The sequence below is a fragment of the Dendrobates tinctorius genome, unplaced genomic scaffold, assembly GCF_039654945.1.
Source record: "Dendrobates tinctorius isolate UK_male_01 unplaced genomic scaffold, ASM3965494v1 ptg000136l, whole genome shotgun sequence".
Lineage (NCBI taxonomy): Eukaryota > Metazoa > Chordata > Amphibia > Anura > Dendrobatidae > Dendrobates > Dendrobates tinctorius.
In genome coordinates this window covers 3,555,533-3,627,621 of record NW_027361804.1, presented here as the reverse complement: position 1 = coordinate 3,627,621, position 72,089 = coordinate 3,555,533, and the positions used below count along the sequence as shown (strand labels likewise).

The following is a 72,089-nucleotide window of genomic DNA, read 5'->3' as shown; positions in this document are numbered from 1 at the left end:
TGGCTGGAATTGAGGACTGGATATAAGGCTGCCGACGCCCTTCTTCCTGGCTGGTGATTCTGTTATGATGAGTCACCGAAGGAGGAAAAAACAAAATACAAGCTAAGTCCAGAAAAACCAGAGAGGTTGGCAGCTATCGGATTGCAGACCCCTGAACCTATCCACAACAACTAGCAGTAGCCGTGGGGGGTTCCTAAGGTGCCCTAGACCCCTCGATCACAGCCGGAGAACTATATAGCCTAAAGACAGAAAGGGGAAAAACTAAACTGCCCCAGAGCAGACCCCAAAGCAATAGGCAGCCCCCAACATATAATGACAGTGAAGCAAGATGAAAACACTAACACAGATAGAAAGATAGGTTGAGCAAATGATGGGGCCCAAGCTAACTACATAGGACAGGATAGGAAAGCTGCTGTCTGCCATCCGCAAAAACCCTATAAACATGAGCCAACCGACTGATAGGAAAAACAGGCCCTGAAGTCGCTAGGCTTCAAAAGACTATATCAGCACTCAGGTATGTTCTGAAGACAGAGCAAAATATCAACAGTTCAGAGACAAAAATGGAATTCAGCTCACCCCCGGCCGGGGATGGCAGAACTCCCAAAAAACAAGGCAAAACAAAAACAAAACTGAAGAGTACAAAGCAGAGCAGAAAAACTTAGCTTTGAGATGCAGGAATCAGACTGGTCTCCAAGAATCCAGCAGGAAAATCACCAGCCAGGAAGAAGGGCATCGGCAGCCTTATATCCAGTCCTCAATTCCAGCCACCCAGTCATCATCTAGCTGCCCGGGTGTCTGATAATCAGCCTCACTACCTTCCTTCACCAGAGGAGGGAGTTCATCAGACCTCAATAGTGAAGGGAAAAATGAACTCACAACAGTGGTGGCTCTGATCATACAGCTATGCAAGGATGAGGTGGTGGCACTGATCATACAGCTCTGCAGGGAGGAGGTGGCACTGATTATACAGCTCTGCAGGGAGGAGGTGGTGGCACTGATCATACAGCTCTGCAGGGAGGAGGTGATGGCAGTGATCATACAGCTCTAGAGGGATGAGGTGGTGGCACTGATCATACAGCTCTGCAGGGAGGAGGTGGTGGCACTGATCATACAGCTCTGCAGGGAGGCGGTGGCGCTGATCATACAGCTCTGCAGGGAGGAGGTGGTGGCGCTGATCATACAGCTCTGCAGGGAGGAGGTGGTGGCACTGATCATACAGCTCTGCAGGGAGGAGGTGGTGGCACTGATCATACAGCTCTGCAGGGAGGCGGTGGTGCTGATCATACAGCTCTGCAGGGAGGAGGTGGTGGCGCTGATCATACAGCTCTGCAGGGAGGAGGAGGTGGCACTGATCATACACCTCTGCAGGGAGGAAGTGGTGGCGCTGATCATACAGCTCTGCAGGGAGGAGGTGGTGGCACTGAACATACAGCTCTGCAGGGAGGCGGTGGCGCTGATCATACAGCTCTGCAGGGAGAAGGTGGTGGCACTGATCATACAGCTCTGCAGGAAGGCGGTGGCGCTGATCATACAGCTCTGCAGGGAGGAGTTGGTGGCACTGAGCATACAGCTCTGCAGGGAGGAGGTGGTGGCACTGATCATACAGCTCTGCAGGGAGAAGGTGGTGGCACTGATCATACAGCTCTGCAGGGAGGAGGTGGTGGCGCTGATCATACAGCTCTGCAGGGAGGAGGTGGTGGCACTGATCATACAGATCTGCAGGGAGGAGGCGGCACTGATCATACAGCTCTGCAGGGAGGAGGTGGTGGCGCTGATCACACAGCTCTGCAGGGAGGAGTTGGTGGTGCTGATCATACAGCTCTGCAGGGATGAGGTGATGGCGCTGATCATACAGCTCTGCAGGGAGGAGGTGGTGGCGCTGATCATACAGATCTGCAGGGAGGAGGTGATTGCACTGATCATATGGCTCTGCAGGGAGGAGGTGGTGGCACTGATCATACAGCTCTGCAGGGAGGAGGAGGTGGCTCTGATCATACAGCTCTGCAGGGAGGAGGTGATGGCGCTGATCATACAGCTCTGCAGGGAGGAGGTGGTGGCAGTGATCATACAGATCTGCAGGGAGGAGGTGATTGCACTGATCATATGGCTCTGCAGGGAGGAGGTGGTGGCACTGATCAAACATCTCTGCAGGGAGGAGGTGGTGGCACTGATCATACAGATCTGCAGTGAGGAGGTGATTGCACTGATCATAAGGCTCTGCAGGGAGGAGGTGGTGGCACTGATCATACAGCTCTGCAGGGAGGAGGAGATGGCACTGATCATATAGCTCTGTAGTGAGGAGGTGTTTGCACTGATCATAAGGCTCTGCAGGGAGGAGTGTTATGAATGAGTCACCGTAGGAGGCAAAAGCAGAAATACAAGCTAAGTCCAGAAAACCAGAGAAGTTGGCAACTATCAGATTGCAGACCTCTGAACCTATCAACTCAACTAGCAGTAGCCGTGGGGGGTTCCTACGAAGCCCTAGACCCCTCGATCACAGCCGGAGAATTACATAGGCCTAAAGAAAGAAAGGGGAAATCTAAACTGCCCCAGAGCAGACCCCAAAGCAATAGACAGCCCCCAACATATAATGACGGTGAAGCAAGATGAAAATACTAACACAGACAGAAAGATAGACTGAGCAAAGACGGGGCCCAAAACTACCTAGATAGGAAAGGACAGGAAGGCTGCTGTCTGCAATCTGCCAAAACCCTATCAAAGACATAAGCCAACAAGCTGATATGAAAAAGGCCCTGAAGCAGCTAGGCTTCAAAAACTAAATCAGCACTCAGGTATTTTCAGAAGACAGAGCTAAATGAATTCAGCACACCCCAGCAGGGAATGGCAGAAATCCAGAAAAACAAAGCAAAACAAAGTCAAAGCACAAAAGCAAAAGGCCGAGCAGCAAACTTAGCTTTAGAGGAGCAGGAATTCAGACTGGTCTCCAAGGATCCCACAGAGAAATCACCCGCAGGGCAGAAGGGCGTCGGCAGCCTTATATCCAGTCCGTAACTCCACTCAGCCAGTCATCATCATCAGCCTCAGGTGTTTGATAATCAGGCTCACTACCTTTCTTTACCAGAAGAGGGAGTTCCTCGGACCTCAGTAATGAAGGGGAAAATGAACTCACAACAGAGGAGGTGGTGGCACTGATCATACAGCTCTGCAGGGAGGAGGAGGTGGCTCTGATCATACAGCTCTGCAGAGAGGAGGTGATGGCGCTGATCATACAGCTCTGCAGGGAGGAGGTGGTGGCACTGATCATACAGCTCTGCAGTGAGGAGGTGATTGCACTGATCATAAGGCTCTGCAGGGAGGAGGTGGTGGCAAAGATCATACAGCTCTGCAGGGAGGAGGTGGCGGCACTGATCATACAGCTCTGCAGGGAGGAGGTGGAGGCGCTGATCATACAGCTCTGCAGGGAGGAGGAGGTGGCACTGATCATACAGCTCTGCAGGGAGGAGGAGGTGGCACTGATCATACAGCTCTGCAGGGAGGAGGTGGTGGCACTGATCATACAGCTCTGCAGGGAGGAGGTGATGGCGCTGATCATACAGTTCTGCAGGGAGGAGATGATGGCGCTGATCATACAGCTCTGCAGGGAGGAGGTGGTGGCACTGATCATACAGCTCTGCAGGGAGGAGGTGGTGGCACTGATCATACACCTCTGCAGTGAGGAGGTGATTGCACTGATCATAAGGCTCTGCAGGGAGGAGGTGGTGGCACTGATCATACAGCTCTGCAGGGAGGAGGAGGTGGCGCTCATCATACAGATCTGCAGGGAGGAGGTGGTGACACTGATCATACAGCTCTGCAGGGAGGAGGAGGTGGCACTGATCATACAGCTCTGCAGGGAGGAGGAGGTGGCTCTGATCATACAGCTCTGCAGGGAGGAGGTGATGGCGCTGATCATACAGTTCTGCTGGGAGGTGATGGTGCTGATCATACAGTTCTGCAGGGAGGAGGTGGTGGCACTGATCATACAGCTCTGCAGGGAGGAGGTGGTGACACTGATCATACAGTTCTGCTGGGAGGTGGTGGCGCTGATCATACAGCTCTGCAGGGAGGAGGTGGCACTGATCATACAGCTCTGGAGGGATGAGGTGGTGGCACTGATTATAGAGCTCTGCAGGGAGGAGGTGGTGGCACTGATCATACAGCTCTGCAGGGAGGAGGTGGCGGCACTGATCATACAGCTCTGCAGGGATGAGGTGGTGGCACTGATCATACAGCTCTGTAGGGAGGAGGAGGTGGCACTGATCATACAGTTCTGCAGGGATAAGGTGATGGCAGTGATCATACAGCTCTGCAGGGAGGAGGTGGTGGCACTGAGCATACAGCTCTGCAGGGAGGAGGAGGTGGCACTGATCATACAGCTCTGCAGGGCGGAGGTGGCGGCACTGATCATACAGCACTGCAGGGAGTAGGTGCGGCACTGATCATACAGCTCTGCAGGGAGGAGGTGGCGCCACTGATCATACAGCTCTGCAGGGAGGAGGAGGTGGCACTGAGAATACAGCTCTGCAGGGAGGAGGAGGTGGCACTGAGCATACAGCTCTGCAGGGAGGAGGTGGTGGCACTGAGCATACAGCTCTGCAGGGAGGAGGTGGTGGCACTGATCATACAGCTCTGCAGGGAATAGCAGGTGGCACTGATCATACAGCTCTGCAGGGAGGAGGTGGTGACACTGACCATATAGCTCTGCAGGGAGGAGGTGGTGGCACTGACCATACAGCTCTGCAGGGAGGAGGTGGTGGCACTGATCATACAGCTCTGCAGGGAGGAGGTGGCGGCACTGATCATACAGCTCTGCAGGGAGGAGGTGGTGGCACTGATCATACAGCTCTGTAGGGAGGAGGAGGTGGCACTGATCATACACCTCTGCAGGGAGGAGGTGGCACTGATCATACAGTTCTGCAGGGATGAGGTGATGGCAGTGATCATACAGCTCTGCAGGGAGGAGGTGGTGGCACTAAGCATACAGCTCTGCAGGGAGGAGGATGTGGCACTGATCATACAGCTCTGCAGGGAGGAGGTGGCAGCGGCACTGATCATACAGCTCTGCAGGGAGGAGGTGGTGGCACTAAGCATACAGCTCTGCAGGGAGGAGGATGTGGCACTGATCATACAGCTCTGCAGGGAGGAGGTGGCGGCACTGAGCATACAGCTCTGCAGGGAGGAGGAGGTGGCACTGAGAATACAGCTCTGCAGGGAGGAGGAGGTGGCACTGATCATACAGCTCTGGAGGAAGGAGGTGGTGGCGCTGATCATACAGCTCTGCAGGGAGGAGGTGGTGGCACTGATCATACAGATCTGCAGGGAGGAGGTGGTGACACTGATCATACAGCTCTGCAAGGAGGAGGTGGTGGCGCTGATCATACAGCTCTGCAGGGAGGAGGAGGTGGCACTGATCATACAGCTCTGCAGGGAGGAGGTGGTGATTCTGATCATACAGCTCTGCAGGGAGGAGGAGGCACTGATCATATAGCTCTGCAGGGAGGAGGTGGCACTGATCATACAGCTCTGCAGGGAGGAGGTGGCACTGATCATACAGCTCTGCAGGGAGGAGGTGGTGACACTGATCATACAGCTCTGCAAGGAGGAGGTAGTGGTGCTGATCATACAGCTCTGCAAGGAGGAGGTAGTGGTGCTGATCATACAGCTCTGTAGGGAGGAGGAGGTGGCACTGATCATACACCTCTGCAGGGAGGAGGTGGCACTGATCATACAGTTCTGCAGGGATGAGGTGATGGCAGTGATCATACAGCTCTGCAGGGAGGAGGTGGTGGCACTAAGCATACAGCTCTGCAGGGAGGAGGATGTGGCACTGATCATACAGCTCTGCAGGGAGGAGGTGGCGGCGGCACTGATCATACAGCTCTGCAGGGAGGAGGTGGCGGCACTGAGCATACAGCTCTGCAGGGAGGAGGAGGTGGCACTGAGAATACAGCTCTGCAGGGAGGAGGAGGTGGCACTGATCATACAGCTCTGGAGGAAGGAGGTGGTGGCGCTGATCATACAGCTCTGCAGGGAGGAGGTGGTGGCACTGATCATACAGATCTGCAGGGAGGAGGTGGTGACACTGATCATACAGCTCTGCAAGGAGGAGGTGGTGGCGCTGATCATACAGCTCTGCAGGGAGGAGGAGGTGGCACTGATCATACAGCTCTGCAGGGAGGAGGTGGTGATTCTGATCATACAGCTCTGCAGGGAGGAGGAGGCACTGATCATATAGCTCTGCAGGGAGGAGGTGGCACTGATCATACAGCTCTGCAGGGAGGAGGTGGCACTGATCATACAGCTCTGCAGGGAGGAGGTGGTGACACTGATCATACAGCTCTGCAGGGAGGAGGTGGTGGCACTGATCATACAGCTCTGCAGGGAGGAGGTGTTGGCGCTGATCATACAGCTCTGCAGGGAGGAGGTGGTGGCACTGATCATATAGCTCTGCAGGGAGGAGGTGGTGGCACTGATCATACAGCTCTGCAGGGAGGAGGTGGTGGCACTGATCATACAGCTCTGCAGGGAGGAGGAGGTGGCTCTGGTCATACAGCTCTGCAGGGAGGAGGTGATGGCGCTGATCATACAGCTCTGCAGGGAGGAGGTGGTGGCGCTGATCATACAGCTCTGCAGGGAGGAGGAGGTGGCTTTGATCATACAGCTGTGCAGGGAGGAGGTGATGCTGATCATACAGCTCTGCAGGGAGGAGGTGGTGGCACTGGTCATACAGATCTGCAGGGAGGAGGTGATTGCACTGATCATATGGCTCTGCAGGGAGCAGGTGGTGGCACTGATCATACAGCTCTGCAGGGAGGAGGTGGTGGCACTGATCATACAGCTCTGCAGGGAGGAGGAGGTGGCACTGATCATACAGCTCTGCAGGGAGGAGGTGGTGGCGCTGATCATACAGATCTGCAGGGAGGAGGAGGTGGCACTGAGCATACAGCTCTGCAGGGAGGAGGTGGTGGCACTGAGCATACAGCTCTGCAGGGAGGAGGTGGTGGCACTGAGCATACAGCTCTGCAGGGAGGAGGAGGTGGCACTGATCATACAGCACTGCAGGGAGTAGGAGGTGGCACTGAGAATACAGCTCTGCAGGGAGGAGGAGGTGGCACTGAGCATACAGCTCTGCAGGGAGGAGGTGGTGGCACTGAGCATACAGCTCTGCAGGGAGGAGGAGGTGGCACTGATCATACAGCACTGCAGGGAGGAGGAGGTGGCACTGAGAATACAGCTCTGCAGGGAGGAGGAGGTGGCACTGAGCATACAGCTCTGCAGGGAGGAGGTGGTGGCACTGAGCATACAGCTCTGCAGGGAGGAGGTGGTGGCACTGATCATACAGCTCTGCAGGGAATAGCAGGTGGCACTGATCATACAGCTCTGCAGGGAGGAGGTGGTGACACTGACCATATAGCTCTGCAGGGAGGAGGTGGTGGCACTGACCATACAGCTCTGCAGGGAGGAGGTGGTGGCACTGATCATACAGCTCTGCAGGGAGGAGGTGGCGGCACTGATCATACAGCTCTGCAGGGAGGAGGTGGTGGCACTGATCATACAGCTCTGTAGGGAGGAGGAGGTGGCACTGATCATACACCTCTGCAGGGAGGAGGTGGCACTGATCATACAGTTCTGCAGGGATGAGGTGATGGCAGTGATCATACAGCTCTGCAGGGAGGAGGTGGTGGCACTAAGCATACAGCTCTGCAGGGAGGAGGATGTGGCACTGATCATACAGCTCTGCAGGGAGGAGGTGGCGGCGGCACTGATCATACAGCTCTGCAGGGAGGCGGTGCTGCACTGATCATACAGCTCTGCAGGGAGGAGGTGGCGGCACTGAGCATACAGCTCTGCAGGGAGGAGGAGGTGGCACTGAGAATACAGCTCTGCAGGGAGGAGGAGGTGGCACTGATCATACAGCTCTGGAGGAAGGAGGTGGTGGCGCTGATCATACAGCTCTGCAGGGAGGAGGTGGTGGCACTGATCATACAGATCTGCAGGGAGGAGGTGGTGACACTGATCATACAGCTCTGCAAGGAGGAGGTGGTGGCGCTGATCATACAGCTCTGCAGGGAGGAGGAGGTGGCACTGATCATACAGCTCTGCAGGGAGGAGGTGGTGATTCTGATCATACAGCTCTGCAGGGAGGAGGAGGCACTGATCATATAGCTCTGCAGGGAGGAGGTGGCACTGATCATACAGCTCTGCAGGGAGGAGGTGGCACTGATCATACAGCTCTGCAGGGAGGAGGTGGTGACACTGATCATACAGCTCTGCAAGGAGGAGGTAGTGGTGCTGATCATACAGCTCTGCAGGGAGGAGGTGGTGGCACTGATCATACAGCTCTGCAGGGAGGAGGTGTTGGCGCTGATCATACAGCTCTGCAGGGAGGAGGTGGTGGCACTGATCATATAGCTCTGCAGGGAGGAGGTGGTGGCACTGATCATACAGCTCTGCAGGGAGGAGGTGGTGGCACTGATCATACAGCTCTGCAGGGAGGAGGAGGTGGCTCTGGTCATACAGCTCTGCAGGGAGGAGGTGATGGCGCTGATCATACAGCTCTGCAGGGAGGAGGTGGTGGCGCTGATCATACAGCTCTGCAGGGAGGAGGAGGTGGCTTTGATCATACAGCTGTGCAGGGAGGAGGTGATGCTGATCATACAGCTCTGCAGGGAGGAGGTGGTGGCACTGGTCATACAGATCTGCAGGGAGGAGGTGATTGCACTGATCATATGGCTCTGCAGGGAGCAGGTGGTGGCACTGATCATACAGCTCTGCAGTGAGGAGGTGATTGCACTGATCATAAGGCTCTGCAGGGAGGAGGTGGTGGCACTGATCATACAGCTCTGCAGGGAGGAGGAGGTGGCACTGATCATACAGCTCTGCAGGGAGGAGGTGGTGGCGCTGATCATACAGATCTGCAGGGAGGAGTGTTGTGAGTTCATTTTCCCCTTCATTACTGAGGCCCGAGGAACTCCCTCTTCTGGTAAAGAAAGGTAGTGAGCCTGATTGTCAAACACCTGAGGCTGATGATTGTGACTGGCTGAGTGGAGTTACGGACTGGATATAATGCTGCCGACGCCCTTCTGCCCTGCGGGTGATTTCTCTGTGGGATCCTTGGAGACCAGTCTGAATTCCTGCTCCTCCAAAGCTAAGTTTGCTGCTCGGCCTTTTGCTTTTGCGCTTTGTCTTTACTTTGTTTTTCTGGATTTTTGCCATTCCCTGCTGGGGTGTGCTGAATTCATTTAGCTCTGTCTTCTGAAAATACCTGAGTGCTGATTCAGTTTTTGAAGCCTAGCTGCTTCAGGGCCTTTTTCATATCAGCTTGTTGGCTTATGTCTTTGATAGGGTTTTGGCAGATTGCAGACAGCAGCCTTCCTGTCCGTTCCTATCTAGGTAGTTTTGGGCCCCGTCTTTGCTCAGTCTATCTTTCTGTCTGTGTTTTGTTCTTTCTTCTTGCTTCACCGTCATTATATGTTGGGGGCTGCCTATTGCTTTGGGGTCTGCTCTGGGGCAGTTTAGATTTCCCCTTTCTGTCTTTAGGCTATGTAGTCCTCCGGCTGTGATCGAGGGGTCTAGGGCATCGTAGGAACCCCCCACGGCTACTGCTAGTTGTGTTGATAGGTTCAGGGGTCTGCAATCTGATAGTTGCCAACTTCTCTGGTTTTCTGGACTTAGCTAGCATTTCTATTTTTGCCTCCTACGGTGACTCAATCATAATAGAATCACCCGCCTTACCGCAGATTCTAGGGTACTCAATAGCAGGAAAGAATTGTAAAAAAAAAAGTGTATATTTTTTCCTCTATATCTCTGAGGTCGTAGGGGGAATTTTTTTTTCTCTCAATGGAGATAAAGCAATTGTCTGATCGTGTGGAGCAGCTCGCTGCGGAAGTGCGGGGAATTTCCGCCTACCTTGCTCATTCACATGCTGCTGAACCAAAGATTCCTACACCTGATGTATTTTTTGGGGATCGGTCTAAATTTTTGAATTTCAAAAATAATTGTAAATTATTTTTTGCCTTGTAGCCTAACTGGTCAGGGAGCTCCGCGCAGCAGGTTAAAATTGTCATCTCTTTGCTGCGCGGCGATCCCCAGGATAGGGCGTTTTCTTTGAAACCAGATGATCCTATTCTGACTAATGTGAACGCATTCTTTCAAGCTTTGGGGTTGTTGTATGACGAACCTAATGCTATTGATCAGGCTGAAAAGACCCTGTTGGCATTGAACCAGGGTCGAGATTCTGCAGAATTGTACTGTCAAAAATTCCGAAAGTGGGCGGTCCTTACTACCTGGAATGATAATGCCCTGGTTGCTCTCTTTCGGAAGGGTTTGTCAGAAGCCGTAAAAGATACTATGGTGGGATTTCCTGTTCCCTCTGGTCTTGACGATTCTATGTCATTAGCCATTCAGGTTGATCGGCGTTTGCGCGAACGCAAAGCTGCACGAGAGGTGTTGCCACCTGTTGAACAAATGTCTGAACCTATGCAATGTGATAGAGTTTTTTCCAGAGAGCAGCGTCAGGAGTTCAGAAGGCGTAATAAGTTGTGTTTTTTCTGTGGAGATACCTCGCATATTATTTCTGTCTGTCCCAAACGAGAGAAACGCTTTGCACACACGTTTTCTGTTGGTGGGGTTCAACCTAAGTTTCTTCTGGCTATTACTCTGATCTGCTCCCTGTCCACATTTTCCGCCAAGGCGTTTGTGGATTCGGGAGCAGCCATAAACCTAATGAATTTGGATTTTGCTAAACGTTGTGGATTTCCGATGACACCTCTGCGGACGCCTATCCCTTTGAGGGGAATTGATGCTACTCCTTTGGCTAAAAATAAACCCCAGTTTTGGACCCAGGTGGTAATGCGGGTCCACCCCAGACCATCAAGAAAATTGCAGATTTCTGGTGTTGCATAATCTGCATGATACTATTGTTCTGGGGTTTCCCTGGTTACAGATTCATAATCCAGTTTTGGATTGGAAATCTGTGTCTGTGGTGAGTTGGGGTTGTCGGTGTGCCCTTAGTGAGGCTCCGGTGTTTTCCACCTCTCCTCAGTCGCATGATGTTCCTGACTATTTGGCTGACTTTTATGATGTATTTAGTGCGAATGAGTCTGCGTCTCTGCCTCCTCATAGGAGTTATGACTGTGCAATTGAACTGAGCCCGGGGTGTAAATTTCCCAAGGGTCGGCTCTTCAATTTATCTGTACCCGAGCACGAGGCTATTCGGTCCTATATTAAGGAGGCGTTGGAGAAGGGTCATATTAGACCATCCTCGTCACCCTTAGGTGCCGGTTTTTTTTTTTGTAGCCAAAAAGGATGGATCATTAAGACCTTGTATTGATTATCGTGCCCTCAACAAAATTACTGTTAAATATCAGTATCCGTTACCCCTGATTTCTGATCTATTCTCTAAAGTTAGAGGTGCTTGCTGGTTTACCAAGCTTGACCTCAGGGGGGCGTATAATCTTATTCGCATTAAGCATGGGGATGAATGGAAGACAGCGTTTAATACTCCGGAGGGACATTTTGAGTACCAGGTGATGCCGTTTGGGCTCACTAATGCCCCTTCTGTCTTCCAGTGCTTCATGAATGATATTTTCCGAGATTTTGTCGATAAATTTTTGATTATCTATCTGGATGATATTTTGATCTTCTCCAAGGATTGGGATTCTCATGTGGAACATATTCGGACTGTGTTCCGGATCTTGAGGGAGAATTCCCTGTATGTCAAGGGATCTAAATGCCTTTTTGGAGTACAGAGGATTTCTTTTTTGGGATTTATTTTGTTCCCGTCAACTATTGAAATGGACCCGGCCAAGGTACAGGCCATTTATGATTGGGTTCAGCCCACTTCTTTGAAGGCCCTCCAGAAGTTTTTGGGTTTTGCTAATTTTTATCGGAAATTTATAGCAAAATTTTCTAGTATTGCCAAGCCATTGACTGATTTGACTAAAAAGGGTGCTGATGTGTTAAATTGGTCTCCGGAGGCTGTTTCTTCCTTTCAGGAGTTGAAGCGAAGATTCACCTCCGCCCCGGTTTTGCGGCAACCTGATGTCTTACTTCCATTCCAGGTAGAGGTGGACGCTTCTGAGATTGGTGCAGGAGCTGTTTTGTCCCAAAAGGATCCTGTAACATCTAAAATGAATCCCTGTGCTTTCTTTTCCCGAAAGTTCTCTCCATCTGAACGTAACTATGATGTGGGGAGTCGGGAACTGTTGGCCATGAAATGGGCATTTGAGGAGTGGAGACATTGGTTGGAGGGAGCTAAACATCAAGTCGTGGTCCTCACTGACCACAAGAATTTGATTTACCTAGAGTCGGCTAAGCGCTTGAACCCTAGACAGGCTAGGTGGGCCTTGTTTTTTACACGTTTTGATTTTGTGGTTTCTTTTCTTCCTGGAACAAAGAATGTCAAGGCAGACGCCCTCTCTAGGAGCTTCTTTGCTGATTCTCCTGTGGTGACCAAGCCTGCTACCATCTTAGGCGAAGGGGTAGTTCTTTCTGCCATCTCGCCCGATTTGAGACGTGCTCTGGAAGAGTTCCAGGAGGACAAACATGAGCGTTGTCCCAGTGGAAAGTTGTATGTTCCTGACCAGTGGAAGAAGAGAGTGATGTCTGAAGTTCATTGCTCTGCTTTGGCTGGTCATCCAGGTATTTTTGGTACTAGAGATCTGGTGAGTCGGTTTTTTTGGTGGCCCGCCTTGTCTCCTGATGTCAGGAATTTTGTGCAGTCCTGTGGGACGTGCTCCCGGTCTAAATCGTGTTCTCGCTCTAGTGGGTTGTTGATGCCTTTACCTGTCCCCAAGAGGCCATGGACCCATATTTCAATGGATTTCATCTCTGATATGCCTGTCTCTCAAAGGATGACTGTTATTTGGGTGATTTGTGATAGGTTCTCTGAGATGGTTCATCTTGTACCACTCCCTAAGTTGCCGTCTTCCTCTGAGTTGGTGCCCCTGTTTTTACAACAGGTTGTTCGTTTGCACGGGATTCCTGAGAACATTGTATCTGACAGAGGAGTGCAGTTTGTGTCTAGATTTTGGAGAACTCTCTGTTCCAGGCTGGGAATTCAGTTGTCCTTCTCCTCTGCTTTTCACCCTCAGACCAATGGGCAGACGGAGAGAACAAACCAGACCTTAGAGTCATATTTGAGATGTTTTATTTCTGCTGATCAGGATGATTGGGTTTCATTTTTGCCCTTGGCCGAATTTGCTTTAAATAACAGAGCTAGTTCTGCCACTTTGATGTCACCTTTTTTTTGTAACTTTGGGTTTCATCCTCGATTTTCTTCAGGGCAGGTGGAGCCCTCTGCCTGCCCAGGTGTTGACACTGTGGTGGAGAGAATGCACCAGATCTGGGACCAAGTGGTGATAAGTTATCTCTCTCCCAGGAAAAGGCCCAGCGGTTTTCCAACCGACATAGGACTATTGGTCCCCAGTTTAAGGTTGGTGATATGGTTTGGTTATCATCAAAAAATATTGCTATGAAGGTGGCTTCTCCTAAGTTTAAACCTAGATTTATTGGACCTTACAAGATTTTGGAGATTATTAATCCGGTCTCTTTTCGTTTGGCTCTTCCTGTCACATTTAAAATCCATAATGTGTTCCATAAATCTTTGTTGAAGAGGTTTGTTGAGCCTGTTGTTCCGGGGGTGGCACCTCCAGACCCTGTATTGGTTGAAGGTAACATGGAATATGAGGTAGAGAAGATACTGGATTCCCGTCTGGCTAGACGGAGACTCCAGTATTTGGTTAAGTGGAAGGGTTATGGTCAGGAGGATAATTCCTGGGTCTCCGCCTCTGATATTCATGCCAAACGATGGGTGCGTGCCTTTCATCGGGCTCACCCTGATCGCCCTGGTGGCGTGGATGAGGGTTCGGTGACCCCTCCTCAAGGGGGAGGTACTGTTGTGAGTTCATTTTCCCCTTCACTACTGAGGCCCGAGGAACTCCCTCTTCTGGTAAAGAAAGGTAGTGAGCCTAATAAATTGCTCAGTAGCACAGATGAACCATCAGAGCACGCTAGGGTTGTAAATCCAAAAGTTAGGAAAGAAAAATTAAAAGAGGTAGGAAGTAACCGACTTTAACGACCTTCTGACAAAAGATGAAGAACAAAAGCAATATGTCCTGCAAGTTGTAAGCAAATGCCGAGCATTATATTCTGACGTTTCAAAAACTACTTTAACAAAAGCTCTAGAATAGATTAGATAACTATGTAAAATTATCAACTCATGTAGGTTAGCGTGCTCTGATGGTTCATCTGTGCTACTGAGCAATTTATTAGTCATTAACAACTTTTCATTGTCTGTAATGGTGGGATCAAAAAACGATAATCCCACCAACTCTGCATTCAAATACCACAAATGGTTCGAAAATTTGGTCAGGGCTATTTCTGCAATGTTGTTGTCACATTCTTTATAGTCTAACAGACTATGCAAAATACCTAAATCTTAAAAAACCTCAATTTGGATTTTTTCAAACTTTGAGCGACGAGCCGCACGGGTTAACGTCGTTTGATCGAGCTCAAATTTTGGCTCTCTCAATATCTGGAAAGGGGAATCGTTTTGTGGGGTCCAGACGGACAAAATTCCGACATTTTCCCCCCCATATGAGATCTGGTCACCCTACTGATCATACAGCTCTGCAGGGATGAGGTGGTGGCACTGATCATACAGCTCTGCAGGGAGGAGGTGGCGGCACTGATCATACAGTTCTGCAGGGAGGAGGTGGCGGCACTGATCATACAGCTCTGCAGGGAGGAGGAGGTGGCACTGAGAATACAGCTCTGCAGGGAGGAGGTGGCGGCACTGATCATACAGCTCTGCAGGGAGGAGGTGGCGGCACTGATCATACAGCTCTGCAGGGAGGAGGTGGCGGCACTGATCATACAGCTCTGCAGGGAGGAGGTGGTGGCACTGATCATACAGCTCTGCAGGGAGGTGGTGGCACTGATCATACAGCTCTGCAGGGAGGAGGTGGTGGCACTGATCATACAGCTCTGCAGGGAGGTGGTGGCACTGATCATACAGCTCTGCTGGGAGGAGGTGGTGGCGCTGATCATACAGCTCTGCTGGGAGGAGGTGGTGGCGCTGATCATACAGCTCTGCAGGGAGGAGGAGGTGGCACTGATCATACAGCTCTGCAGGGAGGTGGTGGCACTGATCATACAGCTCTGCTGGGAGGAGGTGGTGGCGCTGATCATACAGCTCTGCTGGGAGGAGGTGGTGGCACTGATCATACAGCTCTGCTGGGAGGAGGTAGCACTGATCATACAGCTCTGCAGGGAGGAGGAGGTGGCACTGATCATACAGCTCTGCAGGGAGGAGGTGGGTGGCTCTTATAGTGAGGGGGTGTGCAGCTCTTATAGTGGGGGGGGGCGGCTCTTATAGTGAGAGGGCGGGCGGCTCTTAAAGTGAGGGGGCGGCTCTTATAGTGGGGGGCGGCTCTTATAGTGAGGGGGGCGGCTCTTATAGTGAGGGGGCGGCTCTTATAGTGGAGGGGACGGCTCTTATCGTGAGGGGGGCGGCTCTTATAGTGAGAGGGTGGGCGGCTCTTATAGTGGGGGGACGGCTCTTATAGTGAGGGGGCGGCTCTTATAGTGAGGGGAGACGGATGTTATAGTGAGGGGGGCGGCTCTTATAGTGAGGGGGTGGGCGGCTCTTATAGTGAGGGGGGTGGCTCTTATAGTGAGGGGGTGGGCGGCTCTTATAGTGAGGGGGCGGCTCTTATAGTGGGGGGGGTGGGCGGCTCTTATAGTGATGGGGCGGGCGGCTCTTATAGTGAGGGGGGTGGGTTGCTCTTATAGTGAGGGGGGTGGCTCTTATAGTGAGGGGGCAGGCGGCTCTTATAGTGAGGGGGCGGCTCTTATAGTGAGGGGGGTGGCTCTTATAGTGAGGGGGTGGGCGGCTCTTATAGTGAGGGGGGCGTCTCTTATAGTGAGGGGAGACGGATGTTATAGTGAGGGGGGGCGGCTCTTATAGTGAGGGGGGTGGCTCTTATAGTGAGGGGGGGCGGCTCTTATAGTGAGGGGGCGGCTCTTATAGTGAGGGGGGTGGCTCTTATAGTGGTGGGGACGGCTCTTATAGTGAGGGGGGCGGCTCTTATAGTGAGGGGGCGTCTCTTATAGTGAGGGGGCGGCTCTTATAGTGAGGGGGGGCTCTTATAGTGAGGGGGTGGGCGGCTCTTATAGTGAGGGGGCGGGCGGCTCTTATAGTGAGGGGGGTGGCTCTTATAGTGGTGGGGACGGCTCTTATAGTGAGGGGGGCGGCTCTTATAGTGAGGGGGCGTCTCTTATAGTGAGGGGGCGGCTCTTATAGTGAGGGGGGGCTCTTATAGTGAGGGGGTGGGCGGCTCTTATAGTGAGGGGGCGGGCGGCTCTTATAGTGAGGGGGCGGCTCTTATAGTGGGGGGGTGGGCGGCTCTTATAGTGATGGGGCGGGCGGCTCTTATAGTGGGGGGCGGCTCTTTTAGTGAGGGGGCGGGCGGCTCTTATAGTGGGGGCGGCTCTTATAGTGAGGGGGGGCGGCTCTTATAGTGAGGGGGGGCGGCTCTTATAGTGATGGGGTGGGCGGCTCTTATAGTGGGGGGGACGGCTCTTATAGTGAGGGGGGCGGCTCTTATAGTGAGGGGGGGTGGCTCTTATAGTGATGGGGCGGGCGGCTCTTATAGTGAGGGGGGGTGGCTCTTATAGTGATGGGGTGGGCGGCTCTTATAGTGGGGGGGACGGCTCTTATAGTGAGGGGGTGGGCGGCTCTTATAGTGATGGGGCGGGCGGCTCTTATAGTGAGGGGGTGGGCGGCTCTTATAGTGATGGGGCGGGCGGCTGTTATAGTGGGGGGGACGGCTCTTATAGTGAGGGGGCGGGCGGCTCTTATAGTGATGGGGCGGGCGGCTCTTATAGTGAGGGGGCGGGCGGCTCTTATAGTGAGGGGGCGGGCGGCTCTTATAGTGAGGGGGGTGGGCGGCTCTTATAGTGAGGGGGGTGGCTCTTATAGTGAGGGGGTGGGCGGCTCTTATAGTGAGGGGGCGGCTCTTATAGTGGGGGGGTGGGCGGCTCTTATAGTGATGGGGCGGGCGGCTCTTATAGTGAGGGGGGTGGCTCTTATAGTGAGGAGGTGGGCGGCTCTTATAGTGAGGGGGTGGGCGGCTCTTATAGTGAGGGGGCGGCTCTTATAGTGGGGGGGTGGGCGGCTCTTATAGTGATGGGGCGGGCGGCTCTTATAGTGAGGGGGGTGGGCGGCTCTTATAGTGAGGGGGGTGGCTCTTATAGTGAGGGGGCGGGCGGCTCTTATAGTGAGGGGGCGGCTCTTATAGTGGGGGGGCGGGCGGCTCTTATAGTGAGGGGGGTGGCTCTTATAGTGAGGGGGCGGGCGGCTCTTATAGTGAGGGGGCGGGCGGCTCTTATAGTGAGGGGGCGGGCGGCTCTTATAGTGAGGGGGCGGGCGGCTCTTATAGTGGGGGGGTGGGCGGCTCTTATAGTGAGGGGGCCGCTCTAAGGCTGTGTGCACACGCTGCGGATTTTGCTGCGGTGTACAGTACCATTATTCCCTATGGGAATCAAAAACCGCAGTGCAGACGGTGCGGAATTTTCCGGGCGGATTATCTGCGGTTTTCAATCCGCAGAAAGAATTGACATGTCAATTCTTTCTGCGGATTCTCCTGCGGTTTGCCATCTCCTCCATTGAGGAGATGAAACACCGCAGGGCAAAACCGCAGAGCAATCCGCAGGTAAAACCGCAGGTATTTTGACCTGTGGTTTCACCTGCGGATTTTACAAAATCCGCGCGGATGAATCCGCACCTAATCCGCAGCGTGTGCACACAGCCTTATAGTGAGGGGGGCGGCTCTTATAGTGAGGGGGGCGGCTCTTATAGTGGGGGGGACGGCTCTTATAGTGGGGGGCGGCTCTTATAGTGGGGAGGACGGCTCTTACAGTGAGGGGGGGCGGCTCTTATAGTGAGGAGGGGCGGCTCTTATAGTGAGGGGGGGTGGCTCTTATAGTGAGGGGGTGGGCGGCTCTTATAGTGAGGAGGGGCGGCTCTTATAGTGAGGAGGGGCGGCTCTTATAGTGAGGGGGGCGGCTCTTATAGTGAGGGGGACGGCTCTTACAGTGAGGGGGGCTGGCTCTTATAGTGGGGGGGCGGCTCTTATAGTGAGGGGGGCGGCTCTTATAGTGAGGGGGGCGGCTCTTATAGTGAGGGGGGCGGCTCTTACAGTGAGGGGGGCTGGCTCTTATAGTGGGGGGCGGCTCTTATAGTGAGGGGGGGCGGCTCTTATAGTGAGGGGGGCGGCTCTTATAGTGAGGGGGTGGCTCTTATAGTGAGGGGGGGTGGCTCTTATAGTGAGGGGGGCGGCTCTTATAGTGAGGGGGGGTGGCTCTTATAGTGAGGGGGGGTGGCTCTTATAGTGAGGGGGGGCGGCTCTTATAGTGAGGAGGGGCGGCTCTTATAGTGAGGGGGGCGGCTCTTATAGTGAGGGGGGTGGCTCTTATAGTGAGGGGGCGGGCGGCTCTTATAGTGAGGGGGCGGGCGGCTCTTATAGTGAGGGGGCGGGCGGCTCTTATAGTGAGGGGGCGGGCGGCTCTTATAGTGGGGGGGTGGGCGGCTCTTATAGTGATGGGGTGGGCAGCTCTTATAGTGAGGGGGCCGCTCTAAGGCTGTGTGCACACGCTGCGGATTTTGCTGCGGTGTACAGTACCATTATTCCCTATGGGAATCAAAAACCGCAGTGCAGACGGTGCGGAATTTTCCGGGCGGATTATCTGCGGTTTTCAATCCGCAGAAAGAATTGACATGTCAATTCTTTCTGCGGATTCTCCTGCAGTTTGCCATCTCCTCCATTGAGGAGATGAAAAACCGCAGAGCAATCCGCAGGTAAAACCGCAGGTATTTTGACCTGCGGTTTCACCTGCGGATTTTACAAAATCCGCGCGGATGAATCCGCACCTAATCCGCAGCGTGTGCACACAGCCTTATAGTGAGGGGGGCGGCTCTTATAGTGAGGGGGGCGGCTCTTATAGTGGGGGGGACGGCTCTTATAGTGGGGGGCGGCTCTTATAGTGGGGAGGACGGCTCTTACAGTGAGGGGGGGGCGGCTCTTATAGTGAGGAGGGGCGGCTCTTATAGTGAGGGGGTGGGCGGCTCTTATAGTGAGGAGGGGCGGCTCTTATAGTGAGGAGGGGCGGCTCTTATAGTGAGGGGGGGCGGCTCTTATAGTGAGGAGGGGCGGCTCTTATAGTGAGGGGGGCGGCTCTTATAGTGAGGGGGGGCGGCTCTTATAGTGAGGGGGGCGGCTCTTATAGTGAGGGGGGGCAGCTCTTATAGTGAGGGGGGCGGCTCTTACAGTGAGGGGGGCTGGCTCTTATAGTGGGGGGGCGGCTCTTATAGTGAGGGGGGCGGCTCTTATAGTGAGGGGGGGCGGCTCTTATAGTGAGGGGGGCGGCTCTTACAGTGAGGGGGGCTGGCTCTTATAGTGGGGGGCGGCTCTTATAGTGAGGAGGGGCGGCTCTTATAGTGAGGGGGGGCAGCTCTTATAGTGAGGGGGGCGGCTCTTACAGTGAGGGGGGCTGGCTCTTATAGTGGGGGGGCGGCTCTTATAGTGAGGGGGGCGGCTCTTATAGTGAGGGGGGGCGGCTCTTATAGTGAGGGGGGCGGCTCTTACAGTGAGGGGGGCGGCTCTTATAGTGGGGGGAGGCTCTTATAGTGAGGGGGGGCGGCTCTTATAGTGAGGGGGGCAGCTCTTATAGTGAGGGGGGCGGCTCTTATAGTGAGGGGGCGGCTCTTATAGTGAGGGGGGCGGCTCTTACAGTGAGGGGGGCGGCTCTTATAGTGGGGGGAGGCTCTTATAGTGAGGGGGGGCGGCTCTTATAGTGAGGGGGGGCAGCTCTTATAGTGAGGGGGTGGCTCTTATAGTGAGGGGGGGTGGCTCTTATAGTGAGGGGGGTGGCTCTTATAGTGAGGGGGTGGGTGGCTCTTATAGTGAGGGGGGGCGGCTCTTATAGTGAGGGGGGGTGGCTCTTATAGTGGGGGGCGGCTCTTATAGTGAGGGGGGTGGCTCTTATAGTGAGGAGGGGCGGCTCTTATAGTGAGGGGGGCGGCTCTTATAGTGAGGGGGGTGGCTCTTATAGTGAGGGGGTGGGTGGCTCTTATAGTGAGGGGGGGCGGCTCTTATAGTGAGGGGGGGTGGCTCTTATAGTGGGGGGCGGCTCTTATAGTGAGGGGGGCGGCTCTTATAGTGAGGAGGGGCGGCTCTTATAGTGAGGGGGGCGGCTCTTATAGTGAGGGGGGGCGGCTCTTACAGTGAGGGGGGCTGGCTCTTATAGTGGGGGGGCGGCTCTTATAGTGAGGGGGGGCGGCTCTTATAGTGAGGGGGTGGCTCTTATAGTGAGGGGGGGTGGCTCGTATAGTGAGGGGGGCGGCTCTTATAGTGGGGGGCGGCTCTTATAGTGAGGGGGGCGGCTCTTATAGTGAGGGGGGGTGGCTCTTATAGTGAGGGGGTGTGGCTCTTATAGTGAGGGGGTGGGTGGCTCTTATAGTGAGGGGGCGGCTCTTATAGTGAGGGGGGGCGGCTCTTATAGTGAGGGGGTGGCTCTTATAGTGAGGGGGGGTGGCTCTTATAGTGAGGGGGCGGCTCTTATAGTGGGGGGCGGCTCTTATAGTGAGGGGGGGTGGCTCTTATAGTGAGGGGGTGGGTGGCTCTTATAGTGAGGGGGGAGGCTCTTATAGTGAGGGGGGCGGCTCTTATAGTGAGGGGGGGTGGCTCTTATAGTGGGGGGGCGGCTCTTATAGTGAGGGGGTGGCTCTTATAGTGAGGGGGGCGGCTCTTATAGTGAGGGGGCGGCTCTTATAGTGAGGGGGGCGGCTCTTATAGTGAGGGGGGCGGCTCTTATCGTGAGGGGGGTGGCTCTTATAGTGGGGGGGTGGCTCTTATAGTGAGGGGGGTGGCTCTTATAGTGAGGGGGGGCGGCTCTTATAGTGAGGGGGGGTGGCTCTTATAGTGAGGGGGGCGGCTCTTATAGTGAGGGGGGTGGCTCTTATAGTGAGGGGGGTGGCTCTTATAGTGGGTGGGCGGCTCTTATAGTGAGGGGGTGGCTCTTATAGTGAGGGGGGGCGGCTCTTATAGTGAGGGGGCGGCTCTTATAGTGAGGGGGGCGGCTCTTATAGTGAGGGGGGGCGGCTCTTATAGTGAGGGGGGCGGCTCTTATAGTGGGGGGGTGGCTCTTATAGTGAGGGGGGGCGGCTCTTATAGTGGGGGGGTGGCTCTTATAGTGAGGGGGGGCGGCTCTTATAGTGAGGGGGGGCGGCTCTTATAGTGGGGGGGTGGCTCTTATAGTGAGGGGGGGTGGCTCTTATAGTGAGGGGGGGCGGCTCTTATAGTGAGGGGGGCGGCTCTTATAGTGAGGGGGTGGCTCTTATAGTGAGGGGCGGCTCTTATAGTGAGGGGGGCGGCTCTTATAGTGAGGGGCGGCTCTTATAGTGGGGGGCGGCTCTTATAGTGAGGGGGTGGGTGGCTCTTATAGTGAGGGGGGGCGGCTCTTATAGTGAGGGGGGGTGGCTCTTACAGTGAGGGGGCGGCTCTTATAGTGAGGGGGGCAGCTCTTATAGTGGGGGGCGGCTCTTATAGTGAGGGGGGTGGCTCTTATAGTGAGGGGGTCGGCTCTTATAGTGAGGGGGGCGGCTCTTATAGTGGGGGGCGGCTCTTATAGTGAGGGGGGCGGCTCTTATAGTGGGGGGCGGCTCTTATAGTGAGGGGGGGTGGCTCTTATAGTGAGGGGGGGCGGCTTTTATAGTGAGGGGGGCGGCTCTTATAGTGAGGGGGGCGGCTCTTATAGTGAGGGGGGCGGCTCTTATAGTGAGGGGGGGCGGCTCTTATAGTGAGGGGGTGGCTCTTATAGTAAGGGGGGCGGCTCTTATAGTGAGGGGGGCGGCTCTTATAGTGGGGGGCAGCTCTTATAGTGAGGTGGCGGCTCTTATAGTGGGGGGCGGCTCTTATAGTGAGGGGGGTGGCTCTTATAGTGAGGGGGGGCGGCTCTTATAGTGAGGGGGGCGGCTCTTATAGTGAGGGGGCGGCTCTTATAGTGAGGGGGTGGCTCTTATAGTGAGGGGGGGTGGCTCTTATAGTGAGGGGGGGTGGCTCTTATAGTGAGGGGGGGTGGCTCTTATAGTGGGGGGGTGGCTCTTATAGTGAGGGGGCGGCTCTTATAGTGAGGGGGGGTGGCTCTTATAGTGGGGGGCGGCTCTTATAGTGAGGGGGGGCGGCTCTTATAGTCTTATAGCTCTTATGTCAATTGTTTCTGTGGATTCCGCTGCGGTTTCACACCTTTATCATAGTAGAGGTGTGAAACCGCAGGAAACTCGCAGGTGAATCTGCAGCGTGTGCACATAGCCTTATAGTGAGGGGGGACAGAGCGTCCTGGAGGAGGATAGAGGGGTCAGGAGAAAAAAAGGGAACAGAGGGGTCTGGAGGATAGAGGCAGGCCCGGATCGGTAATATACCCAACCGGGCATTTTCCCGCTGGCCGCTGTCACTGGCACTCCATTCTCGTCCTAGCATGAGACCCGCAGCCACTCACAGCGTCGCTTGCCTGCTCTCTTCTCTGTACACAGGACCTTTGATGAGGTCACAGGAGGGGAGGAGTCAGGGGTCACATGATCAGGAGCCTTTCTCCAGACCCCTGATCATGTGGCCCCTGACTCCGCCCCTCCTGTGACCTCATCACAGGTCCTGTGCGCTCAGCCCTGCCTCTTGTTGTCTGCAGGACTGTGCTGGTTGTCATGGTGCTGGATGAGGGAAGTATGTGTGGGGTCAGGAGGGGTTTACAGGGTTGATGCAGCAGAGCCGTGTGTGTACGAGGTGTACGGAGCGGAGCCGTGTGTGTACGAGGTGTACGGAGCGGAGCCGTGTGTGTACGAGGTGTACGGAGCGGAGCCGTGTGTGTACGAGGTGTACGGAGCGGAGCCGCGTGTGTACGAGGTGTCCGGTTGGAGCCAAGTGTGTACGAGGTGTACGGAGAGGAGCCGTGTGTGTACGGAGCGGAGCCGCGTGTGTACGAGGTGTACGGAGCGGAGCCAAGTGTGTACGAGGTGTACGGAGAGGAGCCGTGTGTGTACGAGGTGTGTGGAGCGGAGCCGTGTGTGTACGAGGTGTGTGGAGCGGAGCCAAGTGTGTACGAGGTGTACGGAGAGGAGCCGTGTGTGTACGAGGTGTACGGAGCGGAGCCGCGTGTGTACGAGGTGTACGGAGCGGAGCCAAGTGTGTACGAGGTGCCGCGTGTGTACGAGGTGTACGGAGCGGAGCCGCGTGTGTACGAGGTGTACGGAGCGGAGCCAAGTGTGTACGAGGTGTGTGGAGCGGAGCCAAGTGTGTTCGAGGTGTGTGGAGCGGAGCCGTGTGTGTACGAGGTGTACGGAGAGGAGCCGCGTGTGTACGAGGTGTACGGAGCGGAGCCAAGTGTGTACGAGGTGTACGGAGCGGAGCCGCGTGTGTACGAGGTGTACGGAGTGGAGCCGCGTGTGTACGACGTGTACGGAGTGGAGCCGTGTGTGTGCGCGAGGTGTACGGAGAGGAGCCGCGTGTGTGCGAGGTGTACGGAGAGGAGCCGCGTGTGTACGAGGTGTACGGAGCGGAGCCGTGTGTGTGCGAGGTGTACGGAGAGGAGCCGTGTGTGTGCGCGAGGTGTACGGAGAGGAGCCGCGTGTGTGCGAGGTGTACGGAGAGGAGCCGCGTGTGTACGAGGTGTATGGCGCGGAGCCGTGTGTGTACGGGGTGTACGGAGCGGAGCCGTGTGTGTACGAGGTGTACGGAGAGGAGCCGCGCGTGTGCGAGGTGTACGGAGCGGAGCCGCGCGTGTGCGAGGTGTACCGAGCGGAGCCGCGTGTGTGCGAGGTGTACGGAGTGGAGCAGTGTGTGTACGAGGTGTACGGAGCGGAGCCGTTTGTGTACGAGGTGTACGGAGCGGAGCCGTGTGTGTACGAGGTGTACGGAGCGGAGCCGTGTGTGCTCGAGGTGTACGGAGAGGAGCCGTGTGTGTACGAGGTGTACGGAGAGGAGCCGTGTGTGTACGAGATGTACGGAGCGGAGCCGCGTGTGTAAGAGGTGTACGGAGCGGAGCCGTGTGTGTACGAGGTGTACGGAGCCGTGTGTGTACGAGGTGTACGGAGAGGAGCCGTGTGTGTACGAGGTGTACGGAGTGGAGCCGTGTGTGTACGAGGTGTACGGAGTGGAGCCGTGTGTGTACGAGGTGTACGGAGCGGAGCCGTGTGTGCTCGAGGTGTACGGAGAGGAGCCGTGTGTGTACGAGGTGTACGGAGAGGAGCCGTGTGTGTACGAGATGTACGGAGCGGAGCCGCGTGTGCTCGAGGTGTACGGAGAGGAGCCGTGTGTGTACGAGGTGTACGGAGCCGTGTGTGTACGAGGTGTACGGAGAGGAGCCGTGTGTGTGCGAGGTGTACGGAGCGGAGCCGTGTGTGCTCGAGGTGTACGGAGAGGAGCCGTGTGTGTACGAGGTGTACGGAGCCGTGTGTGTATGAGGTGTACGGAGCGGAGCCGTGTGTGTGCGAGGTGTACGGAGAGGAGCCGCGTGTGTACGAGGTGTACGGAGCGGAGCCGTGTGTGTACGAGGTGTACGGAGGGGAGCCGTGTGTGTACGAGGTGTACGGAGCGGAGCCCTGTGTGTACGAGGTGTACGGAGCGGAGCCGTTTGTGTACGAGTTGTACGGAGCTGAGCCGCGTGTGTACGGGATGTACGGAGCGGTGCCGTGTGTGTACGAGGTGTACGGAGCGGAGCCGTTTGTGTACGGGATGTACGGAGCGGTGCCGTGTGTGTACGAGGTGTACGGAGCGGTGCCGTGTGTGTACGAGGTGTACGGAGCTGAGCCGCGTGTGTACGGGATGTACGGAGCGGTGCCGTGTGTGTACGAGGTGTACGGAGCGGTGCCGTGTGTGTACGAGGTGAGCGGAGCCGTGTGTGTACGAGGTGTACGGAGCGGAGCCCTGTGTGTACGAGGTGTACGGAGCGGAGCCGTTTGTGTACGAGGTGTACGGAGCGGAGCCGCGTGTGTACGGGATGTACGGAGCGGAGCCGTGTGTGTACGATGCATACAAAGCGGGCTTTTCCCACGGACACAGGAGTACACGGCGGAGCCCCGAGGAGCATTTTAAAACACACACATGACGTTCCACCTGAAGTGATGTGCTGGAAGGTGACCGGAAATGAGATAATTTCTTGAGGAGATTGTGACGGAACCAGGAATGCTTCAGATCCATCACCGTGTCCTCCTCTGACAGCGCAGACAGCAGGATCGCCTTGGAATCAGGGATGCCGGCCATGTGAGCGGATCATGATATGTCCTGCACCGGGAGGCTCAGGTGGGCGCTACAATGGGAGCCGGGCTGCTATAGTATCTTTATAGAATCTTTCTTTATTTCTTCCTCAGTACCAGTCACTGTGATCAGCAGTGCTAAATGGGTGTGACTAGTTGTGAAATGGGTGTGGTTGGGGCGTGGCCAAAAAATTGCAGAGGGGTCTTGAGGAAGGTACAAAGTGGTCCTGGAGGAGGGAACAGTGGGGTCTGGGGAGAGATTTAGTGAATAAATATACAGTAAATATGTTAGATGCATTCGAATAATTCCACTCCATAGAAGCAGAGCAGACGCTTTATGAAGGCCGGAAGTGGCAGCTTGCCTGGAGATGAGCTGTTGTCTGCAGCAACCAATCACAGCACAGGTTTCATATTTTATTAGCTCTTTGGAAAATGAAAGCTACTGTGTGACTGGTTGCTCTGGTCATGTCTTAAAAGGAAAAGTTTCCTCTAGCAACCAATCACAGAGCAGCTTTCATTTCTCGAAGAGCTGATATATCAAAGCTACTCTGATTGCTGGGGAAGCGTTCTTTTACATGATCATAATAACCAATCACAGCGCAACTTTCATATTTGTGGTCTAGGAGAAATAAAAGCTGCTCTTTGATTGGCAGCTATGTGTAACCTGTGTTTAGCCTGTTCGGCCTCGCTGTGATCGTCCGCCGCTAGGTGGCAGCACTCCTCTATCAATAACCTCCATAGATCGGTGCTGGGCGGTGATGACGCGGGGTGGGCGTGTCTATGGAAGCCGCTCGTTGCTGATGTGGGCGGGGCCCGCGTTGCGGCGGATCCGGGCGATGGGAGCGTCTCAGTGACCGGCGGAGTCTGCGGAAGGACGGACGCTCAGCGGGAGGCAGGCGGGGTATGTATCCGACCCTGTGAGGTCTCCCTGTGCCTTATATTGGGGGGTTGCCATGGATTCGGGTTTGGGGTCTTCCAGGTTAGGAAGATTGAGACATCAGATTATTAACGTATGTGGCCGCCACGTAATATAGGGCGACCCCAACCCCGCACCCCACCGTGCACCCCGTCCACCCGTCCCCTGCACCCCTCCGACCTCACACCCCCCTCTGTGTCCCCCGCGCGCCCCCCCCCTCTGTGTCCCCTGCGCGCGCCCCCCTCTGTGTCCCCCCGCGCGCCCCCCACTGTGTCCCCCCGCGCGCTCCCCCCTCTGTGTCCCCCGCGCGCTCCCCCCACTGTGTCCCCCGCGCGCTCCCCCCACTGTGTCCCCCCGCGCGCTCCCCCCTCTGTGTCCCCCGCGCGCTCCCCCCTCTGTGTCCCCCCGCGCGCCCCCCACTGTGTCCCCCGCGCGCTCCCCCCCACTGTGTCCCCCGCGCGCTCCCCCCCTCTGTGTCCCCCGCGCGCTCCCCCCTGTGTCCGCCGCGCGCTCCCCCCTGTGTCCCCCGCGCGCTCCCCCCCTCTGTGTCCCCCGCGCGCCCCCCCCTCTGTGTCCCCCGCGCGCGCCCCCCCCTCTGTGTCCCCCGCGCGCTCCCCCCCCTCTGTGTCCCCCGCGCGCTCCCCCCCCCTCTGTGTCCCCCGCGCGCTCCCCCCCCCTCTGTGTCCCCCGCAGCGCGCCCCCCCCCCTCTGTCCCCCGCGCGCGCCCCCCCCTCTGTGTCCCCCGCGCGCGCCCCCCCCTCTGTGTCCCCCGCGCGCGCCCCCCCTCTGTGTCCCCCGCGCGCGCCCCCCCCCTCTGTGTCCCCCGCGCGCGCGCGCCCCCCCCTCTGTGTCCCCGCGCGCGCCCCCCCCCTCTGTGTCCCCCGCGCGCGCGCCCCCCCCCTCTGTGTCCCCCGCGCGCGCCCCCCCCTCTGTGTCCCCCGCGCGCGCCCCCCCCTCTGTGTCCCCCCGCGCGCGCCCCCCCCCTCTGTGTCCCCCGCTGCCCGCGCGCCCCCCCCCCTCTGTGTCCCCCGCGCGCGAGCCCCCCCCTCTGTGTCCCCCGCGCGCGCCCCCCCCCCTCTGTGTCCCCCGCGCGCGCCCCCCCCCCTCTGTGTCCCCCCGCGCGCGCCCCCCCCCCTCTGTGTCCCCCCGCGCGCGCCCCCCCCCCTCTGTGTCCCCCGCCGCGCGCACCCCCCCCCTCTGTGTCCCCCCCGCGCGCGCCCCCCCCCTCTGTGTCCCCCGCGCGCGCCCCCCCCCCTCTGTGTCCCCCGCGCGCGCCCCCCCCTCTGTGTCCCCCGCGCGCGCCCCCCCCTCTGTGTCCCCCCGCGCGCGGCCCCCCCCCTCTGTGTCCCCCGCGCGCGCCCCCCCCCTCTGTGTCCCCCGCGCGCGCCCCCCCCCTCTGTGTCCCCCCGCGCGCGCCCCCCCCCGCCCCCCCCCCCTCTGTGTCCCCCGCGCGCGCCCCCCCCCTCTGTGTCCCCCGCGCGCGCCCCCCCCTCTGTGTCCCCCGCGCGCGCCCCCCCCCTCTGTGTCCCCCCGCTGCGCAGCCCCCCCTCTGTGTCCCCCGCGCGCGCCCCCCCCTCTGTGTCCCCCCGCCCTGCGCGCCCCCCCCCTCTGTGTCCCCCGCGCGCCACGCGCGCCCCACCCCTCTGTGTCCCCCCGCGCGCGCCCCCCCCCTCTGTGTCCCCCGCGCGCGCCCCCCCCTCTGTGTCCCCCGCAGGCGCGCCCCCCCCTGTGTCCCCCGCGCGCGCCCCCCTCACAAGATCTTGGGTCACACGACCTGGTGTCACACATCTGAGTCTGGAGACTTCTCGTCTTCTGCCAGCCGCAAATATTGACTCTCTGGTTTTATTTTCTGAGGTTGGCGGAACTGTGCGATGTAAAGGGCGAAGTGACCCAGGGCTGACGCCATCCCCAGAGTCGGGCAGGGCCGCCGTCCCCAGACGCATGCAGAGCCCTGGCAGAATGGAGGCGCTTCATGGGCTCAGCATGACGCCTCCCGCTGCTTTATCAAGGAAAAAAAATAGCGCAACAATGTTACATCGTGCCCAGGACACAACACGGGGCCTGCGCCGTCCTAGGACTGGGATTTTAGCGTCTCTTTTGGTGTTGATGCAGGTTGAAACCACTGTATCAAAACCTCAGCTGTGAGAAGTTTGGGGTCTGCGCAGGAATCCCGGGGTTGTGAAAAATGTTTCAATTCTGAGATTTTAATAATGTCAGAATCCTCCTCCCCTGAAGAGAAACATGGTCGCCTTCCTGCCTCGTGTCTCACGTCCTCGCACCTTCGTTCGCCTTCCTCGCACCTTCGTTCGCCTTCCTCGCACCTTCGTTCGCCTTCCTCGCACCGTCGTTCGCCTTCCTCGCACCGTCGTTCGCCTTCCTCGCACCGTCGTTCGCCTTCCTCGCACCGTCGTTCGCCTTCCTCGCACCGTCGTTCGCCTTCCTCGCACCGTCGTTCGCCTTCCTCGCACCGTCGTTCGCCTTCCTCGCACCGTCGTTCGCCTTCCTCGCACCGTCGTTCGCCTTCCTCGCACCGTCGTTCGCCTTCCTCGCACCGTCGTTCGCCTTCCTCGCACCGTCGTTCGCCTTCCTCGCACCGTCGTTCGCCTTCCTCGCACCGTCGTTCGCCTTCCTCGCACCGTCGTTCGCCTTCCTCGCACCGTCGTTCGCCTTCCTCGCACCGTCGTTCGCCTTCCTCGCACCGTCGTTCGCCTTCCTCGCACCGTCGTTCGCCTTCCTCGCACCGTCGTTCGCCTTCCTCGCACCGTCGTTCGCCTTCCTCGCACCGTCGTTCGCCTTCCTCGCACCGTCGTTCGCCTTCCTCGCACCGTCGTTCGCCTTCCTCGCACCGTCGTTCGCCTTCCTCGCACCGTCGTTCGCCTTCCTCGCACCGTCGTTCGCCTTCCTCGCACCGTCGTTCGCCTTCCTCGCACCGTCGTTCGCCTTCCTCGCACCGTCGTTCGCCTTCCTCGCACCGTCGTTCGCCTTCCTCGCACCGTCGTTCGCCTTCCTCGCACCGTCGTTCGCCTTCCTCGCACCGTCGTTCGCCTTCCTCGCACCGTCGTTCGCCTTCCTCGCACCGTCGTTCGCCTTCCTCGCACCGTCGTTCGCCTTCCTCGCACCGTCGTTCGCCTTCCTCGCACCGTCGTTCGCCTTCCTCGCACCGTCGTTCGCCTTCCTCGCACCGTCGTTCGCCTTCCTCGCACCGTCGTTCGCCTTCCTCGCACCGTCGTTCGCCTTCCTCGCACCGTCGTTCGCCTTCCTCGCACCGTCGTTCGCCTTCCTCGCACCGTCGTTCGCCTTCCTCGCACCGTCGTTCGCCTTCCTCGCACCGTCGTTCGCCTTCCTCGCACCGTCGTTCGCCTTCCTCGCACCGTCGTTCGCCTTCCTCGCACCGTCGTTCGCCTTCCTCGCACCGTCGTTCGCCTTCCTCGCACCGTCGTTCGCCTTCCTCGCACCGTCGTTCGCCTTCCTCGCACCGTCGTTCGCCTTCCTCGCACCGTCGTTCGCCTTCCTCGCACCGTCGTTCGCCTTCCTCGCACCGTCGTTCGCCTTCCTCGCACCGTCGTTCGCCTTCCTCGCACCGTCGTTCGCCTTCCTCGCACCGTCGTTCGCCTTCCTCGCACCGTCGTTCGCCTTCCTCGCACCGTCGTTCGCCTTCCTCGCACCGTCGTTCGCCTTCCTCGCACCGTCGTTCGCCTTCCTCGCACCGTCGTTCGCCTTCCTCGCACCGTCGTTCGCCTTCCTCGCACCGTCGTTCGCCTTCCTCGCACCGTCGTTCGCCTTCCTCGCACCGTCGTTCGCCTTCCTCGCACCGTCGTTCGCCTTCCTCGCACCGTCGTTCGCCTTCCTCGCACCGTCGTTCGCCTTCCTCGCACCGTCGTTCGCCTTCCTCGCACCGTCGTTCGCCTTCCTCGCACCGTCGTTCGCCTTCCTCGCACCGTCGTTCGCCTTCCTCGCACCGTCGTTCGCCTTCCTCGCACCGTCGTTCGCCTTCCTCGCACCGTCGTTCGCCTTCCTCGCACCGTCGTTCGCCTTCCTCGCACCGTCGTTCGCCTTCCTCGCACCGTCGTTCGCCTTCCTCGCACCGTCGTTCGCCTTCCTCGCACCGTCGTTCGCCTTCCTCGCACCGTCGTTCGCCTTCCTCGCACCGTCGTTCGCCTTCCTCGCACCGTCGTTCGCCTTCCTCGCACCGTCGTTCGCCTTCCTCGCACCGTCGTTCGCCTTCCTCGCACCGTCGTTCGCCTTCCTCGCACCGTCGTTCGCCTTCCTCGCACCGTCGTTCGCCTTCCTCGCACCGTCGTTCGCCTTCCTCGCACCGTCGTTCGCCTTCCTCGCACCGTCGTTCGCCTTCCTCGCACCGTCGTTCGCCTTCCTCGCACCGTCGTTCGCCTTCCTCGCACCGTCGTTCGCCTTCCTCGCACCGTCGTTCGCCTTCCTCGCACCGTCGTTCGCCTTCCTCGCACCGTCGTTCGCCTTCCTCGCACCGTCGTTCGCCTTCCTCGCACCGTCGTTCGCCTTCCTCGCACCGTCGTTCGCCTTCCTCGCACCGTCGTTCGCCTTCCTCGCACCGTCGTTCGCCTTCCTCGCACCGTCGTTCGCCTTCCTCGCACCGTCGTTCGCCTTCCTCGCACCGTCGTTCGCCTTCCTCGCACCGTCGTTCGCCTTCCTCGCACCGTCGTTCGCCTTCCTCGCACCGTCGTTCGCCTTCCTCGCACCGTCGTTCGCCTTCCTCGCACCGTCGTTCGCCTTCCTCGCACCGTCGTTCGCCTTCCTCGCACCGTCGTTCGCCTTCCTCGCACCGTCGTTCGCCTTCCTCGCACCGTCGTTCGCCTTCCTCGCACCGTCGTTCGCCTTCCTCGCACCGTCGTTCGCCTTCCTCGCACCGTCGTTCGCCTTCCTCGCACCGTCGTTCGCCTTCCTCGCACCGTCGTTCGCCTTCCTCGCACCGTCGTTCGCCTTCCTCGCACCGTCGTTCGCCTTCCTCGCACCGTCGTTCGCCTTCCTCGCACCGTCGTTCGCCTTCTTGCCTCATGTCCGTAGCCGTCCTTGCATCTTCAGTCGCCTTGCTGCCTCGTGTTCCGCACCTTCAGTCGCCTTCTTGCCTCATGTCCGTCGCCTTCCTCGCACCTTCGGTCGCCTTCCTCGCACCTTCGGTCGCCTTCCTCGCACCTTCGGTCGCCTTCCTCGCACTTGCGGTCGCCTTGCTGCCTCGTGTGCCACACCTTCAGTCGCCTTCTTGCCTCATGTCCGTCGCCTTCCTCGCACCTTCGGTCGCCTTCCTCGCACCTTCGGTCGCCTTCCTCGCACCTTCGGTCGCCTTGCTGCCTCGTGTGCCACACCTTCAGTCGCCTTCTTGCCTCATGTCCGTCGCCTTCCTCGCACCTTCGGTCGCCTTCCTCGCACCTTCGGTCGCCTTCCTGCCTCGTGTTCCGCACCTTCGGTCGCCGTCCTCGCATCTTCGGTCGCCATCCTCGCATCTTCGGTCGCCTTCCTGCCTTCCTGCCCCGCACCTTCGGTCGCCTTCCTGCCTCGTGTCCGTCGCCGTCCTCGCACCTTCGGTCACTTTCCTGCCTTGTGTCCCGCATCTTTGGTCGCCTTCCTCGCACCTTCGGTCACTTTCCTGCCTTCCTGCCCCGCACCTTCGGTCGCCTTCCTGCCCCGCACCTTCGGTCGCCTTCTTGCCTCGCGCCTGTCGCCATCTCACCTGACAATTATTTATCTCTTCGCTAAATATTTGCATACCGAAGGCGATTAACCCCTGAGCTCCTGGGCTGATTGGAGGAGGGGTGGGTTCAGATATTAGGTTTTCAGTATCTATAGCTCGCTCGTTGTCATTCCGTGTACTCAGGACCCCCGCTCTTCACTGTAATCACGTCCTCCACCTAATCATAGGATTGTTCTTTTCCCTGACTGTTCTTTTTTTTTTTTCCTGAGTGTCGAGTTTTTCCTGCCTGACAACTCCTCGTTCGCCGGTTGTCACCCCCGCCTGAAGGGGAAGTCGAGGCATTAGTGTCGCAGAGACGTCACAGCGTCAGCGTCTCAGGAATTCCCACATATCTAAGGATTTCTTGCTTCGGAAGTGGAGGTCAGGAATGGCGGTGAGGTCCGCAGCCTCGTGGGTTTTCACCCAGCTTTCCTACACCTGTTTCAGTGGCCTCCTGCTACTAGCCATGGCCGCTGTGCGGATACAGATACCATTGAGGTGTAAAAGGAGCCAACTGTGCCACCGTCCGGCCCGAGTCTCCGCACAGCAAGCGCCATAACATCACTGGATCCTGCGTACATCCTACTGTGTGTGCGGGCCATAGGCCATGTGTGTGGGGGGGGCTACGTACATCATACTGTGTGTGCGGGCCATAGGCCATGTGTGTGGGGGGGCTACGTACATCATACTGTGTGTGCGGGCCATAGGCCATGTGTGGGGTGGGGCTACGTACATCCTACTGTGTGTGCGGACCATAGGCCATGTGTGTGGGGGGGGCTACGTACATCCTACTGTGTGTGCGGACCATAGGCCGTGTGGGGGAGGCTGCGTACATCCTACTGTGTGTGCGGACCATAGGCCATGTGTGTGGGGGGGGCTACGTACATCCTACTGTGTGTGCGGACCATAGGCCGTGTGGGGGAGGCTGCGTACATCCTACTGTGTGTGCGGGCCATAGGCCATGTGTGTGGGGGGGGCTACGTACATCCTACTGTGTGTGCGGACCATAGGCCGTGTGGGGGAGGCTGCGTACATCCTACTGTGTGTGCGGGCCATAGGCCGTGTGTGTGTGGGGGGCTGCGTACATCCTACTGTGTGTGCGGACCATAAGCCATGTGTGTGTGTGGGGGGGGGGGCTGCATACATCCTACTGTGTGTGCGGACTATAGGCTATGTGTGAGGGCGGCTGCGTACATCATACTGTGTGTGCGGGCCATAGGCCATGTGTGTGTGGGGGGCTGCGTACATCCTACTGTGTGTGCGGACCATAGGCCGTGTGGGGGAGGCTGCGTACATCCTACTGTGTGTGCGGGCCATAGGCCGTGTGTGTGTGGGGGGGGGCTGCGTACATCCTACTGTGTGTGCGGACTATAGGCTATGTGTGAGGGCGGCTGCGTACATCCTACTGTGTGTGCGGGCCATAGGCCATGTGTGTGTGGGGGGCTGCGTACATCCTACTGTGTGTGCGGACCATAGGCCGTGTGGGGGAGGCTGCGTACATCCTACTGTGTGTGCGGACCATAAGCCGTGTGTGTGTGGGGGGGGGGGCTGCATACATCCTACTGTGTGTGCGGACTATAGGCTATGTGTGAGGGCGGCTGCGTACATCCTACTGTGTGTGCGGGCCATACGCCATGTGTGGGGGAGGCTGCGTACATCCTACTGTGTGTGCGGGCCATAGGCCATGTGTGAGGGCGACTGCGTACATCCTACTGTGTGTGCGGGCCATAGGCCATGTGTGGGGGAGGCTGCGTACATCCTACTGTGTGTGCGGGCCATACGCCATGTGTGTGTGTGTGTGGGGGGGGGCTGCATACATCCTACTGTGTGTGCGGGCCATAGGCTATGTGTGAGGGCGGCTGCGTACATCCTACTGTGTGTGCGGGCCATAGGCCATGTGTGTGTGGGGGGCTGCGTACATCCTACTGTGTGTGCGGACCATAGGCCGTGTGGGGGAGGCTGCGTACATCCTACTGTGTGTGCGGACCATAAGCCATGTGTGTGTGTGGGGGGGGGGCTGCATACATCCTACTGTGTGTGCGGACTATAGGCTATGTGTGAGGGCGGCTGCGTACATCCTACTGTGTGTGCGGGCCATAGGCCATGTGTGTGTGGGGGGCTGCGTACATCCTACTGTGTGTGCGGACCATAGGCCGTGTGGGGGAGGCTGCGTACATCCTACTGTGTGTGCGGACCATAAGCCATGTGTGTGTGTGGGGGGGGGGCTGCATACATCCTACTGTGTGTGCGGACTATAGGCTATGTGTGAGGGCGGCTGCGTACATCCTACTGTGTGTGCGGGCCATAGGCCATGTGTGTGTGGGGGGCTGCGTACATCCTACTGTGTGTGCGGACCATAGGCCGTGTGGGGGAGGCTGCGTACATCCTACTGTGTGTGCGGACCATAAGCCATGTGTGTGTGTGGGGGGGGGGCTGCATACATCCTACTGTGTGTGCGGACTATAGGCTATGTGTGAGGGCGGCTGCGTACATCCTACTGTGTGTGCGGGCCATACGCCATGTGTGGGGGAGGCTGCGTACATCCTACTGTGTGTGCGGGCCATAGGCCATGTGTGAGGGCGACTGCGTACATCCTACTGTGTGTGCGGGCCATAGGCCATGTGTGGGGGAGGCTGCGTACATCCTACTGTGTGTGCGGGCCATACGCCATGTGTGTGTGTGTGTGGGGGGGGCTGCATACATCCTACTGTGTGTGCGGGCCATAGGCTATGTGTGAGGGCGGCTGCGTACATCCTACTGTGTGTGCGGGCCATACGCCATGTGTGGGGGAGGCTGCGTACATCCTACTGTGTGTGCGGGCCATAGGCCATGTGTGAGGGCGACTGCGTACATCCTACTGTGTGTGCGGGCCATAGGCCATGTGTGGGGGAGGCTGCGTACATCCTACTGTGTGTGCGGGCCATACGCCATGTGTGAGGGCGGCTGCGTACATCCTACTGTGTGTGCGGGCCATAGGCCGTGTGTGGGGGAGGCTGCGTACATCCTACTGTGTGTGCGGGCCATACGCCATGTGTGGGGGAGGCTGCGTACATCCTACTGTGTGTGCGGGCCATACGCCATGTGTGAGGGCGGATGCGTACATCCTACTGTGTGTGCGGGCCATAGGCTATGTGTGAGGGCGGCTGCGTACATCCTACTGTGTGTGCGGGCCATACGCCATGTGTGGGGGAGGCTGCGTACATCCTACTGTGTGTGCGGGCCATAGGCTATGTGTGAGGGCGGCTGCGTACATCCTACTGTGTGTGCGGGCCATAGGCCATGTGTGAGGGCGGCTGCGTACATCCTACTGTGTGTGCGGACTATAGGCCATGTGTGAGGGCGGCTGCGTACATCCTACTGTGTGTGCGGGCCATAGGCCATGTGTGAGGGCGGCTGCGTACATCCTACTGTGTGTGCGGGCCATAGGCCATGTGTGAGGGCGGCTGCGTACATCCTACTGTGTGTGCGGACTATAGGCCATGTGTGAGGGCGGCTGCGTACATCCTACTGTGTGTGCGGACTATAGGCCATGTGTGAGGGCGGCTGCGTACATCCTACTGTGTGTGCGGGCCATACGCCATGTGTGGGGGAGGCTGCGTACATCCTACTGTGTGTGCGGGCCATAGGCTATGTGTGAGGGCGGCTGCGTACATCCTACTGTGTGTGCGGGCCATACGCCATGTGTGGGGGAGGCTGCGTACATCCTACTGTGTGTGCGGGCCATACGCCATGTGTGAGGGCGGCTGCGTACATCCTACTGTGTGTGCGGGCCATAGGCCATGTGTGGGGGAGGCTGCGTACATCCTACTGTGTGTGCGGGCCATACGCCATGTGTGGGGGAGGCTGCGTACATCCTACTGTGTGTGCGGGCCATAGGCTATGTGTGAGGTCGGCTGCGTACATCCTACTGTGTGTGCGGGCCATAGGCTATGTGTGAGGGCGGCTGCGTACATCCTACTGTGTGTGCGGGCCATAGGCCATGTGTGGGGGAGGCTGCGTACATCCTACTGTGTGTGCGGGCCATACGCCATGTGTGAGGGCGGCTGCGTACATCCTACTGTGTGTGCGGGCCATACGCCATGTGTGGGGGAGGCTGCGTACATCCTACTGTGTGTGCGGGCCATAGGCTATGTGTGAGGGCGGCTGCGTACATCCTACTGTGTGTGCGGGCCATAGGCCATGTGTGGGGGAGGCTGCGTACATCCTACTGTGTGTGCGGGCCATAGGCTATGTGTGAGGTCGGCTGCGTACATCCTACTGTGTGTGAGGGCGGCTGCGTACATCCTACTGTGTGTGCGGGCCATAGGCCATGTGTGGGGGAGGCTGCGTACATCCTACTGTGTGTGCGGGCCATACGCCATGTGTGAGGGCGGCTGCGTACATCCTACTGTGTGTGCGGGCCATAGGCTATGTGTGAGGGCGGCTGCGTACATCCTACTGTGTGTGCGGGCCATAGGCTATGTGTGAGGGCGGCTGCGTACATCCTACTGTGTGTGCGGGCCATAGGCCATGTGTGGGGGAGGCTGCGTACATCCTACTGTGTGTGCGGGCCATAGGCTATGTGTGAGGTCGGCTGCGTACATCCTACTGTGTGTGAGGGCGGCTGCGTACATCCTACTGTGTGTGCGGGCCATACGCCATGTGTGGGGGAGGCTGCGTACATCCTACTGTGTGTGCGGGCCATACGCCATGTGTGAGGGCGGCTGCGTACATCCTACTGTGTGTGCGGGCCATAGGCTATGTGTGAGGGCGGCTGCGTACATCCTACTGTGTGTGCGGGCCATACGCCATGTGTGGGGGAGGCTGCGTACATCCTACTGTGTGTGCGGGCCATAGGCTATGTGTGAGGGCGGCTGCGTACATCCTACTGTGTGTGCGGGCCATAGGCCATGTGTGAGGGCGGCTGCGTACATCCTACTGTGTGTGCGGACTATAGGCCATGTGTGAGGGCGGCTGCGTACATCCTACTGTGTGTGCGGGCCATAGGCCATGTGTGAGGGCGGCTGCGTACATCCTACTGTGTGTGCGGACTATAGGCCATGTGTGAGGGCGGCTGCGTACATCCTACTGTGTGTGCGGGCCATAGGCTATGTGTGAGGGCGGCTGCGTACATCCTACTGTGTGTGCGGGCCATACGCCATGTGTGGGGGAGGCTGCGTACATCCTACTGTGTGTGCGGGCCATACGCCATGTGTGAGGGCGGCTGCGTACATCCTACTGTGTGTGCGGGCCATAGGCTATGTGTGAGGGCGGCTGCGTACATCCTACTGTGTGTGCGGGCCATACGCCATGTGTGGGGGAGGCTGCGTACATCCTACTGTGTGTGCGGGCCATAGGCTATGTGTGAGGGCGGCTGCGTACATCCTACTGTGTGTGCGGGCCATAGGCCATGTGTGAGGGCGGCTGCGTACATCCTACTGTGTGTGCGGACTATAGGCCATGTGTGAGGGCGGCTGCGTACATCCTACTGTGTGTGCGGGCCATAGGCCATGTGTGAGGGCGGCTGCGTACATCCTACTGTGTGTGCGGACTATAGGCCATGTGTGAGGGCGGCTGCGTACATCCTACTGTGTGTGCGGGCCATATGCCATGTGTGAGGGCGGCTGCGTACATCCTACTGTGTGTGCGGACTATAGGCCATGTGTGAGGGCGGCTGCGTACATCCTACTGTGTGTGCGGGCCATAGGCCATGTGTGAGGGCGGCTGCGTACATCCTACTGTGTGTGCGGACTATAGGCCATGTGTGAGGGCGGCTGCGTACATCCTACTGTGTGTGCGGGCCATAGGCCGTGTGTGTGTGGGGGGGGGGCTGCGTACATCCTACTGTGTGTGCGGGCCATATGCCATGTGTGAGGGCGGCTGCGTACATCATACTGTGTGTGCGGGCCATACGCCATGTGTTGGGGAGGCTGCGTACATCCTACTGTGTGTGCGGACCATAGGCTATGTGTGAGGGCGGCTGCGTACATCCTACTGTGTGTGCGGACCATAAGCCATGTGTGTGTGTGGGGGGGGGGGGCTGCATACATCCTACTGTGTGTGCGGACTATAGGCTATGTGTGAGGGCGGCTGCGTACATCATACTGTGTGTGCGGGCCATAGGCCATGTGTGTGTGGGGGGCTGCGTACATCCTACTGTGTGTGCGGACCATAGGCCGTGTGGGGGAGGCTGCGTACATCCTACTGTGTGCGCGGGCCATAGGCCGTGTGTGTGTGGGGGGGGGGGCTGCGTACATCCTACAGTGTGTGCGGACTATAGGCTATGTGTGAGGGCGGCTGCGTACATCCTACTGTGTGTGCGGGCCATAGGCCATGTGTGTGTGGGGGGCTGCGTACATCCTACTGTGTGTGCGGACCATAGGCCGTGTGGGGGAGGCTGCGTACATCCTACTGTGTGTGCGGACCATAAGCCGTGTGTGTGTGGGGGGGGGGCTGCATACATCCTACTGTGTGTGCGGACTATAGGCTATGTGTGAGGGCGGCTGCGTACATCCTACTGTGTGTGCGGGCCATACGCCATGTGTGGGGGAGGCTGCGTACATCCTACTGTGTGTGCGGGCCATAGGCCATGTGTGAGGGCGACTGCGTACATCCTACTGTGTGTGCGGGCCATAGGCCATGTGTGGGGGAGGCTGCGTACATCCTACTGTGTGTGCGGGCCATACGCCATGTGTGTGTGGGGGGGGGCTGCATACATCCTACTGTGTGTGCGGGCCATAGGCTATGTGTGAGGGCGGCTGCGTACATCCTACTGTGTGTGCGGGCCATAGGCCATGTGTGTGTGGGGGGCTGCGTACATCCTACTGTGTGTGCGGACCATAGGCCGTGTGGGGGAGGCTGCGTACATCCTACTGTGTGTGCGGACCATAAGCCATGTGTGTGTGTGGGGGGGGGGCTGCATACATCCTACTGTGTGTGCAGACTATAGGCTATGTGTGAGGGCGGCTGCGTACATCCTACTGTGTGTGCGGGCCATAGGCCATGTGTGTGTGGGGGGCTGCGTACATCCTACTGTGTGTGCGGACCATAGGCCGTGTGGGGGAGGCTGCGTACATCCTACTGTGTGTGCGGACCATAAGCCATGTGTGTGTGTGGGGGGGGGCTGCATACATCCTACTGTGTGTGCGGACTATAGGCTATGTGTGAGGGCGGCTGCGTACATCCTACTGTGTGTGCGGACCATAGGCCGTGTGGGGGAGGCTGCGTACATCCTACTGTGTGTGCGGACCATAAGCCATGTGTGTGTGTGGGGGGGGGCTGCATACATCCTACTGTGTGTGCGGACTATAGGCTATGTGTGAGGGCGGCTGCGTACATCCTACTGTGTGTGCGGGCCATACGCCATGTGTGGGGGAGGCTGCGTACATCCTACTGTGTGTGCGGGCCATAGGCCATGTGTGAGGGCGACTGCGTACATCCTACTGTGTGTGCGGGCCATAGGCCATGTGTGGGGGAGGCTGCGTACATCCTACTGTGTGTGCGGGCCATACGCCATGTGTGTGTGTGTGTGGGGGGGGCTGCATACATCCTACTGTGTGTGCGGGCCATAGGCTATGTGTGAGGGCGGCTGCGTACATCCTACTGTGTGTGCGGGCCATACGCCATGTGTGGGGGAGGCTGCGTACGTCCTACTGTGTGTGCGGGCCATAGGCCATGTGTGAGGGCGACTGCGTACATCCTACTGTGTGTGCGGGCCATAGGCCATGTGTGGGGGAGGCTGCGTACATCCTACTGTGTGTGCGGGCCATACGCCATGTGTGAGGGCGGCTGCGTACATCCTACTGTGTGTGCGGGCCATAGGCCGTGTGTGGGGGAGGCTGCGTACATCCTACTGTGTGTGCGGGCCATACGCCATGTGTGGGGGAGGCTGCGTACATCCTACTGTGTGTGCGGGCCATACGCCATGTGTGAGGGCGGCTGCGTACATCCTACTGTGTGTGCGGGCCATAGGCTATGTGTGAGGGCGGCTGCGTACATCCTACTGTGTGTGCGGGCCATACGCCATGTGTGGGGGAGGCTGCGTACATCCTACTGTGTGTGCGGGCCATAGGCTATGTGTGAGGGCGGCTGCGTACATCCTACTGTGTGTGCGGGCCATAGGCCATGTGTGAGGGCGGCTGCGTACATCCTACTGTGTGTGCGGACTATAGGCCATGTGTGAGGGCGGCTGCGTACATCCTACTGTGTGTGCGGGCCATAGGCCATGTGTGAGGGCGGCTGCGTACATCCTACTGTGTGTGCGGGCCATAGGCCATGTGTGAGGGCGGCTGCGTACATCCTACTGTGTGTGCGGACTATAGGCCATGTGTGAGGGCGGCTGCGTACATCCTACTGTGTGTGCGGACTATAGGCCATGTGTGAGGGCGGCTGCGTACATCCTACTGTGTGTGCGGGCCATACGCCATGTGTGGGGGAGGCTGCGTACATCCTACTGTGTGTGCGGGCCATAGGCTATGTGTGAGGGCGGCTGCGTACATCCTACTGTGTGTGCGGGCCATACGCCATGTGTGGGGGAGGCTGCGTACATCCTACTGTGTGTGCGGGCCATACGCCATGTGTGAGGGCGGCTGCGTACATCCTACTGTGTGTGCGGGCCATAGGCTATGTGTGAGGGCGGCTGCGTACATCCTACTGTGTGTGCGGGCCATAGGCCATGTGTGGGGGAGGCTGCGTACATCCTACTGTGTGTGCGGGCCATACGCCATGTGTGAGGGCGGCTGCGTACATCCTACTGTGTGTGCGGGCCATACGCCATGTGTGGGGGAGGCTGCGTACATCCTACTGTGTGTGCGGGCCATAGGCTATGTGTGAGGGCGGCTGCGTACATCCTACTGTGTGTGCGGGCCATAGGCCATGTGTGGGGGAGGCTGCGTACATCCTACTGTGTGTGCGGGCCATAGGCTATGTGTGAGGTCGGCTGCGTACATCCTACTGTGTGTGCGGGCCATAGGCTATGTGTGAGGGCGGCTGCGTACATCCTACTGTGTGTGCGGGCCATAGGCCATGTGTGGGGGAGGCTGCGTACATCCTACTGTGTGTGCGGGCCATACGCCATGTGTGAGGGCGGCTGCGTACATCCTACTGTGTGTGCGGGCCATAGGCTATGTGTGAGGTCGGCTGCGTACATCCTACTGTGTGTGCGGGCCATACGCCATGTGTGGGGGAGGCTGCGTACATCCTACTGTGTGTGCGGGCCATACGCCATGTGTGAGGGCGGCTGCGTACATCCTACTGTGTGTGCGGGCCATAGGCTATGTGTGAGGGCGGCTGCGTACATCCTACTGTGTGTGCGGGCCATACGCCATGTGTGGGGGAGGCTGCGTACATCCTACTGTGTGTGCGGGCCATAGGCTATGTGTGAGGGCGGCTGCGTACATCCTACTGTGTGTGCGGGCCATAGGCCATGTGTGAGGGCGGCTGCGTACATCCTACTGTGTGTGCGGACTATAGGCCATGTGTGAGGGCGGCTGCGTACATCCTACTGTGTGTGCGGGCCATAGGCCATGTGTGAGGGCGGCTGCGTACATCCTACTGTGTGTGCGGACTATAGGCCATGTGTGAGGGCGGCTGCGTACATCCTACTGTGTGTGCGGGCCATAGGCTATGTGTGAGGGCGGCTGCGTACATCCTACTGTGTGTGCGGGCCATACGCCATGTGTGGGGGAGGCTGCGTACATCCTACTGTGTGTGCGGGCCATACGCCATGTGTGAGGGCGGCTGCGTACATCCTACTGTGTGTGCGGACTATAGGCCATGTGTGAGGGCGGCTGCGTACATCCTACTGTGTGTGCGGGCCATATGCCATGTGTGAGGGCGGCTGCGTACATCCTACTGTGTGTGCGGACTATAGGCCATGTGTGAGGGCGGCTGCGTACATCCTACTGTGTGTGCGGGCCATAGGCCATGTGTGAGGGCGGCTGCGTACATCCTACTGTGTGTGCGGACTATAGGCCATGTGTGAGGGCGGCTGCGTACATCCTACTGTGTGTGCGGGCCATAGGCCGTGTGTGTGTGGGGGGGGGGCTGCGTACATCCTACTGTGTGTGCGGGCCATATGCCATGTGTGAGGGCGGCTGCGTACATCATACTGTGTGTGCGGGCCATACGCCATGTGTTGGGGAGGCTGCGTACATCCTACTGTGTGTGCAGACCATAGGCTATGTGTGAGGGCGGCTGCGTACATCCTACTGTGTGTGCGGGCCATAGGCCGTGTGTGTGTGTGTGTGTGTGTGTGTGGGGGGGCTGCGTACATCCTACTGTGTGTGCGGACCATAGGCCGTGTAGGGGAGGCTGCGTACATCATACTGTGTGTGCGGGCCATAGGCCATGTGTGAGTGCAGCTGCGTACATCCTACTGTGTGTGCGGGCCATAGGCCGTGTGTGTGTGTGTGTGTGTGGGGGGGCTGCGTACATCATACTGTGTGTGCGGGCCATAGGCCATGTGTGAGTGCAGCTGCGTACATCCTACTGTGTGTGCGGGCCATAGGCCATGTGTGAGGGCGGCTACATACATCCTACTGTGTGTGCGGACTATAGGCCGTGTAGGGGAGGCTGCGTACATCCTACTGTGTGTTTGGACTATAGGCCGTGTGTGTGTGTGTGTGTGTGGGGGGGGGGCTGCGTACATCCTACTGTGTGTGCGGGCCATAGGCCGTGTAGGGGAGGCTGCGTACATCCTACTGTGTGTGCGGACCATAGGCCGTGTAGGGGAGGCTGCGTACATCCTACTGTGTGTGCGGACCATAGGCCGTGTAGGGGAGGCTGCGTACATCCTACTGTGTGTGCGGGCCATAGGCCGTGTGTGTGTGGGGGGCTGCGTACATCATACTGTGTGTGCGGACCATAGGCCGTGTAGGGGAGGCTGCGTACATCCTACTGTGTGTGCGGACCATAGGCCGTGTAGGGGAGGCTGCGTACATCCTACTGTGTGTGCGGACCATAGGCCGTGTAGGGGAGGCTGCGTACATCCTACTGTGTGTGCGGACCATAGGCCGTGTAGGGGAGGCTGCGTACATCCTACTGTGTGTGCGGACTATAGGCCATGTGTGAGGGCGGCTGCGTACATCCTACTGTGTGTGCGGGCCATAGGCCATGTGTGAGGGCGGCTGCGTACATCCTACTGTGTGTGCGGACTATAGGCCATGTGTGAGGGCGGCTGCGTACATCCTACTGTGTGTGCGGGCCATAGGCTATGTGTGAGGGCGGCTGCGTACATCCTACTGTGTGTGCGGGCCATACGCCATGTGTGGGGGAGGCTGCGTACATCCTACTGTGTGCGGGCCATACGCCATGTGTGAGGGCGGCTGCGTACATCCTACTGTGTGTGCGGGCCATAGGCTATGTGTGAGGGCGGCTGCGTACATCCTACTGTGTGTGCGGGCCATACGCCATGTGTGGGGGAGGCTGCGTACATCCTACTGTGTGTGCGGGCCATAGGCTATGTGTGAGGGCGGCTGCGTACATCCTACTGTGTGTGCGGGCCATAGGCCATGTGTGAGGGCGGCTGCGTACATCCTACTGTGTGTGCGGACTATAGGCCATGTGTGAGGGCGGCTGCGTACATCCTACTGTGTGTGCGGGCCATAGGCCGTGTGTGTGTGGGGGGCTGCGTACATCATACTGTGTGTGCGGACCATAGGCCGTGTAGGGGAGGCTGCGTACATCCTACTGTGTGTGCGGACCATAGGCCGTGTAGGGGAGGCTGCGTACATCCTACTGTGTGTGCGGACCATAGGCCGTGTAGGGGAGGCTGCGTACATCCTACTGTGTGTGCGGACCATAGGCCGTGTAGGGGAGGCTGCGTACATCCTACTGTGTGTGCGGGCCATAGGCCTTGTGTGAGGGCGGCTGCGTACATCCTACTGTGTGTGCGGACTATAGGCCATGTGTGAGGGCGGCTGCGTACATCCTACTGTGTGTGCGGGCCATAGGCCATGTGTGAGGGCGGCTGCGTACATCCTACTGTGTGTGCGGACTATAGGCCATGTGTGAGGGCGGCTGCGTACATCCTACTGTGTGTGCGGGCCATAGGCTATGTGTGAGGGCGGCTGCGTACATCCTACTGTGTGTGCGGGCCATACGCCATGTGTGGGGGAGGCTGCGTACATCCTACTGTGTGTGCGGGCCATACGCCATGTGTGAGGGCGGCTGCGTACATCCTACTGTGTGTGCGGGCCATAGGCTATGTGTGAGGGCGGCTGCGTACATCCTACTGTGTGTGCGGGCCATACGCCATGTGTGGGGGAGGCTGCGTACATCCTACTGTGTGTGCGGGCCATAGGCTATGTGTGAGGGCGGCTGCGTACATCCTACTGTGTGTGCGGACTATAGGCCATGTGTGAGGGCGGCTGCGTACATCCTACTGTGTGTGCGGGCCATAGGCTATGTGTGAGGGCGGCTGCGTACATCCTACTGTGTGTGCGGGCCATACGCCATGTGTGGGGGAGGCTGCGTACATCCTACTGTGTGTGCGGGCCATACGCCATGTGTGAGGGCGGCTGCGTACATCCTACTGTGTGTGCGGGCCATAGGCTATGTGTGAGGGCGGCTGCGTACATCCTACTGTGTGTGCGGGCCATACGCCATGTGTGGGGGAGGCTGCGTACATCCTACTGTGTGTGCGGGCCATAGGCTATGTGTGAGGGCGGCTGCGTACATCCTACTGTGTGTGCGGGCCATAGGCCATGTGTGAGGGCGGCTGCGTACATCCTACTGTGTGTGCGGACTATAGGCCATGTGTGAGGGCGGCTGCGTACATCCTACTGTGTGTGCGGGCCATAGGCCGTGTGTGTGTGGGGGGCTGCGTACATCCTACTGTGTGTGCGGACCATAGGCCGTGTAGGGGAGGCTGCGTACATCCTACTGTGTGTGCGGACCATAGGCCGTGTAGGGGAGGCTGCGTACATCCTACTGTGTGTGCGGACCATAGGCCGTGTAGGGGAGGCTGCGTACATCCTACTGTGTGTGCGGACCATAGGCCGTGTAGGGGAGGCTGCGTACATCCTACTGTGTGTGCGGGCCATAGGCCATGTGTGAGGGCGGCTGCGTACATCCTACTGTGTGTGCGGACTATAGGCCATGTGTGAGGGCGGCTGCGTACATCCTACTGTGTGTGCGGGCCATAGGCCATGTGTGAGGGCGGCTGCGTACATCCTACTGTGTGTGCGGACTATAGGCCATGTGTGAGGGCGGCTGCGTACATCCTACTGTGTGTGCGGGCCATAGGCTATGTGTGAGGGCGGCTGCGTACATCCTACTGTGTGTGCGGGCCATACGCCATGTGTGGGGGAGGCTGCGTACATCCTACTGTGTGTGCGGGCCATACGCCATGTGTGAGGGCGGCTGCGTACATCCTACTGTGTGTGCGGGCCATAGGCTATGTGTGAGGGCGGCTGCGTACATCCTACTGTGTGTGCGGGCCATACGCCATGTGTGGGGGAGGCTGCGTACATCCTACTGTGTGTGCGGGCCATAGGCTATGTGTGAGGGCGGCTGCGTACATCCTACTGTGTGTGCGGGCCATAGGCCATGTGTGAGGGCGGCTGCGTACATCCTACTGTGTGTGCGGACTATAGGCCATGTGTGAGGGCGGCTGCGTACATCCTACTGTGTGTGCGGGCCATAGGCCATGTGTGAGGGCGGCTGCGTACATCCTACTGTGTGTGCGGGCCATAGGCCATGTGTGAGTGCAGCTGCGTACATCCTACTGTGTGTGCGGACTATAGGCCATGTGTGAGGGCGGCTGCGTACATCATACTGTGTGTGCGGGCCATAGGCCATGTGTGAGTGCAGCTGCGTACATCCTACTGTGTGTGCGGGCCATAGGCCATGTGTGAGGGCGGCTACATACATCCTACTGTGTGTGCGGACTATAGGCCGTGTAGGGGAGGCTGCGTACATCCTACTGTGTGTGCGGACTATAGGCCGTGTGTGTGTGTGTGTGTGTGTGTGTGTGTGTGTGGGGGGGGGGGGGGCTGCGTACATCCTACTGTGTGTGCGGGCCATAGGCCGTGTAGGGGAGGCTGCGTACATCCTACTGTGTGTGCGGACCATAGGCCGTGTAGGGGAGGCTGCGTACATCTTACTGTGTGTGCGGACCATAGGCCGTGTAGGGGAGGCTGCGTACATCCTACTGTGTGTGCGGACCATAGGCCGTGTAGGGGAGGCTGCGTACATCCTACTGTGTGTGCGGGCCATAGGCCGTGTGTGTGTGTGTGTGTGTGGGGGGGGCTGCGTACATCCTACTGTGTGTGCGGGCCATACGCCATGTGTGGGGGAGGCTGCGTACATCCTACTGTGTGTGCGGGCCATAGGCCATGTGTGAGTGCAGCTGCGTACATCCTACTGTGTGTGCGGGCCATAGGCCATGTGTGAGGGCGGCTACATACATCCTACTGTGTGTGCGGACTATAGGCCGTGTAGGGGAGGCTGCGTACATCCTACTGTGTGTGCGGACTATAGGCCGTGTGTGTGTGTGTGTGTGTGTGTGGGGGGGGGCTGCGTACATCCTACTGTGTGTGCGGGCCATAGGCCGTGTAGGGGAGGCTGCGTACATCCTACTGTGTGTGCGGACCATAGGCCGTGTAGGGGAGGCTGCGTACATCTTACTGTGTGTGCGGACCATAGGCCGTGTAGGGGAGGCTGCGTACATCCTACTGTGTGTGCGGGCCATACGCCATGTGTGGGGGAGGCTGCGTACATCATACTGTGTGTGCGGGCCATAGGCCGTGTGTGTGTGGGGGGCTGCGTACATCATACTGTGTGTGCGGACCATAGGCCGTGTAGGGGAGGCTGCGTACATCCTACTGTGTGTGCGGACCATAGGCCGTGTAGGGGAGGCTGCGTACATCCTACTGTGTGTGCGGACCATAGGCCGTGTAGGGGAGGCTGCGTACATCCTACTGTGTGTGCGGACCATAGGCCGTGTAGGGGAGGCTGCGTACATCCTACTGTGTGTGCGGACCATAGGCCGTGTAGGGGAGGCTGCGTACATCCTACTGTGTGTGCGGACCATAGGCCGTGTAGGGGAGGCTGCGTACATCATACTGTGTGTGCGGGCCATACGCCATGTGTGGGGGAGGCTGCGTACATCATACTGTGTGTGCGGGCCATAGGCCGTGTGTGTGTGGGGGGCTGCGTACATCATACTGTGTGTGCGGACCATAGGCCGTGTGTGTGTGGGGGGCTGCGTACATCCTACTGTGTGTGCGGACCATAGGCCGTGTGTGTGGGGGGGGGGGGCTGCGTACATCATACTGTGTGTGCGGGCCATATGCCATGTGTGGGGGAGGCTGCGTACATCCTACTGTGTGTGCGGACCATAGGCCGTGTAGGGGAGGCTGCGTACATCCTACTGTGTGTGCGGACCATAGGCCGTGTGTGTGTGGGGGGCTGCGTACATCATACTGTGTGTGCGGGCCATACGCCATGTGTGGGGGGCTGCGTACATCATACTGTGTGTGCGGACCATAGGCCGTGTGTGTGTGGGGGGCTGCGTACATCATACTGTGTGTGCGGACCATAGGCCGTGTGTGTGTGGGGGGCTGCGTACATCATACTGTGTGTGCGGACCATAGGCCGTGTGTGTGGGAGCTGTGGGCCTGATGAACATTGGGGGTATTGCAACATGTGTGGGGGCCATCATACTGTGTGTGGGGTGCCATGGTGCTGTGCTTCCGTGGATGTGAGGGGCCATTGTACCATGTGTGGGTGGAAGCTATGGGGGCCATCGTTCCGTGGGTGCCATTATACTATCTGTGTTCCATATATTATGTGCGTGGGAGGAGGGACATCACACCGTGAGTGGGGAAGATGTGCAGCCCTTGTACTGTATATAGGGGAGTGGTGGGAGCCCTAGAACAAGATGTTGGAGCCCTGGTACTCTGTGTGGGGAAGATGTGGGGTCCCTCATACAGTGACTGGGGGAGGGGCGGTTGTCCTTGTACGGTATGTGGGGGCCCTCGTACCCTGTGTGGGTGACATGTGTCCCCCATACTACGTTTGTGGGGAGATGTGATTCCCTCATTGTACGTTGGTGATGTAGGGGCCTCATACCGTGTGGGGGCCCTTGTGCCATGTATGGGGGAGATTTGGGGGCCCTCGTACCATGTGTGGATTTTGCTGGCATCATTCTATAAGGTCATTATTGGAGTATTGTAAGAACAATAAGGGCAAAACTCCCTTGTGAGTGCAGCCATATGCGTCTTGTAACAATGGGACGTCTGTCACTTCTGTTACTCTGCCGAAAATAATTTTTTAAGGGGAAGGACTGGGACCTAAGGCCGGCGTGAATGTATGGAAAATCAGTCCGAGTCTCCCTGCCGAGAGTCGCTGGAGAGTGATGGGAGTACAGTCCGATTTCTCACACCGAGCATCCGATCTACATCCGACTGCAGTGTGATTGTAACACGAGATTTTACATAGAGAAATTCTCTGTCATTTACACATCGTGTTCAAAGGAAACATTCATCAAAACACATACATGTGTAATAGAAGAAAAGCCGGCAATTCATCTGCTGTGTACTGTAAAATCACTGCAGGAGCCGACAGGATAGAAGAGATGGATTACATACAGTCAATACAATTACAATAGGTAGATATACAGATGTCTGTGACAAATACAATTAGTACAGTGTGTGTGCAAACTACTGTATATGTAATTAATAACATTATTTTTCTGGAAAAAAAAATGGATTGGGCTCCCACATGATTTTCGTAACCAGCAGAGGGAAAGCTGACGGCTGGGGGACAAAGTTTATAGCCTGGGAAGGGGTTAATAACCTTGGCGCTTCTCAGGCTATTAATATCAGCTCAAAGCTGTCTGCTTAGCCTTTACTGGCTATTATAGGGAGACACCACGTCATTTTATTTTTAGGGTCTCCTATTTTAATAGCCAGTAAAGGCTAAGTATACAGCTGTGAGATGATATTAATAGCCTGAGAAGCTCCATGGGTATTACCCCCTTCCCAGGCTATAAACATCGGCCCACAGCCGTTGACTTTCCCTCTGCTGGTTACAAAAATTATGCAGGAGCACACGACATTTTTTTCCGAAAAATAATCTTTTATTAATTATATACATGTACAGTAAGCTGCACACACTGTACTAATTGTATCTGTCACTGACCTGTATATAGCTATCTATCCTATGTATATTGACTGTCTGTAATCCACCTCTTCTATCTTGTCGGCTCCTGCAGTGATTTTACAGAACACGGGAGATGAATTGTCAGATTTTTTTCTATGTATGTAATATATGTGTGTCACTGACATCTATATATCTTGTATTCTATGTGTATATCTCTATTCTAACCTGTCGGTGTCATTTTACTGTATGCGGCACATGTATTCCCGGCTCTTAAAAAAAACACTGGTGTGTAAAAATCGGAGAGATCAGCATCGGCATGGTCCGTGTGCTGTGCGATTTTTGTTTGTTTTTTTTCCTTGCATTGGCGAGTCTCAGTGACAATTGCAGCACGCTGAATGCACCTGAGAAAATCAATGGTGATGGGAGCTGCCCCCCATAGAGTAACACTGGGCCGGTGCTGTGACGTTCTCTCACATAGGCCGGCGTCACACTGTCGTAGAATACAGACTTTTGCAAATGGAGCCCCAGGATTTCCCTACTAGCTCCTTTTATGAACACAAGGTTATGTCCATTGTGATCGTCACCCAGCTTTCCCCAGATGTGACCCATTAGTTGTTGCTTCCCTTGTGAAGTCCTTGAAATTTCTCACTGTTATTCCCTACTTCTATAAAGAGACGGCGGCACAGAGATCATAATCTGTGCAAGACATCAGAGAGGGTGACTGTGTTGTGAGCGACCCATCATAGCAACACAGTCTCTGAGGGTCCGCAGCCATCACAGCCCAGCAGAGCATTCATAATACTGCCCCCTATGTACAATAATATAACTACTATAATACTGCCCCTATGTACAAGAATATAACTACTATAATACTGCCCCCTATATACAAGAATATAACTACTATAATACTGCCCCCTGTGTACAATAATATAACTACTATAATACTGCCCCTATGTACAAGAATATAACTACTATAATACTGCCCCTATGTACAAGAATATAACTACTATAATACTACTCCTATGTACAAGAATATAACTACTATAATACTGCCCCTATGTACAAGAATATAACTACTATAATACTGCCCCCTGTGTACAATAATATAACTACTATAATACTGCCCCTATGTACAAGAATATAACTACTATAATACTGCCCCTATGTACAAGAATATAACTACTATAATACTACTCCTATGTACAAGAATATAACTACTATAATACTGCTCCTATGTACAAGAATATAACTACTATAATACTGCTCCTATGTACAAGAATATAACTACTATAATACTGCTCCTATGTACAAGAATATAACTACTATAATACTGCTCCTATGTACAAGAATATAACTACTATAATACTGCTCCTATGTACAAGAATATAACTACTATAATACTGCTCCTATGTACAAGAATATAACTACTATAATACTGCTCCTATGTACAAGAATATAACTACTATAATACTGCTCCTATGTACAAGAATATAACTACTATAATACTGCTCCTATGTACAAGAATATAACTACTATAATACTGCCCCCTATATACAAGAATATAACTACTATAATACTGCTCCTATGTACAAGAATATAACTACTATAATACTGCCCCCTATATACAAGAATATAACTACTATAATACTGTCCCCTATGTACAAGAATATAACTACTATAATACTGCCCCTATGTACAAGAATATACTACTATAATACTACCCCCTATGTACAAGAATATAACTACTATAATACTGTCCCCTATGTACAAGAATATAACTACTATAATACCGCCCCCTATGTACAAGAATATAACTACTTTAATACTGCCTCTATGTACAAGAATATACTACTATAATACTACCCCCTATGTACAAGAATATAACTAATATAATACTGCCCCTATGTACAAGAATATAACTACTATAATACTGCCCCCTATATACAAGAATATAACTACTATAATACTGTCCCCTATGTACAAGAATATAACTACTATAATACTGCCCCTATGTACAAGAATATACTACTATAATACTACCCCCTATGTACAAGAATATAACTACTATAATACTGTCCCCTATGTACAAGAATATAACTACTATAATACTGCCCCCTATATACAAGAATATAACTACTATAATACTGCCCCTATGTACAAGAATATAACTACTATAATACTGCTCCTATGTACAAGAATATAACTACTATAATACTGCCCCTATGTACAAGAATATAACTACTATAATACTGCCCCTATGTACAAGAATATAACTACTATAATACTGCCCCCTATGTACAAGAATATAACTACTATAATACTGCCCCTATGTACAAGACTATAACTACTATAATACTGCCCCTATGTACAAGAATATAACTACTATAATACTGCTCCTATGTACAAGAATATAACTAGTATAATACTGCCCCCTATGTACAAGAATATAACTACTATAATACTGCCCCTATGTACAAGAATATAACTACTATAATACTGCCCCTATGTACAAGAATATAACTACTATAATACTGCCCCTATGTACAAGAATATAACTACTATAATGCTGCCCCTATGTACAAGAATATAACTACTATAATACCACCCCCTATGTACAAGAATATAACTACTATAATACTGCTCCTATATACAAGAATATAACTACTATAATACTGCTCCTATGTACAAGAATATAACTACTATAATACTGCCCCTATGTACAAGAATATAACTACTATAATACTGCTCCTATGTACAAGAATATAACTACTATAATACTGCCCCTATGTACAAGAATATAACTACTATAATACCACCCCCTATGTACAAGAATATAACTACTATAATACTGCTCCTATATACAAGAATATAACTACTATAATACTGCTCCTATGTACAAGAATATAACTACTATAATACTGCCCCTATGTACAAGAATATAACTACTATAATACTGCTCCTATATACAAGAATATAACTACTATAATACTGCCCTTATGTACAAGAATATAACTACTATAATACTGCTCCTATATACAAGAATATAACTACTATAATACTGCTCCTATGTACAAGAATATAACTACTATAATACTGCCTCCTATGTACAAGAATATAACTACTATAATACTGCCCCTATGTACAAGAATATAACTACTATAATACTGCTCCTATGTACAAGAATATAACTACTATAATACTGCTCCTATGTACAAGAATATAACGACTATAATACTGCCCCTATGTACAAGAATATAACTACTATAATACTGCCCCTATATACAAGAATATAACTACTATAATACTGCTCCTATTTACAAGAATATAACTACTATAATACTGCCCCTATATACAAGAATATAACTACTATAATACTGCCCCTATGTACAAGAATATAACTACCCGTGTTTCCCCGAAAGTAGGACCCCCCCCGAAAGTAAGACAGGGTGGGGGTTACGGGGGGGTCCTTCAATGTAAGGCCTCCCCCGAATGTAAGGCAGGGTTGGGGGCCGCTGTGAAATGTAAGGCCCTTACCTTTGGGCCGCCGCTGTCCCCCATTGGGTCCCCAGGCTCCAGAGGTGTCCTCAGGTGCAGCTGGGCGGGTCCAGCGCTCATGGGGTTAACTCGCCGTGTTAACCCCGCAATCCGCCCAGCTCAACAGCTCATTGGCCGCCCCTGTTCCCCACGTCACCGCCGGCCCCCGGCTCGAGCACTGATTGGTCCAGCAGCTCGGGCTGTAATTGGCCGCCCCAGCCCCACGTCACTGCTGTTTCCCTGCTGATTGGCACAGCGTTCCCTGCAGCACAGGCCTTCTGCACCCACAGCCGCACCGCAGAGGAAAACGTCCAGCATTTAAAAACCAAGTAGGGAAACATGTACTGTATAGGGTATGGGGCTGTGTGCAGTGGGATACGGCACTGTTATGGGGTGTGGGGCTGTGTGCAGTGGGATACGGCACTGTTATGGGGTATAACAGCATGTTAATAAATGTTAATTTATTGGTTAAAAAGAAATTGTCATTTTTTTTCGGCTAATGAAAGACCTCCCCCGAAAGTAAGACAGGGTGGGACTTTTTGGGGTAAAATTAATGTAAGACAGGGTCTTACTTTCGGGGAAACACGGTACTATAATACTGCCCCCTATGTACAAGAATATAACTACTATAATGCTGCCCCCTATGTCCAAGAATATAACTACTATAATACTGCCCCTATGTACAAGAATTTAACTACAATAATATTGCTCTGATGTACAAGAATATAACTACTATAATACTGCTCCTATGTACAAGAATATAACTACTATAATACTGCCCCCTATATACAAGAATATAACTACTATAATACAGCTCCTATGTACAAGAATATAACTACTATAATACTGCCCCCTATGTACAAGAATATAACTACTATAATACTGCCGCTATGTACAAGAATATAACTACTATAATACTGCCCCCTATGTACAAGAATATAACTACTATAATACTGCCCCCTATGTACAAGAATATAACTACTATAATACTGCCCCCTATGTACAAGAATATAACTACTATAATACTGCCCCTATGTACAAGAATATAACTACTATAATACTGCCCCCCTATGTGCAAGAATATAACTACTATAATACTGCTCCTATGTACAAGAATATAACTACTATAATGCTGCCCCTATGTACAAGAATATAACTACTATAATACTGCCCCTATGTACAAGAATATAACTACTATAATACTGCCCCCTATGTACAAGAATATAACTACTATAATACTGCCCCCTATGTACAAGAATATAACTACTATAATACTGCCCCCTATGTACAAGAATATAACTACTATAATACTGCCCCCTATGTACAAGAATATAACTACTATAATACTGCCCCCTATGTACAAGAATATAACTACTATAATACTGCCCCCTATGTACAAGAATATAACTACTATAATACTGCCCCTATGTACAAGAATATAACTACTATAATACTGCCCCCCTATGTGCAAGAATATAACTACTATAATACTGCTCCTATGTACAAGAATATAACTACTATAATGCTGCCCCTATGTACAAGAATATAACTACTATAATACTGCCCCTATGTACAAGAATTTAACTACAATAATACTGCCCCTATATACAAGAATATAACTACTATAATACTGCTCTGATGTACAAGAATATAACTACTATAATACTGACCCCTATATACAAGAATATAACTACTATAATACTGCCTCTATGTACAAGAATATAACTACTATAATACTGCCCCTATGTACAAGAATATAACTACTATAATACTGCCCCCTATGTACAAGAATATAACTACTATAATACTGCCCCCTATGTACAAGAATATAACTACTATAATACTGCCTCTATGTACAAGAATATAACTACTATAATACTGCCCCCTATATACAAGAATATAACTACTATAATACTGCCTCTATGTACAAGAATATAACTACTATAATACTGCCCCTATGTACAAGAATATAACTACTATAATACTGCCCCCTATGTACAAGAATATAACTACTATAATACTGCCCCTATATACAAGAATATAACTACTATAATACTGCTCTGATGTACAAGAATATAACTACTATAATACTGACCCCTATATACAAGAATATAACTACTATAATACTGCCCCCTATGTACAAGAATTTAACTACAATAATACTGCCCCTATATACAAGAATATAACTACTATAATACTGCTCTGATGTACAAGAATATAACTACTATAATACTGACCCCTATATACAAGAATATAACTACTATAATACTGCCTCTATGTACAAGAATATAACTACTATAATACTGCCCCTATGTACAAGAATATAACTACTATAATACTGCCCCCTATGTACAAGAATATAACTACTATAATACTGCCCCCTATGTACAAGAATATAACTACTATAATACTGCCCCTATGTACAAGAATATAACTACTATAATACTGCCCCCCTATGTGCAAGAATATAACTACTATAATATTGCTCCTATGTACAAGAATTTAACTACAATAATACTGCCCCTATATACAAGAATATAACTACTATAATACTGCCCCCTATGTACAAGAATATAACTACTATAATACTGCCTCTATGTACAAGAATATAACTACTATAATACTGCCCCCTATGTACAAGAATATAACTACTATAATACTGCCCCCTATGTACAAGAATGTAACTACTATAATACTGCCCCCCTATGTGCAAGAATATAACTACTATAATACTGCTCCTATGTACAAGAATTTAACTACAATAATACTGCCCCTATATACAAGAATATAACTACTATAATACTGCCCCATGTACAAGAATATAACTACAATAATACTGCCCCTATATACAAGAATATAACTACTATAATGCTGCCCCTATGTACAAGAATTTAACTACAATAATACTGCCCCTATGTACAAGAATTTAACTACTATAATACTGCCCCTATATACAAGAATATAACTACTATAATGCTGCCCCTATGTACAAGAATATAACTACTATAATACTGCCCCTATGTACAAGAATTTAACTACTATAATACTGCCCCTATATACAAGAATATAACTACTATAATACTGCCCCCTATGTACAAGAATATAACTACTATAATACTGCCCCTATGTACAAGAATATAACTACTATAATACTGCCCCCCTATGTGCAAGAATATAACTACTATAATACTGCCCCTATGTACAAGAATATAACTACTATAATACTGCCCCCTATGTACAAGAATATAACTACTATAATACTGCTCCTATGTACAAGAATTTAACTACAATAATACTGCCCCTATGTACAAGAATATAACTACTATAATACTGCCCCTATGTACAAGAATATAACTACTATAATACTGCCCCTATGTACAAGAATATAACTACTATAATACTGCCCCTATGTACAAGAATATAACTACTATAATACTGCCCCTATGTACAAGAATATAACTACTATAATACTGCCCCTATGTACAAGAATATAACTACTATAATACTGCCCCTATGTACAAGAATATAACTACTATGATACTGCTCCTATGTACAAGAATATAACTACTATAATACTGCCCCTATGTACAAGAATATAACTACTATAATACTGCCCCCTATGTACAAGAATATAACTACTATAATACTGCTCCTATGTACAAGAATTTAACTACAATAATACTGCCCCTATGTACAAGAATATAACTACTATAATACTGCCCCTATGTACAAGAATATAACTACTATAATACTGCCCCTATGTACAAGAATATAACTACTATAATACTGCCCCTATGTACAAGAATATAACTACTATAATACTGCCCCTATGTACAAGAATATAACTACTATGATACTGCTCCTATGTACAAGAATATAACTACTATAATACTGCCCTTATGTACAAGAATATAACTACTATAATACTGCCCCTATGTGCAAGAATATAACTACTATAATACTGTCCACTATGTACAAGAATATAACTACTAGAATACTGCCCCTATGTACAAGAATATAACTACTATAATACTGCTCCTATGTCCAAGAATATAACTACTATAATACTGCCCCCTATGTACAAGAATATAACTACTATAATACTGCCTCTATGTACAAGAATATAACTACTATAATACTGCCCCCTATGTACAAGAATATAACTACTATAATACTGCCCCCTATGTACAAGAATGTAACTACTATAATACTGCCCCCCTATGTGCAAGAATATAACTACTATAATACTGCTCCTATGTACAAGAATTTAACTACAATAATACTGCCCCTATATACAAGAATATAACTACTATAATACTGCCCCTATGTACAAGAATATAACTACTATGATACTGCTCCTATGTACAAGAATATAACTACTATAATACTGCCCTTATGTACAAGAATATAACTACTATAATACTGCCCCTATGTGCAAGAATATAACTACTATAATACTGTCCACTATGTACAAGAATATAACTACTAGAATACTGCCCCTATGTACAAGAATATAACTACTATAATACTGCCCCTATGTCCAAGAATATAACTACTATAATACTGCTCCTATGTACAAGAATATAACTACTATAATACTGCCCCTATGTACAAGAATATAACTACTATAATACTGCCCATTAGCCGGTGGCTTGTTGCTGCATCTTTGTGTTGTGCAGTGTCGTCCTCCTCCTCCTCCTTGTCCTGCGCCGTGTCATCCTCCTCCTCCTTGTCCTGCGCCGTGTCGTCCTCCTGGTCTTGCGCCGCGTCGTCCTCGTCCTCCTGGTCCTGCTCCGCGTCGTCCTCCTCCTCCTGGTCCTGCGCCGCGTCGTCGTCCTCCTCCTGGTCCTGCGCCGCGTCGTCGTCCTCCTCCTGGTCCTGCGCCGCGTCGTCCTCCTCCTCCTGGTCCTGCGCCGCGTCGTCCTCCTCCTCCTGGTCCTGCGCCGCGTCGTCGTCGCCCTCGTCGTCGTCGCCCTCCTGTTGCGCCGCGTCCTCCTACTCCCGCATTGCGTTGGGTGATTGTGTCACGTCCTTTCTCTTTCTCAGGCTGTGATGCTGGTGGTCGAGTGCGGTGCAGGTCGGTGAGATGCTGGAGAAGGTGAGTGTCCTCCTCCCCCTCCCCTTCCTCCTCTGTCCGTTGTGTAATTGTGTGACGGCTTTTCTCTTGCTCTTTCTCAGGCTGTGGTGCTGGTGGAGTGATGTGCGGTGCAGCTTGGTGAGACGCTGGAGAAGGTGAGTGTGTCCTCCTCCTCCCACGCGCTCTGTCCTCCTGACTGTGGTCTCTTCCTCCTCCCGCGCGCTCTGTCCTCCTCCTTCCGCACGCTGTGTCCTCCTGAATGTGGTCTCCTCTTCCTTGGCCGTGGACTCGTTTCGTTCCTATTCTTCTGTTGTTTTCGGGGTCCTGTGTCGGTCGTGTGACTGTGCCTTGTATCCTCAGGCTCCCTCATGTTTTGCGGTCATGGGTTGCTCCACGCTCGGCCTCGTCTGTTCTTTCCTCCTCTTTTCGATTCTTCCACATTCCGCCTCCGGCACCCAGAGATGTTCCCCTCGGGCCATGCCGGATATGGTGATCGACATCAGCCGGGCAGTGGCTCGTGGCGCCCGTTTTACCGACCCGTTAAAGGTCAGCAATGTGGAGGAGTGTCTGTCCGCCTGCTGCAGGCAGCTGAGCGCCGGAGGTAAGAAGCCGAGGGCTGAGCCGTGACTCCGCCACCCGACACTTTTCTGCCGCTTCTCATCCGGCGCTGCCATTTGCTGACACTGACTTCTTTTGTCCAGGTGACCGAGCCTGTAATCTTCTCGTCTTTGATGCCAGAACACCCGGACTGCACAAGTGTTACATCTTCCACTGCCCCTCCCTGGACTCCTGCCCCCTGTCGTCCAGTCCGGGGGTCATCAGTTACAGCTTCTTGTCAGGTCAGTTCCTGTTGGGTTCAATCACAGATCATTTACCCACTTCGACCATCTTGGCGACCTCGGACGTCCATCATTAGGACGGGCACTGACCAAAATGACGTCCGCCGGTTGTGATCCAGGGATGGGTGGATCATTGCAGACCCCCGACCGCCGCTCTTTGCATCCCTGACTCGGTGATGGGTCTCTTCCCAGAGTCACCACCATTCTTATAGGAATTTCCTTCCTGCAAACTTTTTAGGAAGTTCGGAAAGAAAGTTTGTTAACCCTTCCCATTCCAGCGCTTCAGACCATTGCGTGCCCTCACATCACTGATCCGGGAATGTTGGGTGTCTGCCCCCAGGGACGACAGCACTGCAGCCATGTTGGCTCTTCCACAGGGTTTTGTTCCCTAGTTCTGTTCTTTTCCTGGAGATTATAATGTATTTTTATTATTATTACAGACACGTCTCGGCCGGGGAAACACGACCCTGGTAAGGAGCAGCAGAGGCCACAGTCCGGGGACCGCAGGAAGGCGCAGGGTTCTCCTGAGAAGACATCCAGCTCGGGAGATGAGAAGACATCGGGCTCGGGAGATGAGAAGACATCCAGCTCCGGAGATGAGAAGACATCCAGCTCCGGAGATGAGAAGACATCCAGCTCCGGAGATGAGAAGACATCCAGCTCGGGAGATGAGAAGACATCGGGCTCGGGAGATGAGAAGACATCCAGCTCCGGAGATGAGAAGACATCCAGCTCCGGAGATGAGAAGACATCGGGCTCGAGAGATGAGAAGACATCCAGCTCCGGAGATGAGAAGACATCGGGCTCGAGAGATGAGAAGACATCCAGCTCCGGAGATGAGAAGACATCGGGCTCGGGAGATGAGAAGACATCCAGCTTGGGAGATGAGGAGTCCAGTCCTACTGACCTCAACAGAAAAACCAGCAGCGTTATTGACTCGCAGTTATCAGCTGAGGAGGGACGAGGAGACACTGCCAAAATCATCACCTCGCAGCTCATACATCTGGCGGATAAAATTGACCAACATCTGGAAAAGATGGAATCCACCTCTAAGGACGACCTCCGCGCGCCCTCCTCAGCTTCTGCCATAGCGCCCGCTATCCAGACGACCCCCGTCCATAAAGAGAAGAAGAAACTTCCCCCCAATCCCAAGACTGCAAAGGTGGACAAAGTCAAGTACAAGAAGCCTGAAGCCACCCAAACACATCGTCCAATCGCAGCCACCCAGGCAGCAAGCGCCACACCAAAGAGGACTACTGCCGGCCTCATTACAGCTGCCCGTCATCATGTGCCCCCCACCAATGCCAGTCACGTGGTGCCCCCCGCTGCCATCCACAATGTAAGTGGCATTTCTAATGTTAGTAGCAGCAAGCTGCCGGCCAGCGATCACACGGAGGTGCCCGCACGCCCTACTACCCACCAAACCAGACCCACTCACCCTGCTCCCTCATGGACGTCGCCCTGGAACGGCGTAAAGCTCAGCACCAAGAGTAATGACCAACCGTCCACAGAGGACAAAGGCGAGACGCCCAGGCGAGTCCGGCCTAAAAGTCGTCCCCCCGCGCAGGAGGAACCTGCTGTCAATCTGAAGGAAGCGCCTGGGAAAGTGGCCGGTGCAGGGTCTGAGGGCGCCTTCCCCCTGCCTGGGGATAAGAGTGGACTGGTGGCAGCGCTGGTTTTCGGGGTGTTGTTTCTCATGGTGGTAATCGGACTGGTCAGCCACAAAGTGTCGGAGATGCGGCGCCGGCATCGATACTCCAAACTGGACTATCTTATCAATGGGATGTATGTGGACACCTGAGGTGGGGGAGCAGCGGGTCCATGAACACGGCAGACAGGGCAGCCCCCTAAATCACCAACCATAGCAGTGTGGGGAGAGGATCCTGCTGCACTGAGAAACGCCGCCAGGAATTCTGGGCGTCATCTCTTCTAGTCTGACCACTTTTAATCCAGCAACACTTCACTTTCCTAGGATCCTGACCGGTCTGTCTGCTCTCTGTCAGGCCCAGGTGGGGACCAATCAGCTGCTAACACTTTGGTGGATTCTGATTGGCTGCGGCCCAGATTCACCGTGATGCACAATTTCCCACGTAACCAAACTCTAGAAATTGTACTGATCTGGAGAACGTGACCGCGTCGTCTGGACGGCTAATGGGCAGATGCCTGACGGGGCCTGGAGCCGTCCCGTTATGTCATCCAGGGCGCACCGACACTACGGATGTCTGCTCTGGGGTCCCACAGCTGCCCCTGATGAGGAGAGAAGAGGACAGGGGGTTACAATAAAGTCAGATTTGCACACAGTGTGGATTACTGCTTTATATCATGATCCAATGTAAATGGAGGAAAAGAGGAAGAATAGTGACGAGTCTTACCCCAGTATCAGGGCGTGCTCGTATATTATGTTCCATCCCTGCAGCTGCAGCATCTGTGGCTGTTGGAGAATCCCCATGTGTTTGTGTCAGTCTAACAGCCACAGGTGCTGCAGCCGCAGGGATGGAACGTATACGAGCACGCCCTGATACCCGGATAACACCCGAGCATGCTCGCTCATCACAAATCAACACATTCTAACCCAGAATTAGACTTGGCTCACTGACAAAAAGAGATGAAAACAAAATGTGGATCAACTGCTGGTGCAGTCACTGTGTACATACATTACATTACTGATCCTGAGTTACCTCCTGTATTATACTCCAGAGCTGCACGCACTATTCTGCTGGTGCAGTCACTGTGTACATACATTACATTACTGATCCTGAGTTACATCCTGTATTATACTCCAGAGCTGTGCTCACTATTCTGCTGGTGCAGTCACTGTGTACATACGTTACATTACTGAGTTACATCCAGTATTATACTCCAGAGCTGCACTCACTATTCTGCTGGTGCAGTCACTGTGTACATACATTACTGATCCTGAGTTACATCCTGTATTATACTCCAGAGCTGCACTCACTATTCTGCTGGTGCAGTCACTCTGTACATACAATACAGTACATTACTGATCCTGAGTTACATCCTGTATTATACTCCAGAGCTGCACTCACTATTCTGCTGGTGCAGTCACTGTGTACATACATTACTGATCCTGAGTTACATCCTGTATTATACCCCAGAGCTGCACTCACTATTCTGCTGGTGCAGTCACTGTGTACATACATTACATTACTGATCCTGAGTTACATCCTGTATTATACTCCAGAGCTGCACTCACTATTCTGCTGGTGCAGTCACTGTGTACATACATAACATTACTGATCCTGAGTTACATCCTGTATTATACTCCAGAGCTGCACTCACTATTCTGCTGGTGCAGTCACTGTGTACATACATAACATTACTGATCCTGAGTTACCTCCTGTATTATACTCCAGAGCTGCACTCACTATTCTGCTGGTGCAGTCACTGTGTACATACATAACATTACTGATCCTGAGTTACATCCTGTATTATACTCCAGAGCTGCACTCACTATTCTGCTGGTGCAGTCACTGTGTACATACATTACTGATCCTGAGTTACCTCCTGTATTATACTCCAGACCTGCACTCACTATTCTGCTGGTGCAGTCACTGTGTACATACATTACATTACTGATCCTGAGTTACATCCTGTATTATACTCCAGAGCTGCACTCACTATTCTGCTGGTGGAGTCACTGTGTACATACATTACATTACTGATCCTGAGTTACATCCTGTGTTATACTCCAGAGCTGCGCTCACTATTCTGCTGGTGCAGTCACTGTGTACATACATTACATTACTGATCCTGAGTTACATCCTGTATTATACTCCAGAGCTGCGCTCACTATTCTGCTGGTGCAGTCACTGTGTACACACATTACATTACTGATCCTGAGTTACCTCCTGTATTATACTCCAGAGCTGTGCTCACTATTCTGCTGGTGCAGTCACTGTGTACATACATTACATTACTGATCCTGAGTTACATCCTGTATTATACTCCAGAGCTGCGCTCACTATTCTGCTGGTGCAGTCACTGTGTACATACATCATTACTGATCCTGAGTTACATCCTGTATTATACCCCAGAGCTGCACTCACTATTCTGCTGGTACAGTCACTGTGTACATTACATTACTGATCCTGAGTTACATCCTGTATTATACTCCAGAGCTGCGCTCACTATTCTGCTGGTGCAGTCACTGTGTACATACATTACATTACTGATCCTGAGTTACATCCTGTATTATACTCCAGAGCTGCGCTCACTATTCTGCTGGTGCAGTCACTGTGTACATACATTACATTACTGATCCTGAGTTACATCCTGTATTATACCCCAGAGCTGCACTCACTATTCTGCTGGTGCAGTCACTGTGTACACACATTACATTACTGATCCTGAGTTACACCCTGTATTATACTCCAGAGCTGCACTCACTATTCTGCTGGTGCAGTCACTGTGTACATACATTACTGATCCTGAGTTACACCCTGTATTATACTCCAGAGCTGCACTCACTATTCTGCTGGTGCAGTCACTGTGTACATACACTACATTACTGATCCTGAGGTACCTCCTGTATTATACTCCAGAGCTGCACTCACTATTCTGCTGGTGCAGTCACTGTGTACATACATTACAGATCCTGAGTTACATCCTGTATTATACTCCAGAGCTGCACTCACTATTCTGCTGGTGCAGTCACTGTGTACATACATTACATTACTGATCCTGAGTTACATCCTGTATTATACTCCAGAGCTGCACTCACTATTCTGCTGGTGCAGTCACTGTGTACATACATTACTGATCCTGAGTTACATCCTGTATTATACCCCAGAGCTGCACTCACTATTCTGCTGGTGCAGTCACTGTGTACATACATTACTGATCCTGAGTTACATCCTGTATTATACCCCAGAGCTGCACTCACTATTCTGCTGGTGCAGTCACTGTACATACATTACTGATCCTGAGTTACACCCTGTATTATACTCCAGAGCTGCACTCACTATTCTGCTGGTGCAGTCACTGTGTACATACATTACATTACTGATCCTGAGTTACATCCTGTATTATACTCCAGAGCTGTACTTACTATTCTGCTGGTGCAGTCACTGTGTACATACATTACTGATCCTGAGTTACTTCCTGTATTATACTCCAGAGCTGCACTCACTATTCTGCTGGTGCAGTCACTGTGTACATTCATTACTGATCCTGAGTTACATCCTGTATTATACTCCAGAGCTGTACTTACTATTCTGCTGGTGCAGTCACTGTGTACATACATTACTGATCCTGAGTTACTTCCTGTATTATACCCCAGAGCTGCACTCACTATTCTGCTGATGCAGTCACTGTGTACATACATTACTGATCCTGAGTTACATCCTGTATTATACTCCAGAGCTGCACTCACTAGTCTGCTGTAGTCACTGTGTACATACATTACATTACTGATCCTGAGTTACTTCCTGTATTATACTCCAGAGCTGCGCTCACTATTCTGCTGATGCAGTCACTGTGTACATACATTACATTACTGATCCTGAGTTACTTCCTGTATTATACTCCAGAGCTGCGCTCACTAGTCTGCTGGTGCAGTCACTGTGTACATACATTACTGATCCTGAGTTACTTCCTGTATTATACTCCAGAGCTGCACTCACTATTCTGCTGGTGCAGTCACTGTGTACATACATTACATTACTGATCCTGAGTTACTTCCTGTATTATACCCCAGAGCTGCGCTCACTATTCTGCTGGTGCAGTCACTGTGTACATACATTACATTACTGATCCTGAGTTACATCCTGTATTATACCCCAGAGCTGCACTCACTATTCTGCTGGTGCAGTCACTGTGTACATACATTACTGATCCTGAGTTACTTCCTGTATTATACCCCAGAGCTGCACTCACTATTCTGCTGATGCAGTCACTGTGTACATACATTACATTACTGATCCTGAGTTACATCCTGTATTATACTCCAGAGCTGCGCTCACTATTCTGCTGGTGCAGTCACTGTGTACATACATTACTGATCCTGAGTTACTTCCTGTATTATACCCCAGAGCTGCACTCACTATTCTGCTGATGCAGTCACTGTGTACATACATTACTGATCCTGAGTTACTTCCTGTATTATACCCCAGAGCTGCACTCACTATTCTGCTGATGCAGTCACTGTGTACATACATTATATTACTGATCCTGAGTTACATCCTGTATTATACTCTAGTAGAGTTGAGCGAAACGGGTCGAACAATTTCAAAAGTCGCCGACTTTTGGCAAAGTCGGGTTTCATGAAACGAAACCCGACCCTAGGATGAGGTCGGCCACGAGGTCGGCGACTTACGCGTCAAAGTCGCGTTTCAAAAGTTTGTTTTGCGCTCTTTTTCAGCCAATCAGGATCCACGGACACTGTGGGCAACGTGATGACATAGGCAGGGGTCGCCACCATCTTTCAGAAGGGCATGCAAGTGATTGGCTTGCTTTTGGTGGGCGTCACAGGGGGTATAAAAGGGCGTGCACGCCGACCGCCATCTTCTGCCGATGTTAGTATAGGGAGAGGTTGCTGATGATTCTGTAGGGAGAGCGTTAGGCAGGGAAGAAGAAAAAAAAACTGCTTCTGCTGCTAGCGATTTTGCCTGTGCAACACACCAGTCACTGTGTGCAGTGCAAGGGGAGGCTATATAGTGGTGGATCAGTGGTGTTGGTTGTTGGGCTGCCTTCTAAGGCTTCCTGACGGCTGCATTGCTGTTTCCCCACTGCTCTGCAAACTGCTTTTTTAAAAGCAATCCCAATTTTTTTTTTGTCCTGCTGAGGTACTGAGCGTGCATTTATTCACACCATACAGCGGTGTACGCTCCTCACACAGTACCGTGTAACGGCTGTTATCACGGCCACAGTGAAGCTATCTGTGTGTCACTGTGGAAGGATAAGTGGAGGACATGTTCCGTTCTTACAGACCTACACTCTAGGGAGATTCCTATTCTGCCCAATTCTACAATTCACTTTTTTCACAGCTGTGCCATCGAGCCTGTGACATAGCGCTCTGATATTCAGTGGGCCTCACACAATCCAAAAGTGTCCAGTGTCCACAAGTGTCTGCAGAAAATCTAAATCTCCCCTGTCCTATAGACACCTTGTACCTTGTTTTACATTACTATATAGTTTGTAGGATTTTGTCTACAATTCTACCAAAAATGAGGAAGGCTGGTGGAAGAGGCCGTGGAATTGGGCGGGGGTTGGCAGCTGGTAATGATGGTGTTGGTGGTGGATCTGATGGTAGTGGCAAGAGCAAAATAGGACCGAATGCAGGAGGTGCTGACCCTGCGTCATCGTCTGGCTACATAAGGCCTCGAAGGCTTAGTTTACTAGGAGTTGGCAAACCGCTTTTAAAGGCAGAGCATCAGGAAAAAGTTTTGTCTTACACTGCTGACTCAGCCTCCAGCTCTATCGCCTCCTCTTCTTCAGTTGTAAGAAGTAAAAGCACTGAGTCGTCATTGGAGGCTCATGTTCATGAACCACACCTTTCCTTGTGTCCTTCACCCCAACCAAGATTGAAGGATGACGCAGGCCATACTACTGATTACTCCATGGAGCTGTTTTCACATACCATGCCTGGATTATCAAGTCAAATGGTGAATTACCCAGGCCAAGATGAATCTGACATGGAGTGCACTGATGCACAGCCGCTGATAGATGATTCTGCTGGTACATTCACTCAGAGCACTGCATTGTCCTCGCAGTGTACAGAGCCAGATTCTGACCCTGATGAGACTCAGGTGCCCCTTCCCGCACACTATACCACCATACACGGTGACACAGAGGAAGGTGCACATGACATAGAAGAGGAGGTGATGGATGACCCAGTTGTTGACCCAGATTGGCATCCATTGGGGGAAGAGGGTGCTGCTTCCAATAGCTCAGATGAGGAGCATCCACAGCAGACATCGACATCGCAACAGCTGTTATCTGGCAGGCCCGGAGCACTCCAAAGACAGGTCCCAAAAATCAAAAGAGTTGCTGGACAGCTTGTCCAGAGGGTCAAAACATCACAGCGTGCTAGGCCGCAAAATGTCTGCCAAAGTAGGAAGAGTGCAGTGTGGCACTTTTTTGAACAAAATCCTCATGATCAGGCCAAGGTTATCTGTAAGAAGTGCGCAAAGACCTTTAGCCGAGGGAAAAATCTGAAAAATTTGAATACCAGTTGCATGCTTAGACATTTAACCAGCATGCACTTGCAAGCGTGGACACAACACCAAACCTCAAGTGCCACATGTGCAACTGATCACAAAGAAGGTAGTCAGCAACGCTACATTGTTTCCCCCACTGTAAGCCCACCGGTTAGCACAGCAGCAAATGTTGAGGTGTCGTTGCAAGACCACAGCAGTCAGGGAATCCCACTGTTATATCAACGAAATACTGATTCTAGGCCATCAGAAAGAACACCAACTCCATCACCATCATCAACACTCAGTCCGCCCTGTCCACCGCTACTTCCACCATATGCAGCTCTCAAGTCCAGCTCACCCTCCCAGACACTATGAGTAGGTCAAGAAAGTACTCATCCTCTCATCCGCGTACACTGGGTTTGAACGCCCACATTGCCAAACTAATCTCGTTTGAGATGATGCCCTTTCGGTTGGTGGAAAGCACAGCTTTCCGCGAACTCATGGCCTATGCAGTACCACGCTATGACCTACCCAGTCGCCACTTCTTCTCTCGCAAAGCCATCCCAGCCCTCCACCATCATGTGAAAGACCGCATTGTCCATGCACTCAAGCAGTCAGTGAGCGGAAAGGTGCACCTCACAACTGATGCATGGTCCAGTCGGCATGGCCAGGGCCGTTACGTGTCCATCACTGCGCACTGGGTTAATGTGGTGGATGCAGGGTCCACAGGGGACAGCGGTGGTGGGACAGTGCTGCCTAGCCCACGGTATAGGAAACAGTTGGCTGTAGGCGTTCGACCCTCCTCCTCCTCCTCCTCCTCCAGAAGCGACAGCTCGTCCACAGAGCGCAGTCGTACGAGCACTCCATCTGCAGCTGCCACTGTTGCACACGATGTGTCCCCCTATCGAGCAGCTAGTGGAAAGCGTCAGCAGGCTGTGTTGCAGATGATGTGTTTGGGCGACAGACACACCGCCGAGGTGCTGGCCGAGTACTTGAAGCGACAAACTGAGTCATGGCTGGGCAGTGTACATCTTGAGGCAGGCAAGGTAGTTAGTGATAACGGCCGTAATTTTGTGGCAGCCATAGCCCTTTCAAAACTCAGCCACATACCTTGCTTGGCTCACACCTTGAACCTGGTGGTGCAGTGCTTCCTCAAAAATTATCCGGAGTTAACAGCCCTGCTCCAGAAGGTGCGAAGACTGTGCGCGCACATCCGCCGGTCGCCTGTACACTCCGTTCGTATGCAGAAGCTGCAGCGATTGCTCCACCTTCCCAACCACCGCCTCATTATCGACATTGCAACAAGGTGGAACTCCACCCTGCACATGGTGGAGCGGCTGTGCGAGCAGAGGCAGGCCATAATGCATTTGTGGGAGGATACACGGCCAGGCACTTTGAGGGCAGACATGGAGTTGACAGGTGTGCAGTGGTCGAAGCTGAAAGACCTTTGTAAAGTCCTTCAGTGTTTTGAGGAATGCACACGGCTGGTAAGCGCAGACGACGCCATCGTAAGCATGAGCATCCCACTTGTGCGTCTGCTCATGCAAACTTTGACGCACCTTAAGGAGCAGGCGTCTGCAGCCAATGTTGATGAGGAGGAAGAGGAGGAGGGAATCCTTGATGACATTCAGCCATTGTCTGCTCAGGGACCTCTCCTGGACGAGGTGGAGGAAGAAGAGGAGGATGATGATGGGGATGATTACTTAGGGGAGGAGGATGCATCTCGTGGGGCAAGTGAAAATGTTGGTGTGGCAAGGTCTGGTACAGGGTTTGTGCGTGACTGGAGGGATGTGGATTTGCCAGAAAGTGCTCCTCCACCCAGCACTCGCAGTGCATCATTGACACCGGGAACATTGGCCCACATGTCAGATTATGCCTTGCGGATCCTAAAAAGGGACCCCCGCATTGCCAAAATGATGAACGATGACGACTACTGGTTGGCCAGCATCCTGGATCCACGCTATAAAGGCAAATTACAAAACATCATGCCACAGGAGAACCTTGACCTAATATTGGCTAATAAACAAGCAACTCTGGTAAATCGGTTGCTTGAGGCATTCCCAGCACACAGCAGCGGTGATGGTTCTCACACGAGCCGTACGGGCCGGGGGCAGCTTGGCAGAGGTGTTCGTGGTGCACACAGCAGAAGTGGCGTTGGAGACAGGGGTTTCATGACAATGTTGTGGACTGATTTTTCAAATACCGCTCACACAACTGGTAATACTGCATCGATGGAAAGTGACAGGAGACAGCAGTTGTCAACTATGGTTACAAACTACTTTTCCTCCCATATCGATGTTCTCCCACACAGGTCATTCCCCTTTGACTATTGGGCCGCTAAACTGGACACCTGGCCTGAATTGGCCCAATATGCCTTACAGGAGCTCGCTTGCCCAGCTGCAAGTGTGCTATCGGAAAGAGTCTTCAGTGCAGCTGGATCAATCCTGACAGAAAAAAGGACCCGTCTGTCAACCCAAAATGTGGATGATCTAACCTTCATTAAAATGAACCACGCATGGGTTTCCAAGGATTTTGTCCCACCTTCCCCTGATGACACATAGGGTGACAGAAAAATAGCTTGCTTTGGTCCACCTCTTCCTGGGACTTGACCTATTTCACCTTTTGCATCAGCTGAATGTCCAACATCAACATATGCCACTTTCTAAAACTCCCTAACTGTGCTGCCTCCCCCCCCATGGCCGTTGCCCTGGACAGGTGGGTGGGCCGACTCTTGGGCGCGGGCACTGGCACAGGGTCCCTCATAGTGCAATCAAGTGTCTCTGACGGTGGTGGTGCACACCCGCCGTCAGACACACCGCCGTACTATGAGGGGCCCAGTGCCAGTACCGACGCCCACGAGTGGGCCCCCCTTGCTTGGGCAGGGCCCCAGCATTTGCAATCTTTACCTCTCCCTGCTCCTCCGCTGTGTAGTCTGGGCCGTCAAATCCATACTGTGCCTGACACCGTCTGAGCCTGCCTCCTGATGTATAGACATATATTTTGAATGTGTACGCTATCCATACATGTTATCCGGGGATACGGTACCCTTTCTAACCTTTGTGCAATCACGTGCAAGCCATAATGGGCCTAACACCGTCTGAGCCTGCCTCCTGAGACATATATTTTGAATGTGTACGCTATCCATACATGTTATCTGGGGATACGGAACCCTTTCTAACCTTTGTGCAATCACGTGCAATCCATACTGGGCCTAACACCGTCTGAGCCTGCCTCCTGAGACATATATTTTGAATGTGTACGCTATCCATACATGTTATCTGGGGATACGGAACCCTTTCTAACCTTTGTGCAATCACGTGCAATCCATACTGGGCCTAACACTGTCTGAGCCTGCCTCCTGAGACATATATTTTGAATGTGTACGCTATCCATACATGTTATCTGGGGATACGGAACCCTTTCTAACCTTTGTGCAATCACGTGTAATCCATACTGGGCCTAACACCGTCTGAGCCTGCCTCCTGATGTATAGACATATATTTTGAATGTGTACGCTATCCATACATGTTATCCGGGGATACGGTACCCTTTCTAACCTTTGTGCAATCACGTGCAATCCATACTGGGCCTAACACCGTCTGAGCCTGCCTCCTGATGTACAGACATATATTTTGAATGTGTACGCTATCCATACATGTTATCTGGGGATACGGTACCCTTTCTCACCTTTGTGCAATCACGTGTAATCCATACTGGTCCTAACACCGTCTGAGCCTGCCTCCTGATGTACAGACATATATTTTGAATGTGTACGCTATCCATACATGTTATCCGGGGATACGGTACCCTTTCTCACCTTTGTGCAATCACGTGTAATCCATACTGGGCGTGAGAATGGCTGGCGAGCTGTTAAGCAAGCTACAGCACCTGTGGTTTGCACACGTAAGTTTTTCATTTTTTCAGGAATGACGGTTAGGCCTAATTCCGGAACTGCGGTTGACCTGCACTTACTGGGAATTCATCGTTCGCGGGTAATAATTGTAATCACAGATCCCCATCACTAACGTTGTTCAGCGGGTTATCTGCACCTGTAAGCGACAAACGCTGGCCTTTTCACTGTAGCGCACATGCAGCCACGGACATGTAAGGGCATGACACACCAGTTATTGGCCAATCTCATGTGCCAGAGCCTCACGTGTCCCTCTAGTAAGCCGGACTCGGACCGCGGGGCATGACGGAGTCTCGTTCGTTAACGGAATTAAGCTTGCAATGTGTGCATCTGTTCTGTAGCTGGCATGGTTGAGGTTTCCCAGGTGGAGTCGAATTTAACCATAGGCTCCATTCCTGGTGGTGCCCTTCTGGACATTCCTTTAAGGTTCAGCTTTGCAACCATACTGCCCACGTAAAACAAACACTTTGCCTTCATGAACGCTGTTTGGAGGGTCATGACTCGTGGGAATAACGCCGCCCAATCAGTTAACCTGCTAGAGAGATCGTTCGTTGCTCCCAAGCATGACATCACACTCCCTAGGAGGAAGGTAATGCCACTGTGGCGACCGTACTCCTGGGGGCGACACAAGAGCACTGATGCCCAGCCACTGCTCGATGAATCTGCTGGGACATTGACCCAGACCACTACATTCCCCTCGCACGCTACACGGCCTGAATCTGACCCTGATGAAACTCAGGTTACCCTTCCCATATACAGTTCCATCTTACACGGTGACAAAGAGGAAGCTGCAGATGAAAGTGCAGGTTCGGCCCACCCGCCATCAGACACACCACCGTACTATCAGGGGCCCTGTGCCAGTGCCGTCGCCAATGAGTGGGCCCCCCCTGCTTGCTCAGGATCACAGCACTTACAAGGTTAAAATACTGTGCAGTGAGATGGAAGATGGGGACGACGAGGAGTCCAGACAAGTACAGGGATTCCCTAGCGAGGAGACTTATTTCATTGTTTTCAATGTTGGGACAGCAATTTTTGGGGAGCACTATACTCTGGAGAATGATAGATGGGGCCCACCATACACTGGAACATTCCAAAGGTGGACATCAGACACTGGAGCAGCATTTACAGGGCCCATTATACACTAGAGCATTAGAAATGGGGCCCATTATGTTTGGAGCATTATTTGGGCCCATAAGACAGTGGAGCTTCATCCATGGGGACCAACATATACTGTAGCATTATGTGGAGCTCATCATATACTGTTTCAAACATTATATGGGACCAATGATTCTGTATGGAGAAATAGATGGGCCTCGTCATGAGATGTAAAAAGTGAGGTATTTTTCATTGTACTATACCGCTATTTCTCTGCCGTATCGGAGCATGATGAGTTGTGGTATGTGTTAAAGGGGCGCTCTTTCGCCCAGGGCACATGAAAACCTGGAGCCAGCCCTCCCCCCAACTTTAGCCAAATAACCCCCATTTTTCAGTGCATAACTTGTATTATGAAGTTAATTAAGGTTGACAAGCTTAAGTAAGAAGAATTGATGCTTTTGGCA

The 72,089-nt window shown here is 53.7% G+C and overlaps 1 protein-coding gene across 1 annotated transcript; it reads left to right on the top strand.

Annotated features, from left to right (window-relative positions):
- Nucleotides 1–26,059: 26,059 nt before the first annotated feature.
- MANSC1 (MANSC domain containing 1) lies at nucleotides 26,060–60,764 on the top strand. Its single transcript, XM_073544069.1, has 6 exons — nucleotides 26,060–26,210; nucleotides 57,595–57,646; nucleotides 57,727–57,780; nucleotides 57,986–58,226; nucleotides 58,327–58,464; nucleotides 58,905–60,764. Exons 4-6 carry the CDS (start codon nucleotides 58,007–58,009, stop codon nucleotides 60,263–60,265), a joined length of 1,719 nt encoding a protein of 572 aa, XP_073400170.1. The 5' UTR covers nucleotides 26,060–26,210; nucleotides 57,595–57,646; nucleotides 57,727–57,780; nucleotides 57,986–58,006; the 3' UTR covers nucleotides 60,266–60,764.
- The last annotated feature ends 11,325 nt before the right edge of the window (nucleotides 60,765–72,089 follow it).

Excerpts from the sequence above, each read along its gene's own strand:
- MANSC1 (XM_073544069.1), top strand. The coding sequence starts at position 58,007 with ATGGGTTGCTCCACGCTCGGCCTCGTCTGTTCTTTCCTCCTCTTTTCG. Across the intron at positions 58,227-58,326 it reads CAGGCAGCTGAGCGCCGGAG|GTGACCGAGCCTGTAATCTT; the intron begins GTAAGAAGCCGA and ends TCTTTTGTCCAG. Across the intron at positions 58,465-58,904 it reads CAGTTACAGCTTCTTGTCAG|ACACGTCTCGGCCGGGGAAA; the intron begins GTCAGTTCCTGT and ends TTATTATTACAG.